The sequence below is a fragment of the Micromys minutus genome (assembly GCF_963924665.1).
Source record: "Micromys minutus genome assembly, chromosome: 18".
NCBI classification, from domain to species: domain Eukaryota; kingdom Metazoa; phylum Chordata; class Mammalia; order Rodentia; family Muridae; genus Micromys; species Micromys minutus.
In genome coordinates this window covers 37534291-37606379 of record NC_137953.1, presented here as the reverse complement: position 1 = coordinate 37606379, position 72089 = coordinate 37534291, and the positions used below count along the sequence as shown (strand labels likewise).

General features: G+C 36.1%; 3 protein-coding genes and 1 pseudogene across 4 annotated transcripts; 3 read left to right on the top strand and 1 right to left on the bottom strand.

The window, feature by feature from the left end:
* Positions 1-1487: 1487 nt before the first annotated feature.
* Positions 1488-2223, bottom strand: LOC308432552 (zinc finger CCHC domain-containing protein 9-like; annotated as a pseudogene). Its single transcript has one exon. The product of its transcript is annotated as a zinc finger CCHC domain-containing protein 9-like (transcript).
* A 19131-nt stretch (positions 2224-21354) lies between these two features.
* LOC308432621 (olfactory receptor 2A7-like) lies at positions 21355-22341 on the top strand (the record flags this gene model as incomplete). The annotated part of the gene is made up of 1 exon (XM_080932391.1): positions 21355-22341. One exon carries the CDS (start codon positions 21355-21357, stop codon positions 22339-22341), a length of 987 nt encoding a protein of 328 aa, XP_080788517.1.
* A 19600-nt stretch (positions 22342-41941) lies between these two features.
* Positions 41942-42874, top strand: LOC308432546 (olfactory receptor 2A12; the record flags this gene model as incomplete). Its single annotated transcript, XM_080932324.1, has 1 exon — positions 41942-42874. One exon carries the CDS (start codon positions 41942-41944, stop codon positions 42872-42874), a length of 933 nt encoding a protein of 310 aa, XP_080788450.1.
* Positions 42875-65535: 22661 nt separating this feature from the next.
* On the top strand, positions 65536-66456 carry LOC308432550 (olfactory receptor 2A14-like; the record flags this gene model as incomplete). The annotated part of the gene is made up of 1 exon (XM_080932328.1): positions 65536-66456. The coding sequence occupies one exon, from the start codon at positions 65536-65538 to the stop codon at positions 66454-66456; it is 921 nt and encodes a 306-aa protein (XP_080788454.1).
* Between the last annotated feature and the right edge of the window lie 5633 nt (positions 66457-72089).

The window sequence follows — 72089 nt, the reverse complement described above, 5'->3', positions numbered from 1 at the left end:
TGAAGGAACTTTGGTTCCATAATTAGAAGGTACATAAAGTGAAAAATCCCATCATTTCTTTATATTTGAATGTGTTGAGAAACTTAGAATGTTTGATTTGCAGAGTGCAATATTTGGTGCTAGGGCAGTGCTAAAAATTCTATTTTAAGACATTTGATCACTTGATTTCTGCTAGGGAAAACTGTTTGCGATCTTCCACAATCTTTGATTATCTACTTCTTAGCAGCATATTTTTTCATTAGTTATTATTTTATTTATCTGTTAATACTTGTAATTTTTACAGTAGTTGTTGTAAACTTGTACTGAAATGTTGATAAGAGCCTAATGATAGGCCCTTTGAAAATTAAGATTTCTTGTTGCTAAAAAAAAAGACACATTGTGCTTGTCAATAAAAATGGGAAGTAATGGCAAAATATGCAATTTTTTCCTGGACACAGTGATGGTTTCAAGAAACTGTAGATTTATTTTACATTTATTATAATATTTTATTATTTATAATGATATAGGTTTTATATAAAAATAAATTCAATAGTGAAAATATAAAATCCAATATGAAGCTCCATACACTTAAATGGCTATTCTAATTGTATACAAGTTGATTGAGCAGTTCAAATTTTGATTCTGGTTAATTCCAATGTGCAATATCTTTAGCTGTAAGTTTTTAATACTTGTTTTAAAATTCAAATAGCGATTAACTACAATTTACCTTTGTCCATGAAAAGAATTTCATTTTTCAGAAAGCAGCAAAAGTACTCATGACTGAAATGAACATTTTATTTCATGTTTCTTTTTTTCTTTCAGCAAAGACAAAAAGCTGATAAAATTTTCTTCAGTACTCAAAATTACAGGTTTTGTGACAACATACATATAAATTTTTATTACAATAAATTGATACTCTGAATTAATAGCATACAACAAAATATTTATTAATTCACAAGCTGAAAGGCATATGGTTAGTTTAGGGATCAATTTTTATTCATAATTTACATTTATAGCGATGACTGCCACCATCAGGGATCGAGGCACTTCGTTATTTATAAGTTCCATCTGTTAAGATCTGCTCTTAGGCACGTTGCCTGTAATTTCAGTACTCTGGGCGCTGAAGCAGGGTTATTAGTCTGAAGCCAAGCTGGGCTACAAAGAATTTGTTTCAAATACAGACAGACACACAGGCATAGAAAGACATACATACATACATACAGCAAGCCAGCCAGCCAGCCAACCAGCCAGACACACACACACACACACACACACACAGAGAGAGAGAGAGAGAGAGAGAGAGAGAGAGAGAGAGAGAGAGAGAGAGATCTAAAGGGTATAGTTAATCACTCTGTGCTTTCTGATGGAGTGTAGGCGACCTGGCCCCCGTAAAGGTCAGAGTCATGTCTATAATACAGGCTGCCTCCACACGTTCCCAGACTTAATCTCTAAAGGCCTGCTTCGGAAAGTAACCTTGAGATGGTACTTGACAACTGTACCAATTCTTATCAAAAATTAACAACTCTGGGTACTTCCGTCTTAGGTCTCTGCGGCTTGGGCACATCCGGGTCTTCGTAGTCTGCACTCATCCCCTTGACCCAGCGACCAACTGCGATCTGAGTTCTGATTTTTAGGGCAATCCTTCTTGAAATGTTCCACAGAGCCACAGAGTTTACAGCTGCCACCATCAGCATAGACTCCTTTGGTACTTTCGGGGCAGGATCTGGACAGATGTCCCATTTCTCCACAGACAAAACATTTTGCAAAAGGAAATTCACCAAGCGCAGGGTCTACGTTAGCTCTACACTTCGTCATCTCGTGTTCCGTGGACCCGCAGCGGTGACAAATGCCGCGGCCCATGTCCTGACTCTAGTGCAGCTGGGAAGTCGGCAGTTCCATGGCCAGGTTGTCGGCAGTGGAAACATATCACTGCATTCTTCTTTGACGCCTGTCCTTCTTCCCGGCTGTCGGCTGCTATCAGCTGTCCATTGTGAAGCCCCTGTGAGCTCTGCTTCAGGTATTCCATGAACCCGTTCACATCTTCATTCGTACACCCTTTTTTCTTCTTGTTCTTTTTGCGTTTTGCTTGAGGTGCATCGTTTCTAAGGGATGCCCACTGATTTGACACTGCTTATGACGTGGAGGGTTTGGGTTGCTCTCTCAGCAGATCCCTTCTTCATATCGTCCCACGATGTTGCAGACAAGGGTCTCTTACTATTTGAAGACTCTAACCCACCTAGTCATGGTTGGATCAGAGGTACTTAATTAATCCCGTGTGAATCCTCCAGAGCAGCTCTTATATCATGTCTCTTAACCACTAGTCATCTGATATGATGTGACCTATCATACAATATATGATCTTCACGTTTATCATATCTGGTCACTTCACATCTGTGACATCTTTAATTTATACATTTTATAACCAAGGCTTTAACAATCACTCACATCCAAAATGCATATCTTTTACCCAGGTATCTCTAATAAAATTCAGAATAGTATAGCTAGTTTCTTGTTCAAAACCCTTGTGTATCTCAGACAAGCACATGACATCCATCAAGTTTAAACACATACTCTTCTTAAACCCTGACCTTTGAATATGTTCTTTCCTGCTGAGATGCAAAATGGCAGAGGTGGTTTTTCTGTTTCTGGTTGTTAACTGAACACATGGCCCACAGATTAACAGCATGAATCTCTTTCTACCAAAAAGTGAACTGTATTCTGATTAGTAGTCTCAGTTATAATTCTACAAAATTTTACCTAACCAACACACACAGACACACACACATACACACACTTTGTGTACACATAAAAGAGAATCAGAAAACATTGCAGGATCCTTCATTTATACTTTATTTCATGAATATAAGTACATGCCCCTTGCTCACCAATTTCATTGCACGGGGATTAGATAAATTCTATTGTCTGAATTTCAGGGGATTCAGCCACAGTATCTCAAGGGCAGCTTAATGTTGGCTTCTGTTTTTCTTTTTTTACAACATCTTTTATCCAATTCAAGCACTATATTAAATGGCCTGTGGGGATATATATGTATATGTGTATATGTATATATATATATATACATACATATATATACATACATACATACACATATTATAAATTATATATATATATATATATATATATATATATATATATATATATATATATAAATTGCTGTGTGAGCAGTTCCATATACATTTTTTTAAAAAAATCTACCAAAATCCATGTTGGCATTATCTCATGAGTAAGCATGAGGATGATGCAAATTCTGCTCTTTGAAAGCCTTACTTGATCCATTATGAGACAAGATGAGGACTCATGGACCCGTTGTCACCCAGAAACTTTAGAAGCAGAATCTGTATCATGGGCTCAGTAGCATGTATGTTTCTCTTACTGGAAGCAGTTACTGTGTACTGATGCATTACATCATCATCACTTCTCCGCTCTTTTCTCTAAGCCCATAGGAGCAGAGACAGAATGATAACCAGCACTTTGTTCTCCTTGTGAACATTAAATATGAGGCTTGTGCATTATTGTCCCCTCAGGGACCCTTGGAGATAATCAGGGAGAGCTTGAAGAAGATAAGTTCACCATAAAACCTACCCTGATGGTGTTTCCACTACCATGCAGGCCCCATACCTTGCATTAGTCTTCATCAGCAGAATAGTGAGAATTTGCATATGTGTAAAGTCTTTCTGAAAAGCCACTAGAAGAAGTAAGACTTTCAAGTCTAACCTACCAAAGCTCTTTGATCTCAGTGAGGTCCTCCTCCTCCTCCTCCTCCTCCTCCTCCTCCTCCTCCTCCTCCTCCTCTTCCTCCTTCTCCTTTTCCTCCTCCTTCTTTTCTTTTTTCTTTTTTGATTAATTTTTACTCATTCACTTTACATGCTGCTCACTCCCCCTCCTGGTTACCCATTCCCACAATTCTTTCCCTGTTCCCCTCCCCTTAACCTCTGAGCAGGTGGGGACACTCCTAGGTATCCCACTACCCTGGCACATCAAGTCTCTGTGAGGCTAGGTGCTTTCTCTCCAGCTAAGGCCAGACAAGGCAGCCCAGCTAGAAGAATATATCTCAAATACAGGCAGCAGCACTGGGGATAGCCCTTACTCCAGTTGTTTGGGATCCACATGAAGACCAAGCTGCTCAGTGCAGTTTCTTCTAAATGTGATCACCTCTCTGAAGCAAAGACAGCTCTGGTACCACAGTGAGTAAAGGATCTTTTGAGAAATGTAGCCACTTAGCAAAGCTGGGTCTGAAGGGAAGAAAGGTTTCAGAAATCAGGACACTGAATGAAAAACACAGGGTCAACCTCTGAGCAATGAATGCTCTCCAATGTTCCAAAGATGGAATTGGCATTTTCAGACATTGAGTCATAAACTTCACATTAGGAGGGACTCCTTAAAAATTCAAAATTTCTATATTTGTATAGAACTTTTGATCTTTTCATTCCTGTAACTCTTATAACCATATTTGTGGTAGGAGAGAAATCAGAGAGACAAAAAGGCTGGAAAGCTTGATTAATATGCAGTATATCCTTTTGTTTTATCTTTTTATTTTTTGAATTATTACTGAAACTAGATTCTACTCACATAAGTCCAGACCACAGTTTTTCCTCTCTCAACTCCTTCCAGGTTTCCCCCACCAACTCCCTTTCCTCTGGGTCTAGTCCTTCTTCATTTCCTTTTCAGAAAAGAGCAGTCTCTTGCTGTTATCTTGTCTTATCTCCACAGCAGTTATAGTTTTCTAGTAATCAGAAATCCACAACCTTTGCTCCAAAACCCACACAAGAGAAAAAACCTAAATAAATCAATTTTTCCTTTTTATGGATGCCACTATAAAGTACTGTAGAATTATGATAATATTATTATTACTAGAAAGAATCAAGATTTTTTTCATCTATCTCGAACCATTTTTATATTCCCTAAATCATCTACTGTTTATCATGATTTTAAAGCTCTTCGGGCTCTGTGGGAAGAAAAAAAAAAAACACTCAAGGAATGGTATTCGCTCTCATATCAGCTCAAATAAAAAAAAAGAGTAAACAGATGCAGTATGCATCATTTAAACTTGTAACTACTATTCATGAATTCCAAAGCCCATTAGAGCAACTCTAATAGAAATACAGACACACATGTGTGTATGTGTGTGAAATACACTTGAGTATGAGGAAAACCTGAGTATGAGAGGTTACTAATGTCATTACAATCGAATGCTCATTTGTTAATCAACATATTGTTTTGATGTCATGGCCTCCACAGGTATATTCTTTCCACATTAGTCATAGCTTTCAGAAGACTGAGTGAAAGTCAAGGAAAGATATGTGATGCTTAAAATTCTCTCCAGTGCTTCCCAAATATCACCTTGTTTTGTGCAACAGCACTTGAAAAAAAAGCCATTTCCCTCAGTTTAACAGATAAGACATAATTCCAAAATGATTTAGTAACATATCCTATGTTGTGCAGCCAGTAACTGCACAGAATTGAGAGTTATGCCTGGACTGTGCTCTTTGCTAATTGTTTTCCATTTCTCTCTTCATCAAACAACACAGGATGCCTCTCCACATGTGTTAGACTCAACAACCTGTGATTGAGCAGAGTATATAAAATTGACATTATTTTGGCCATAGCTTTAATACTAGAAGCAATGCAATTTTTAGGCAGTCTATAACAACCTACCTCTACCCATTCTTTTGTATGGGGGATACAAAGATATTATGGGGGATAAATACATGTATGAATATGTAATGAAACCCTGTTATTATATAACATGAATATGTGCTAATAACCTAAAACATGTTCTTTACAAAGGAGCAAGTAAGCACATGGAGTAACCGCTAGAAGTAGTAACCTTAAGAGAGGAGTGCATCTCCCCAGGCTCTGACATAGTGGTTCAAGGGAGCAGAGGCACTGCCCAGTGATATATCTTTCTTTTCTTAGAAACCAAGCTGGTTTTCCAATATTAGAGACCAAGCTGCGCATCATGACTAAATGTGCAAGACTCTACAATTCATCCATTCTGGACATTAGGAATGTATGAGCTGCTGATACCAAAGCTGTAGAGTGAGTTTGTCTGAATGGTAGTAAATACATATTAGAATATATTACTTTAATATTACATTGGTTCTTATAAATACAATGTTGTGTAGTGTTTTAAGGCATGTGTGTGTGTGTGTGTGTGTGTGTGTATGTGTGTGTGTGTTGCAAAGATACTATTGTGTAGTGCTTAAGTCATGTGGGCAGTGACTGGGGGAACAAATCATACATAGTCCTACATTGCTTAGTATGTCAGACAATGCTGTGTGTTTTCGATAAAATTGTGATATCTTGTTTACTTACAGAAAATAAAAGAAAACAGTGTAAACTGAAAAATACCTTAATTTTTTTTGAGCCTGAGCCCTTGCAGTGGTTGCATAATCAAGTTATTAAGAATCCTTGCTAACAAGAATGGTTTAATATACAGAAATCCATCCATGTCATCCACTATATAAACAAACGCAAAGGAAAAAATCACATAATTATTTTTCTAGATGTTGAGAAAGCATTTGATAAAATTCAACACTCCTTCATATTAAATATCTTGGAAAGATTATGTATTCAAGGCTCATAATTAACACAGTAAAATCAATATACAGCAAACCAGTAGCCAACATCAATGTAAATAGTGAGAAATTTGAAGCAATCCTACTAAAATCAGGAATTAGAAAAGGCTGTCAACTCCCTACCTATTCAGTATAGTACTGGAAGTATTAGTCAGAGAAAAAAAGAGGTCAAAGGGACACAAATTGTAAAGGAAGAAGTCAAAATATCACTATTTGCAGAAGTTATGATAGTATAGCTAAGTGATACCAAAATTCCATGAGATAACTTTTACAGCTGATAAGCGCTATCAGTAGCCTTCCTTTACTCAAAGGAAAAACAGGCTGTGAAAGAAATTACAGAATGGACACCCTTCACAATAGTCACTAGGACTATAAAATATCTTCCTGTGACTCTAACCAAGCAAGTGAAGGATCTGTACAAAAACTTCAAGTCTCTGAAGAAGAAAATTGAAGAACTCAAAAGATGGAAAGATCTCCCATGCTCATGGGTTGGAAGGATAAACATTGTAAAAATAGCTGTCTTGCCTAGAGCAATCTACAAATTCAATGTAATCTCCATCAAAATTCCAACTCAATTTTTCATAGAGTTAGAAAAGGCAATTTGCACAATTATTTGAAATTATAAAAAATCTAGGACATCCAAAACTCTTCTCAATGATAAAAAAACTTTCCAGGGAAATCATCATCCTTGACTTCAAGCTGCATTATAGATCAGATGTGATAAAAATGGCCTGGTATTGGTACAGAGAAAGGCTTCTACACCAATGGAATAGAATCAAAGACTCAGAAATGAACCCACACACCTATGGTCACTTGATCTTTGACAAAGAAGCTAAAAACATTCAACGAAAAAGGACAGCCTCTTCAACAAATGGTGCTGGTTCAACTAGCAGTCAGCATGCAGAAGAATGAAAATCGATCTCTTCTTATCTTCTTGTACAAAGCTCAAGGACAAGTGAATCGAAGATCTCCACATAAAACCAGGTACACTAAAAATAATAGAACAAAATGTGGAAGAGCTTAGAACACATGAGCACAGGGGAAATTTTTTTGAACAGAACATCAATGGCTTATGCTCATTGTGGAATGAAGAATTGACAAATGGGACCTCATGACATTGCAAAGTTTATGTAAGGGCAAGGACGCTGTCAAAAGGACAAAATGGCAAACAACAGATTGGGAAATGACCTTTACCAATCCTACATCTGATAGAAGGCTAGTATTAAATATATACAAAGAACTCAAGAAGTTAGACTCAAGAGAACAAATAATCCTATTCAAAACTGGGGTACAGAATGGCTAAGATCAAAAGCTCAGGTGAGAGCAGATGCTGGCAAGGATGTGGAGAAAGAGAAACACTCCTACTCATAGTACTACCTGAGGAACCAGCTATACCACTCCTGGACATATACCCAGAAGAAGCTCCAACATTTAAGAAGGATACATATTCCACCACATTCATAGCAGCCTTATTTATAATAGCGAGAACTTGCAAAGTTCTCAGATGTTCTTCAAAACAGTAACGAATACAGAAATCTTGGTACATATACACAATGGAGTACTACTCAGCCATTAAAAATGAGTTCATGAAATTCTTAGGCAAATTGTTGGAACTTGAAGTGATTTCCATCCTGAGTGAGGTAACCAAGTCACAAAAGAGTACTTACAGAATGTACTCACTTATAAGTGGTTATTAGCCCCCCCCAAGCTCAGAATACCCAAAAAACTATCCACAGAACTTATGAAGCTTAAAAAGAAGGAAGACCAGAATGCCTCAGTCCTTCTTAGAAGAAAGAACATAACAGGGGAGGAAATACAAAGTCAAATAGAAGGGCAGGGTTTGAATAAAAGATCTGCAGAGACGGCCTCACCTGGAGAACCACCCCATACACAGCCACCAAACCCAAGCACTATTGATGATGCCAAGAAGTGTTTACTGGCAGGAAGCAGATATGGATGTTTCCTAAGAGGCTCTTCCAGAGTAATATCGATACAGATGAAAAAGCTTGCAGCTAACCATCAGACTGAACACGAGGACCCCAATGAAGGAGCTAGAGAAAAGGCTGGAGGAGCTGAAAGGGTTGCAAACTCATGGGAAGAACAACATCCTCAACCAACCAAGGCACTGAGGTGGAGAGGGTGATTTGGAGAGGGAGCACTTTCATGGAACTAAGTTGAGGGGGAGGAGAGTGGGGTGGAAGGGTATAACATTTGAAATATAAATGCAGAGAATATCCAATAAAATTTAAATAAAAGAATCCTTGTTAATGAGTCTCTCAGTTGCAAGAATTAGAATCATGTAAAAAAGCATATCATTTTGTTAAGACTAAAATTTTGTTACATGTGACTAAGATTCAAGGAAATCACTGTTACCCTTTAGTAGTGTGGACACCTTCACACAGTAGCCTGATTGGTCTTTCTCAATAGCTCCCCCCCATTCCTTTCTGCAATACAACAAAGCCTCACAGGAGGAGGAACCTGAGTGAGAGACCTTATTCTCATTGTAGTCCTGGTCTTCTTCCTTGCAACAACTCCTTGTTTTGTTTTCCTTATGAAGACTGCTTTCACAGTAGCTTCCCTCTGGTGCATACACATCCTGGGCAGAGCTCTCTGGATTCAGTGTATTAAGAAAGGGTAAGAATATGGTACAGTTTAGGCTTAAATGCTTACTCTGTTGTACTTGAACTAATTTAAACTTATATTGTTTAGTTTACTAGTGAATGAGACATTAGTCTTATGGTCATTTTGATTGGCTTTGACAATTACTGGGGGTAACTCTAATCTACTTTTCTAACTGCTGGCATGGGTACTTCCCCAACATATTGAAAGGACAACATAAACCCAACTTGTTTTCATTTAAGGACTAGGCCTGATTTTGAAAATAAGGATATGGACACCAGCTTCAGGAACAGAAACAAGGTCATAAAACTCCCTCCCAAAGAACACCCTGGGGAAGACCAGAAAAATGGGAAAATATCTTACTTCAGGGTGGGACAGCTGTGCTGGGCAGCCCTATCTCATCCTGTGGTTAAACTTTCATGACATACATAGGAATTCAGACCACACACCACCTGTGACCTCCCCAGCACCAACCAATAAAATTTTAGATTACCTAATCCTTCTAGAGAGTTTCCCTAGTTCTCTATAAGAAGGCCTGCATGCCTTTGTCTGGGGTCACTATTTAGAAGAATGGTCAACCATCACATTTGGGATGTTTTTACAGGATAAACTCTCTTTGTCTTTGCATACTAAGTATGCCATTTTCATTCAGTGATTTACTCCAAATACTTGCTGCTTCTCCAGGCCATATGTTCATGGTTCATCTCTTCTCATGGTGACTTCCTCCTCTCTGCTTCCTTTCTCCTCTCTCCCCTTACTGCAACCCCCTAAGGTGGTACTTCAAAACCCACTAATCTCTAGTCCCTCCTGTAACTGGCTCTTCCATTTTATTTAATCCATAATTTTAAATTAAGGGGCAAAGTTTACTCAATAAAAGCTGTTAAAAATGAGAAATGACTCATAGGTAATTAGACATTCCTGGTACAGAATTCAGCATTACAGTACATAGCAGCAGACCAGACGTCAACATTATACTGTGCTTCAGCTGTGGTAGGACTTACTGAATTCATCAGCTTCTAAAATTGGCTTCGTTTCTGCAAGCTTGACTGTGTCACAAGTCAGGAATAGATGATAATATTTTCAAAGTTATTTTATATGATTTTTATGCATGCTAAATGATATTATACATGACAATAAGGTTTGAAATGTGTTTTTGATAATTAATATATCAAATAGAAGAATAATCACATAGAATCGATTAATCAATTAAGTAATGAAAATTTTATGACTAAATATCCAGGGAGTTATGTAATCTAATTTTATTTTAATCACTTCTAAATTAATACAATTTTAACTTTATTAACAAATTTACTAAATAATGATTGTATCACAAAATTTTTAGCTATTTCAGCTTGAGTGGTAATGTGGTTTTGTTTTTCTTTGGTTGCTAATTTAGGGAAAAATCTTTATCAAAAAAGTTTGTACCACAGGTTTGGTGTAAAATAATTTTTATTGTCCTTGTTCAGATATAAAATTATAAGAATAATCCTACATAAACTGTTATATTCTACTTTATATCACCTTAATTCTGAGATTATTTTTATTCATTTTTCAAAATTAATGACTTAGAAATAACAGATACAATTGTAGTATTTAAATTCATTAGGATTTCAAACATGTAGTCCATAAATATAATTAATTTAATTATCATTTGGAATTTTTAAAAAGCTATTAAAGTGACAAGTCTGTAGATTTGTTATTGTCATATTTCTTTCTGCACACTAACAATTCTCAGATGGTACCTATCACAAACACGTGTGGCGATATGAACTCACCGTTGTGGTTCATTGTTTATTGTCTGTCATATCAGCAGTCACTGTGGCTGTGTCACATTGATAATCATGCTCTTACCAATATCCAGGATGCTAGAAACATCAGCATAGAAGTATACAGGAAAACAATCAATGAGTGAACAGACACAGCAGTTGCTATAAATGACTTGCTGGGGAAAAATAGAAGGCAAAAAAGAAGCAGAATGATGTAATTTTATTTGTCTTGAACGTGTGCAAGGTCTGTGGCTGTTGTTACAGCTGGTAAAAGGATAACATTAAACTGCCCTACTGAAACTGTTTCCCTGTGTTAAACTGCCATTTATGGTTCTTACAGTATTTTTACCCCCTAGTCCACAATCCCCTGAGTATTGGGAGGAGGGAGTGTGACCTAGCGTGTCAGTTAGCACTGAAGCTTCTCTAATGAGGGGTGAGACTTTCACTAATCTAAGTGCACAAGGAAGCATTCTTAGGACTCAGTTTAATATTGTCTCAGTCTAAATCCTAGCATAGAGAAGGAAGGTAGATATAAGTGGGAAGGAGAGAGTAGTGTGGCCATTTTCTTTAGTAGTGTGGCCGTTCATAGTTTGTCCATGAAACTGGTGGATGGACACATCCCAGAGTGATATATAGAGCACTACAGGATGAAATTTAAGAGTTGAAGTTTCTTCTAACCAGGCTAGTTCACAAATAATTGATACAAAGAACTATTGATTTATTCGCCATGCTTTAAGTACAGTAACTAAGCAGACATTCCTAACTCTCTGTGCTATCTTAACCTTTTCCCAATCACATGCCTTGAGTTACTTGTATTCAGTGTCTGCTTGGCTCACACTGCTGTAGCTGTCTAACAACATGGTGAACTCTGTGGTGACTCCCTTTCATGGCTGACCTCCTGACTACTACTACCTTCTTTGTCTTCTTTGTTGTCTTTGTCTTCTTCTCCTTCTCCTCCTCCTTCCCCCTCCTCCTCCCCCTCTTCCCCTCCTCCTCCTCCTCCTTCCTCTTCTTCTTCTTATCCTCTTCTCCTCCTACTCCTACTTCTTTACCACCTCCTCCTTCTCTTTCTCCTCCTCCTTCACTTCCTCCTTCTCCTTCCTTTACCTCAAGGCCCTTCTTCTTCTGCACCAGCGACCATTGCTTTTCTCATGGCCAACTCTTTCTATCTTGCTCCTCTCCTGGGTCCCCTGGCTGGGATTGGAAAGTCGGCCTTCCTGTCTCCTCTGCCCAGTAACTAGCTGTTCAGCTTTCTGTCAACCAGTCAAAGAAAATGGGGACAATAATTTATGCCACATTGGTACAGGGGATTCTTCAGTATTCATGATAATGCCCATGTACAGATTGTAACTAGATTTGAGAGCACAGAAATTAGAATCTGAATACACAATGCAAAAGATCGACCATCAAAATGGATACAAATTTAAAAAGATGGTGGAGAAAAGGGTCAATCTGGAAGAAGCTGGGAAATCTGGGTACATACGATTAAAATATATTGCATTAACTTTTTAAAGAACTAAAAAAAAAAAAAAAAAAAAAAGAAAAACAAAATTTCTTCCTTCCAAAGGACATTAGAAAAGAGGCAAGTTTATTGCTTCTCCCAAAAAAGAAAAAAAAATGAGTCAATAGGTAGATTTATTAGAGATGCAGAATTAAAATCAATATGAGAAAATATTCTCTGCCATTATTATAGTTATCTAACACGAGCTCTTGTGAATAGTTGTGCAAATGTACAGAATTCCTTTTGGAAAACTATTTCAGAATTCTCTCTAAGCTCTCTTCAATCTTCAGCATTTTATGATCTCACAATGTCTTATTTATTTTTTAATGTGGAAGGGTTTAAATTGATTTGAAACAATCTTGTAATGTTCTAAAATTATTTAAATGCTAACTCTAAGAAAGCATTTAAAAGTCTTCTTTGTTCTTCCGAGGGTTGATCAGAGTCATCAAAAGAAAAACTCAAGCATGAAAATGTGTCTGTACATGCTCCATGTTTGGAGTTCTTCTCTTTAATTCTCACAACATCACAACTATACTAATAAATGCATGTGGTTTCCCATTGCAAAACATAGTCCTAGCTCCAGTGATAATAGCTCAATAATTTTTCTTTTAAGCACAAATGAGAGGAAATTATAAAAGATGAAATCAGCTTCTAGTGTAAAATAAACATCTCTTTGGGGGTAAAGTAAAACATATATGTGAGAGCTACAGACACCTTGGAGTGGCTGTGGGATCAACAAGCTGGCTTCAGTGGAAACAGTGACGTTCCTGAGAACTAACAAAGTATTCCACAGGATAATGAGAAAATAAGCTGAAAATCTTTCTTAAAAATAAGAGATGGAGAAGGGCAGGAGGGATTTCCATTAACCTGTCATAAACCATCTTGCTCTACAGCAACTTCATGAGTACTACAAGGTGAGGTTATGTCAGGCAGGAGTGTTATCCTTAAACACTGTGGGTAAATACCTACTGCAGCCGCAGAGCCTGGGTGCAATCAATATCACTCAAGGGTTATAATTCAAAATTACTCCATGAGAAAGGGTGGGCAGAGTACTAGCTCTGCACAGTTACCTTCTAATCCAGTGTCTGAATCTGCCAAGAAATATAATATAAATGTAAACTTGGATACAGAGTCCCATCTCAGAGCAATTACATTGTGCCATCAGGAATAACCTATCTCATATATCCTTCATATTTACTTGTTTTGAGCATGTAAACATATTTTCAAATGTAAAGCCATTACTTTAAATGAGTAAGAAATTACCAAGAAAGGATCACTAAAGGATATATTACATTGTAGAAGTAAAAATATTTGCTTACTGAAATAAAAGGAAATTTGCTTAGCAATCAAACTCACTAAACGTGATAATTTCTGGACTAATCACATGAAAAAATGTGATATTAAAAACAAAACAGAAGGGCTTGAGGGGTGTCTTAGCAGTTAAAGCATTTGCACTACAGGCGTGATGACAAGTCTCATCTCTAGAATCCCGTGTGATTGCTGGATAGGTTCAGTAGTTGCCTGTAATTTTAGTGTTTACAAGGCAAAGACAGGACCCTGCAACAAGCACTGGAAAGCTCTAGCTTTAAGAGAACTTGCTGTAACTTATAATGTGGAATGTGGTCTAGAAAGGCAAGCAAGTTACCTCTCCCACATACATACACATATATGTATCCATAAACATTTGAATACATATAACACATCCACATAGTAGGTAATCTTTTTAATGTGCTTTTGAATTTTAGTCCCAATAGAAACTGTTCTACTGGAATTTTTTGTTATCTATGTTTATCAGAGAGATTGGCTTCTAATTGTTTTTGTTGACTCTTTGTTTCAGTACCAGGTAATAATACTTGGCTTCAATAAGTGAATTTGGAAGCTCTTTCTTTTTCTACTTTATGAAATAATTTAAAGAGTATTGGCATGTGTTTATCCTTAAAAGTATTATAGAATTCAAATTGTATCCATCTTGCCCTGGGCTTTATTAGTTGGGAGATAAATTAATCACTGCTTCAGTCTCTTGGGTTGTTATGAGTTTGCTTAAACTATTTACTTCCTAGTGATTAAATTTTGGTAAGTGGTGTTTATGTAGAAATCCAAGTTTAATGAAATATAGATGTTTAAAGTAGGCTTTTTTTTTGTCCAGCCATAGGCATTAATGTGTTTGCCAAAAACATAAAGTAGACAATTTATACTACATTTTGTATCTAAATATGTTCATTTTTATTTCTTGAGTGGAAATTAAGCTGAGTATAAATTAGAGTAGCCCTTTCCTCATTACTTTGAATATTTTTTCCTGACATTTGTTTGGTAAAGGGAGTGTCCTCTAATAAAATACTTACTATTACAATTGTGTAAATATACCACACATTCTGTATCCATTCCTCTGTTGAAAGACATCTGGGTTCTTTCCAGCTTCTGGCTATTATACATAAGGCTGCTATGAACATGGTGGAGCATGTGTCCTTGTTAGATGTTGGAGAATCTTTGGGGTATATGCGCAGGAAAGGAATACCTTTAGTACTTTAGGTAGTACTATGCCTAAATTTCTGAGGAACTGCCAGATTGATTTTCAGAGTAGTTGTATCAGCACCCTGCCAACAGTGGAGAAGTTTTCCTCTTTCTCCATATCTTTCCTCACCAGCATCTTCCAACCAATCAAACCCTTCACAACTCCCATGGACTAAATCATCAACCACTGAGCACACATTGAGAGACCTGTGGCTAAAGATAGCCATGTCTGGCATCAATGTGAGAAGAGGCCTTTGGTTCAGGAAGGGCACATTTTCCCAATGTAGGGAATGCCAAGGCACTGGGGTGGAGAGGGTGATTAGCAGTGAGTGCACCTTTGTGAAAACAAGTGGAGGGAAAGGGGGGATGAGAGCTGAGTGGGGGAAGGGAATACCATTTCAAATGTAAATACAGGGAGTATCTAATTAAAAAATTAAAAATTCTAATAAATCCGATGTAAATATCAAAAATAAAAGTAAAAAGGCTAAGGTAGGAGAATCAAGGTTGAGGCTATCATGTGTTATCCAGGAGTTCCAGACCTGTCTGTTCTTTATAATAAGGCTCTATCTAGAAAACATTTTAAAAAAGTCAATAAGGCACCATTCACTCAGCTTACCACACGTCTATGAGTCACGAGGTAAGAAATGCATCGAGCAAGAATAAGACCCCCTGGAATTTACATTTAGGGAGGATGGAGAAGGACTGGAATCAATATTCATGAACAAGCTATGTACACATGGAAATGAGCATCACCCTGTTATAAGAAAATACTTACTACCATTTAATAATGATTGCATCAATCTACAACAACCCTAATAGCAAGAAGATGAAGGCAAGAGGATCTCAGTGGCTTGGTAGACAGTGAAGCTCCAGGTTCAATTAAACTCAAAATTGATGTGAATTGATTAATAAAGACATCTAAAGACAACCTCTGGTATCTGCATGCCTATCTATGGGCACGTTTGTTGGCACATTTACACCTCACACATGCACCCAGACACTAATGAGTGACTAGGTCTATTTAGTGTTGCTTGTATATTTGTATATGCATATGTTTAGAGCCAATTATAGAGAAATTTTAATTTAGCAACATGGCTGCTTTGGCAAAGGATCTCATCCAAAGGCCTTCTACGTCCATGTGACTGAAACAACTTATTTTTAATCCCGCTGGCTGGAATACAGACACATTGTTAGTACACACCTTTATCCCAGATAATGACATCTAACTGAGGGGCAATAAAAGTGATGAACCAGAGAAAGATTTGACAAAATAAGTCAGAGATAGTTACACCCAATTCTCAAGAGAACAGACAGGAAAGGGAGGCTAAGTAATAGCAGTGCAGGGAGAGAGGTAGTTAGGTTTTGTTTGAGTTCATTTGAATGCAGTTGAGTTTGTGCAGTTCCATTCAGTTTTGACCTATTTGTGTGATCAGTTAAACAATTCAGATCATGGAGTTCAGAGGCAGTTTTTCCAGCCACAGAAAATCAGTTCTAAGCGGAGAGAAGCTAATTTGAATCAGTGAGCTTTGAGAATTTAAATCAGACAGCTAATTTGAACCAGTCAGATGGAGTTTAGAAAGAGTTATTCAATAATAAGTCTTGAGGCAAAAGCATTCTAACCTAGGTTAGTAGATAAAGGCTGAAAGCTGAAGCCTTCAAGGTCCAGGCTTGCAGCAGATTAGACTGTATAAAGGCTAGAAGTCTAGGGATAGTTAGATAGAAAAGCTCTAGGCTCAGTCCAGGCAATGTATTGGTAAAACTTGGGTTCAGCTCTCATCGTATCCCTTCCTCTGAGGAAATCAACATCACAGCTGACCACTTGGGATTCGAACCATTTAGAGTAATCATCTCTAAAGAAAATTAATTCTTCCTCTCTCAGTAGTAATTGGCTATAGCTATTTGTCTAGTGTGAGGTCTTGTGAAATTTCATCCAACCTTACCAGAATGCCAATTCATGCTGTTATCTTCCAGGTCCTGTTTGGGCAACACACTGATAATATAACATGGGTAAAGCTTCTTTACAATGTCCCAAAGACACCATCTCACAGCATGCATCCTGGTTCTCTGGCTCTTACAGACTGTCTGTTCCCTGTTTTTGTGATGTTCCCTGAGCCTTAAGTTTAGGACTTGCATTATGGATGTATTGATTGGGACTTCATACCACATTGTCTGCATTTTGACCTCTTATGACCTATGCTGCAAAAAGAAGTTTCTGTGATACATGATTAGAACTATATTTATCTGTAGGTTTAAGAATAGGTATTTAGAATGCAATCAAAAATTATATTGATCTAAGAAACTGTCAGTAGTAGATTCTCCTTTAGGGCTTATAACCTCGGCACTAGCATAGGGTCTCTGACATAAATTTGATCCTACTGAGTGGCTTTAATATTTCTAGAAATGTGTCATACCATGTACAGAACAGGTATACCTTTTGTTCTCTATTTAAATCTAAGCTTCACACAAGTACCTCAGAGAGAGACTTGGTGAGTAAAGGGATTTCTCTGCTAATTTCTTTTCTTACTGTAGCTACACTGAATAAATCTCCTTTTAAATATTCAACTCAGAGTTTACAATGAGCATAAACTATTATTTATATAAGAGCAAATTTTATTTTGAAAGTTTAAAGTTATTAAAAATAGAAAAGTATTTACATTTAAAAAGCCACTATAGTGAATGACTTCATAGTAAGTTATAAAGTAGGGATAAAAAATCTAGAGAAAATGCAGTGGATTAAAAATTGATTGCTTTGGCTAAAGCATGTTCTAATACATTTTAAAAAGATAATTTTAACTTCTTTATGTAAAAATAGAAAAAATAAGCAATAAATATTCAGGAAAATAACTTTATCACAAGAACTTTCTAACTTAGAAATACCAAGTTCTACATTATATCAATCTTCGAATAATCACTTATTGTGATGTTATACCACAGGCTTTGAGACTAGAAAAGAAGAAAATGACATAATTCACTGTATAAAACTCGTAGAAAATTATAACAAACATGGAAAAAGAAAATAGAAAAAAAAGGAATTGAATGAGCATATCTCAGTAAAGGATATAAACACAAAACTATAAGTGTATTAAATCAGACTTGTAATATCAGGGGGAAGGTCATTTATCAGTTTGTGTGTTAGTGAACTGAATAATAAACAATGTGTGGGTAAGACTGGTTTTCCTTTTTAGATACCAGACTCCTGTAGATGTCTGCATAAGCAAGTGTATAGCATGGATCCTAGTAACCAGCCAGCTTTCCAGTGAAAGTCTTTGAAGGACAAAAGTGCATTCTAAAATCACTATGGCTACTTTTTTTCTTATTAAATATAATTAGATTATTTCCTTAGTAGGTTGGCATATATAGTAAAATAACTGATTTAGGAAAGTATACGATTTTGTCTTTTTTTTTTTTACTATGAGAAAAAATAGATAGTGAATCAAAGAAGTATTTAAACCACAAAGGACGATCATCAGTTGTCTTCATTATAGTCCATGAAGATATAAAACATGGTTAGCACATCTGTAGTTCAGGAAGAAGACAGAACAGTAGTATTAATAGCCCTGAAGGGTTTTTTTCTTTCTCTCTGAAATCAATACACTAGACATTGAAGAAGATGAACTGTTTCCTCATAAAAATATTTCTTCTCTGTACCCAGTAAAATTTTACAGAATAATATTTAATAAGCCCCTTTGGGATATTTTATCTACTTTCTTGACTCCTTAAACATGCTTCCCAAAACTGCTGTTGATCTTATTATCTGAACTTATTTTATGAATTATATTCCTTGCAGAGCCTTGAGCCCCCCCACACATACACACACACACACACACACACACACACACACCTCTGTTTAAGGGAACAATGGTTAGTGTGGATGGAAATGATCCCAACTTCCCATTAAGTCCTATTTAATCTACTTGAATATTAGTAGGTGGGGATCTTTTGAAGATCTTCAAATTATAATAACTCAAGTGATTGCATTACATTGAATGCACCCTGACCTAGAAATCACTGTATTAATTCTTGGCTCTGTGCACATGACTGAATATAGCAGTACCATCACATCTTGTCATGAGCTTTTCTCCAGGGAAAACCAGAGTTAGTCACAGTGACAGCCTCTTTTTTTTTTTTTTTAATGGCCAGGCTGCAGTATGTGCATTGGGTGTCTTCTCCTCCCCTTTCCAAGGTTTCAGAATATATTAGGAGGTAAATGAACAAACAGGAAAACAAAGGCAGTTTATTTGAGAGCAAGTCCATCTCCAAGTATCTGCTCAGAAGAAAAGAATTTTCACACTACAGTTACTTGCTCCTCTCACTCTGTATCCAACATGACTTCACGTGCTTTTTCGTGAGTTTGATGAAAGTTTCTTATACAAACTAAACTTTATTATAAAATTTCAGATAAAATTAGAACTAAAAATGTAACTATTGTTGTCTATTCTTTCTAAATTCCTGGTGTTTGTAAACTTAATTATCAAGACAGTGTGAAGGCTATCAACTCTTTAGATGACCCTAATGTGGGTAATTTTCTTTGATGCTGTTGCATTTTTTATTAAAACTATTAGAAAGCTCAGCTCTTTGAGAGATATGCTTATAAAGTTCTCATTAGCTCATGAAATTATTGATAAATGGGCTAATGATACAGAAAAAAATCACCTTTGAGGTTTCATTTTTTTAATGTAAGACTACTTTTTTTGAAGGAAGTAGAATTATTGTGTATATTTTTCAACAACAAGGTTATCTGTGGTGGCAAGGAGAGAAGTCTCCTATACTTGTTCCCATAGCACACAGAATATAGTGGATGTTCAGCAAATATTTGTGCATTTTGGAGATAGGAGCAACATAAATAGTGTTCATTGGTTATTTTTTTTTATTTACCTCTGTATTCACCATATGGAAATGTTGAAATTTCTTACAATGAAAGTAGCTTATTAACATATTTTAAACATCGAGTAAAATTGATCTGAACACAAAAGTAATATTTTATCTTCATTGATTTCAAAAGGCAAAGAAATATTGTATTGAAGTAAATGATCACTGTTGCATACATTGGATTAATTGAATCCTCTAGTTGAATTAGCATCCTACTTCAACTTCTCCAATGATGCAAAAATCTGACTTGAAGAAGTAGGCAATTAATCTCTTATGCAGTGAACAAACTTAAATAAATTAATCTTAGTAAAACAATGACCTGTGTGGGACATGATTCTAGTCATCACAAATGAATTTCTTGGACTCAGAAAATATTGCTTTTCAATAGTTTTCTGTATTTGAATTAACATAAAACAAGAATTTATCCATTCTTTCATATGTCAAAATATAACATGAAACATATTGAGAGAAATTTTCATATTTTTCTGAGATTTTTATTTCAAATATTAAATTTATATGAATTCTAGACTAAAGAACGGTATAAAGTCAAACAAGAAATCTGCAGCAGTAGTTTAAAATCTACAGTTTAAAGCTTAGAAAGCCTTTTCTTTTTGAAAGGGATTTAAGCATCTGAACAGCCACAAGAGAAAATATCACTGGGTTAATAAAAAATTTATTTACATTGTCTTTAAACTGTATACAGAAGATTATTTAAATATGAAAACGTCGAAGCTTGAATTTTGATTTAGTCAACACTCAACAGCTGAAAGCTTTAAATTATTATTAAGTTACTCGCATAGCAATTCTATTAATTAACCTGAGTAAATGGAGCAAAACAAAAGAGAATATGACATGTGCACTGAACAATATTAGGATTCTAGGGGATATGTACATTTATGTATATGTAGTTGGAGTATGTTCCACAGAGGCTCTTATGCAAGATATAGGTGACATAACTAATTTTTCTGAGTATCCAAGGGGAAGTATATGTGTATAAAACAAAGCACAGAGTGTAACAGAAAGAAAAATAACTGTATTCTAACCCTACAGTCATCTGTGGACACAACATTGAAAAGACAGTGGTCCCTAACCTAAACCCAGCTGGAGTTATAACGTATTTCCAATCTCTCTATGCCATTCAGGTTTGTTGTGTCTTATTAGTTCTGAAATCCATGATAGTAAATATTAAGATTTTAATGTACTTTGAATTCTTAAGAAAAGATGATAGAAGGATTATTGACACACTTCTCACCCTCATTCCACCTGAAAGTGAGTATACACCTGTCTGACTCAACTGAACTGTACAGCCACATGGGAACCATGATTGGGACTTTCGGTAAAAATTGGTTTGATCACGAAAGCAGCATTTGCTGAATAATGTAATATGATATTAGCACTTAGCTTATAGAATACACATTCCATTCTGATTCAAAAGCTTTTAATTTAGTGACTAACAAGACAAGAATATCATGGAGGGTTTACTTAAAAGCATTCAATGCATCATGCACAAATGCATACCTACCTTGGACATTCACACAAGGTTCAAACTCTCTTACACAGGAAAATTGGGGGAAATCAGACCTTGATTACAGAGTTCATCCTCCTTGGATTTCCACTCAGCCCAAGGAACCAGATGTTCCTCTTTGTTCTCTTCTCACTGTTCTATGTCTTTACCCTGCTGGGGAATGGGACAATCCTCGGACTTATCTGCCTGGACTCCAGACTCCACACTCCCATGTACTTTTTCCTGTCTCACCTGGCCATTGTTGACATTGCCTATGCCTGCAACACAGTGCCTCAGATGCTGGTAAACCTTATGGACCCAACCAAGCCAATCTCTTTTGCTGGTTGCATGACACAGACCTTTCTCTTTTTGACATTTGCACACACAGAATGTCTTCTACTGGTGGTGATGTCCTATGATCGGTATGTGGCCATCTGTCACCCACTTCGATACACTGCTATCATGAAGTGGAGAGTCTGTGTTATATTGGTGCTCACTTCGTGGATTTTTGGAGTCCTCTTGGCCCTGGTCCATCTTATATTACTGTTACCATTACCCTTCTGTGGCTCGCAAAGTGTGAATCATTTTTTCTGTGAAATTATAGCTGTACTCAAACTTGCTTGTTCAGACACCCACATCAATGAAATCATGGTTTTGGCTGGGGCTGTGTCTGTGCTTGTGGGGCCATTTTCTTCAATTGTAGTCTCTTATGCTCATATTCTGTGTGCTATCCTGAAGATCAAGTCACATCAGGGACGCCAGAAAGCTTTCTCCACTTGTTCCTCCCATCTTTGTGTTGTTGGACTCTTCTATGGCACAGCCATTGTCATGTACATCGGACCTCAACATGGGAAGTCCAATGAGCAGAAGAAATATCTCTTACTATTCCATAGCCTTTTCAATCCTATGCTCAACCCCTTAATCTATAGTCTGAGGAACAAAGAGGTTAAAAGTGCTCTGAAAAGGATGCTCATTAAGGAAGACACATCTTGAGGATGTTAAAGAATAATGATTTTGCAAAAATCTTAGAATTAACTTCATCCAATATTGACCAGGATAGTTAATCTTGGTCATACTTTCCACTTTCTTCTAAAAGCCTTCTCACACTTTCCAAGAACCTGCCTGTGCTTTATTTTTTCTTTCCAGATTGGTAGAGCAAAAGCAACCCAAGCATACATGGGCATGACTGCATAGTCTTTTAATGTGGCTAAAAGCAATAATCAGTGTTACACAAGCTACCAACCTTGTGAGCTAGAACAGCAAACAGCTTGAAAGATATACACACAGGTGCAATAGTGGTACAAAACCCTGCATCAATCCTGGCAAGAAATGCTGCCCAGAGTCTGTGTAGAGAAGAACAAAGAAAACTCAGATGGGATGGGAGTGAAGTGAGAGACAAGGCAAATCAGGTACCATTGGGTGGCCAATTTAACTATAGCTAAACAATAGAGGGATGAATTTTTTCTTTTTAATTTTGTTGAAGATGAACAAAGAGTCGGTTCATCTCAATGAAAAATCTAAAGCCAATAACTCATGGAAGCACGTCTCAAGATGAGTAATAAGACATCTCATCTACCCTTTTCCCATGAGTTGGGCTTGCCTTCTCTCACAGTGTAAGCAAGTGCGACCTTGACTTCGGTCCGCATTAATGTTGTGCTTTCTGAGACTTGATACAAATGAACTGTAGTTCCACACAGTGTTCATTGTTTTAATCTACCTTCTTTCACCCATTGTTCTATTTGTCAGAATTTCCCAGGGTGAGTGGAGGCTTTGATTGTTCATCTCCATTGTATAAACATCACAAATATTCATTCTGTTTGGGGGAGATATTGGATCTGTCTGTGGTATAAGCTATAATAAATAATTGTTCTGTAAATGTTATATACATCTTTCAGAAGGTGTTAGGTGATCTCACTGGGAATGGATGTCCCAGACTTGAATCTTCTTTGCTATGAGTCCGTGACTGTCTGCCTAGTATAGAATTATTGTCATTCACTCATTGCTCCATGGTGAGCAGGAGTTGGAAATGCAATAATGAGCTAATGCGGCTTCTACCCAGCTGGCTTTGCAGTCTCATGAGGGTGCTATTTTTGTATTAATGCTCATAGATATATCACTACTGCATAAGCATATCTAACTTTCTTCTGGGCAGAACAAACAAGAATAAGGCATGCATTTGTTGCATTGTGATTGATTTCATCTTCTTAATGAATGAAAAAAAAATCTGGGGTGATGAGAAAAGTGAATTTTAAGTAACTAAATTGTGTGTAGGAATGAAAGCATGTGCTGGCTAGATTTCTGTTATGTCAACTCAACAGGAACTAAAGTCACATGAGAGGAGAAACCCTCAATTAAGAAAATGCCTTTAGAAAATTCAGCTGTAGGCAAGACTATAAGACAATTGTTAAAATTAGTGATTGCTAGGGAGAACTAAACGCATTGTGGGTAGTGCCATTTAATTCCTGGTGGTCCTGTGTTCTATAAGAAAGCAGGCTGAGCAAGCCAGTAAACAGTACCCCTCCATGTCTTCTGCATCAGCCCCTGTCTCCAGGTTCTAGCCCTCGTTGAGTTCTGACTTCCTTCAACAGTGCTATTGAAGTGTAAGAAGAATACTTTCCTCCACAACTTGCTATTTCATAATAGAACTTTGCTACACTTTGTTGCAGGAATAGAAGCTCTAAGACAGTTTTGTTGTAGTTGTTAACATTAAGGTTAGCAGTATCTTATCTTTGCTTCATATAATAAGCTTAGAGAATAAACCTAGGCTTTGCATGTATAGGGCAAACACTTTACCACTGAGATATGCTCCTAGCTATAACCCTCTTTTAAAGTTAACTTTATCGTGATTCCTGAATTGATTTCCCTAGAGATGTATTTGACTTAGATGAGGGCTAAGGATTTTATGCTAACTTTGATATCTCTGAGCCTATTCTAGTACCGGTCCAGTTCTCTATCCCGGAGCATGAAGCTATGAAAGCATGTTCTTTTATTCTACTTTGTTAGTATCAACTGTACATGTGTTGTGTCTGCCCCTCTATACCCCTAAGTGATGCTGAGTCTCTGGCCTCAAGTACAAAACTCTTCCAATTGCAACTATGGTTACTTACTTTAAAAACACTCTCTTAATTTTCTAGCACCATGTCCCAACCACTGGCACCTGAGAGCCCATGGAATATTATGATTTCCTTTCAGAAAACACAGAAGTAGCTAGAAGCTAGGAAAGCTGTCCTAGGCATTTCAACTGAACTAAAAGAGATGCTACTCTCATCTGTCCTGGCTGGTTTTGCTGTGAAAAGGCCTTCTTACCTGAAGTATAACTAAATAATGGAAGAAAAGACTTTCTGTGCTTTCAAGCTCATTGTAATTATTTGCAGCAATCATCTGTCAATTGAAAGCAGCATGAGATGCTATAATCTACAGACCCAAAGAAGTTAAGAAACAAGTAAGGCCTTAGGGAAGATTTTTGGATCTCACTCAGAAGGAGTAATAAAATAAATATCAAAAATTGATGAAGAAAAGAAACAAAGCTGGAGAAGAAATGGAGAGAATAGCAGGAAAGGGGTTACGTTTTGGGAAGATTGGAAGGGCTGTGAGAGAGACCAGAAATCAGTAGGGGTAGGAGTACATCTCTGGGAAGATATGCAAGAGACCTGGGACAAGGGTGGCTCCCAGGACTGTATAGAAGTGGTCTTAGCTGACACTCCTAGTGGTGAGGGATAAGGAAACTGAAATGGCCACCTCCTATATAAAAGATTTTCACTAGGAGGAACACAAATCCACCCACAAACCTTCCACCCAAAATATGTTCTGCCTACAAGATGTGCAGGGTTTAAAAATGGAACAGAGATTAAGGGAAGGGCCAACCAAAGATTGGCTTAACTTGAGATGCTTCCCATGTGAGAAAGCCAACCACTGACACTATTAATGATATTCTGCTGTATTTGTGAACAGAAGCCTAGCTTAACTGTCCTCTGAAAGTCTTCAGCAGTTGATGAAAACAAATAAAGAGAAACCATATCCGAACACAAGACTTTGTGAATCTTGTGAGCAAATGAGTTCGAGCAAGGACTGAGAAAGTTGGAAGCATCCAGGATACTACGAAAAGACCAAGGGTCAGCTAACTGGGCTCATGGAGGCTGAAAGAGAGCGAACTACCAACCAACGAGCATGAATGGCCTGAACCTAGGACTCTACAAGTTTGTGGAAGATATACAAACTTGGTCTTCTTGTGGGTCCCCTAACAATTGAAGTTGGAGGCTGTCTCTTACTCTGTGGCCTGCCTTTGGATTCCTTTTCCCTAGTTGGTCTATCTTGTCTGGCCTCAGTGGAAAATTTGGTTAGTCTTGATGTGACTTCATATGCCACGGCAGGTTGATATCCATGGGGGTTTGGCTTCCTCTTCTCTGAGGGTAATGGGAGGTAGTAGTTTGTGGAGGTGGTACTGGGAGGAAAGGGGGAAGGAAATAAATATCAAACAAATAAATAAGTAAATAAAACATGATAAGCCCAACACATATGTGCATCTAACTACCACACTTTTAAAAATCTGCCTTCCCCTCACATACTGAAATTGCCATTTTTTCACAAGTGGCCCAACTTCTCTTCCAGTTCAGTGGATCTATTAACCTCAATCTCTTTCTCTAAACCAAATAATATCAAATGTAAAACTTGTAGAACAAAAATTTTATTAGAAATAAGGAAAAGCAAGAAAGGACAGGAAAGTGAGGAGAAAAAGTTCACGGGAGACTCAATAAATGTAGTCCCACTTAATGTGAAAACAATAGATTACTTCTTGCATGTAAATGTTTTCTGGGTCATCTTGTCAAACATTTTATGCAGTACAGTCAACCTGGACACAGCTAGAGGGATTAGTATAATTGGTGGTTATTGTTTTCCATTGACCAAATGTTTGCTTCTCGCCATTGAATGTTAATTATCTTAACTGGACATAATATCTACATGGCAATTAAGGCCACTCGCTAGTCTCAGAGTCGTGTACAGGGGCCAAAAGTAATCTACCAATGAAAAAAGCGATAGAAATGCCATGTGACAGGTGGTAAGGTCCCTAGGTTATTCTTACCTATGAACAATGGAGTTTAGAATTGACTCTACTTACCTACTCATTAGATCACTGAAGACTCTGAACATTTCTTTAGGCTCTTCTCAGCCATTCAAAATTCTTCTGCTGAGAATCCTGTTTAGTTCGATACCCCATTTTTTCATTGGGTTGTCTGTCTGTTTGGTTGTTTTGTTTTTTTGTTCTTTATTTTATTTTATTTTTTTGGTGGATAGCTTCTTGAGTTTTTTATATATTTTAGATGTTATTCCTGTATCAGATGTGGGGTTGATAAAGATTTTTTTTTTTTTTTTACAATTTGTAGTTTTCAAATTTGTCCTAATGACTATGTTCTTTGCCTTACAGAAGCATCCCAGTTTCATGAGATCTCATTTATCAATTTTTGATCTTTGAGAGTGAACCATTGGAATTCTGTTTAGGAAATTTCCCCCTGTGCCAATGAGTTCAAGGCTCTTTCCCACTTTCTCTTCTATTAGAGTCAGTGTATCTGGCTTTAGGTTGAGGTCTTTGATCCACTTGGACTTCAGCTTTGTGCAAGGTGACAAATATGGATCTATTTTCATTTTTCAACATACAGACAGCCAGTTACACCAGCACCATTTATTAAAGATGCTTTCTTTTTTCCATTGTATACTTTTGGCTTCTTTGTCAAAGATCAAGTTGTGTAAGTGTGTGGTTTTATTTCTGGGTCTTCAATTCTATCTGATTGATCAACCTGTCTATCTCTGTAATAATACAATGAAGTTAGTAATACTATTGCTCTGTACTGTAGCTTGAGGATAGGAATAATGATTCCACCAGGAGTTCTTCTATTGTAAATATTATTTTCACTATTTTGGTGGTTTTTTGCCTTTCCAGACAACATTGAGAATTGTTCTTTTAATATCTTTGAAGAATTGTGTTGGGATTTTGATTGGGATTGCATTTAGTCTGTAGATTACCATTGGTAAGACAGCAATTTTTACTATGTTAATTCTGCCAATCCATGAACATGGGAGAGCTCTCCTTTTTCTGAGATCTTTGATTTTTTACTTGAGAGACTTGAAGTTATTGTCATACAGACTTTTCACTTGTTTGATTAGAGTTACCCCAAGATATTTTATATTATTTGTGGCTATTGTGACAGGAGTTGTTCCTTTAATTTCTTTCTTAGCCTGCTTATCATTTGTATAAAGCAAGGCTAAGTGAACTTTTATTAATTTAATTTTATATCCAGTCACTTTGCCGAAGTTGTTTATTAGGTTTAGGAGTTTTCTGGTAGAATTTTTGGGGTTGCTTATCTGTACCATAATTTCATCTGCAAATAGTGATGCTTTTATTTCTTCTTTGCCAATTTGTTTCCACTTAATCTTTTTCTTGTTTTACTGTACTGTCTAGCACTTCAAGTACTATATTGAATAGATATGGAGAGTGTGTGCATCCTTGTCTTGTTCCTGGTTTATAATTATATATTTATATTCAATTTAAATTTAATATTGGCAGTTGTTTTTAAATAAATTGTTTTTATTTTGTCTAGATACGAGCCTTGAATCCCTGGTCTCTCTAATTAACATGAAGGAGTGTTGTACTTTGTCAAATGCTTTTCCTGCATCTAAGGAGATGATCATATGATTTTTTTTCTTTGAGTTTGTTTATCTAGTGGATTATGTTAATGGATTTTCATATATTGAACCAACCCTGACTCCCTGGGAGATGCATACTTGATCGTGGTGAATGATGATTTTGGATTATGTTTGCAAGAATTTTATTGAGTAATTTTGCATTGATATTTATAAGGAAAATTGTTCTGAAGTTCTCTTTTTTGGTTGCATCCTTGTGTGGTTTAGGTATCAGAGTAATTGTGGCTTCATAGAATAAATTTGAGTAGTGCTCCCTTTGTTTCTGTTTTATGAAATAGTTTGAGAAATAATGGTGCTAGGTCTTCTTTGAAAGACTGGCCCTGGACTTTTTTTCGGTTGGGAGGTTTTTAATGACTCCTATTTACTTATGGGTATGGGCCTGTTTATATTGTTTGCCTGGTCTTGATTTAACTTTGAAATATGGTATCTGTCCAGAAAACCATCTATTTCATCTACATTTTTCAGTATTGTTCAGTATATGCTTTTGTGGTAGGATATGATGATTTGTTGAATTTTCTTCATTTCTGTTGTTATGTCTCCCTTTTCTTTTCTAGTTTTGTGAATTTGGATGCTGTCTCTGGACCCTTTACTTAGCTTGCTAGGAGTTTATTTATGTTGATGATTCTCTCAAAAAATCAACTTTGGTTTTGTTGATTTTTATATTGTTCTCTTTGTTTTTATTTGGTTGACTTCAGTCCCAAGTTTTAATATTTCATGTCATCTACTCCTTTTGGATGTATTTCCTCCTTTTCCTTCTTTTTTTTGGAGGTGTCAGTTGTGCTGTTAAGTTGGCAGAGTAAGATTTCTCTATTTGCTTTAACAGGGCACTTAGTGCTAAAAATTTACTTCTTACCACTGTACTCATTGTGTCCCATAAGTTTGGGTATGTTGTATCAACATTTTCACTGAACTCCAAAATGTCTTTAATTTCCTTCTTTATGTCTTTACTGACCAAGTCATCATTGAGTAGAGAGATGTTTAGTTGACACATGTATGTGGGCTTTCTGTTGTTTTTGTTGTTATTGAAGAGCGACCTTAGGCCATGATGATCTGATAGGATGCATATAATTATTCAATTATCTTCTTGCATCTGTTGAGGCCAGTTTTGTGACTGATATGGTCATTTTTGTAGAAGGTACCTTGAAGTGCTGAGAAGAAAGTATATTCTTTTGTTTTAGGATGAAATGTTCTAAAGATGTCTGTCAAGTCCATTTGGTTTAGAAGTTCTGTTCACTTAACTGTTTCTCTGTTTAATTTCGGTTTTCCATGATCTGTCCATTGACAAGAGTGGGATGTTGAAGTCTCCCACTACTATTGTATGTGGTGCAATTGCCCTTTGACCTTTAGTTAAGTTTCTTTTATGAATATGAATGCCCTTGCATTTGATGCATCTATGTGAGCATAGATGTTCAGATTTCAGAGTTCATCTTGGTAGAATTTTCCTTTGATGGGTATGAAGTGTCTTTTCTTATCTTTTTAAATAAATTTTGTTTGAAGGTCAATTTTATTCAATATTTGAATGGCTACTCCAGCTTGTTTTTTGGGACCATTTCCCTGGAAATTTTTTTCCAGCTTCTTACTCTGAGGTAGTGTCTGTCTTTTTCACTGAGGTGCATTTCCTGTATGCAGCAAAATGCTGGGTACTATTTATGTATCCAGTCTGTTATGACTTTTTATTGGGGAATTATGTACATTGATTTTAAGAGATAATAATGAATAGTTATTGTTGTTTCCTTTTATTTTTGTTGTTAGAGGTGGAATTATGTTTGTATGGCTATTTTCTTATAAGTCTGTTGAAAGGAGAAGATTTTCTTGCTTTTTCTAGGGTGTAGATTCTCTCTTTATGTTATAATTTCTCATCTATTATCCTTTGTTGGGCTGGATTTGTGGAAAGAAATTGTGTAAATTTGGTTCTGTCATGGAATATCTTGGTTTCTCCATCAATGGTAATTGAGAGATTTCAGGATATAGTAGCAAGGACTGGCATTTGTGTTCTCTTAGGGTCTTTCTATGATCTTTCATAGTCTTCTGTCGAGAAGTCTGGTGTAGTTCTGGTAGGTCTGCCTTTATATGTTATTTGGCATTTTTCCCTTACTGCTTTTATTTTTTTTTTTGTTTTGTGCATTTATGTTTTGACTATTATGTGACAAGAGAAATTCTTTCTTTGGTCCAATCAATTTGGAGTTCTGTAAACTTCTTGTATTCTTTGGGTTACAAAAGTTTTTGACTATAATTTTGTTGAAGATACATACTGGCCCTTAGAGTTGAAAATCTTCTTCATCCTCTATACCTATTATCCTTAGGTTTGATCTTATCATTGAGTCCTGAGTTTCCTGAATGTTTTCAGTTAGGAGCTTTTTACATTTTGCTATTATTTTTATAACGTGTCATTGTTTTTTAATGTATCTTCTGTCCCTGAGGTTCTCTCTTCTCTTTTGCTTTCTAATAGTGATGCTAACGTCTATGAGTCCTGAGCTCTTTACTAGATTTTCTATGTCCAGGTGTGTTTGTTTTGTGATTTTCTTATTGTTTCCATTTCAGTTTTTGAATTCTGGATGATTTTGTTCAGTTACTGCACCTGTTTGGCTATGTTTTCCTGTAATTTTTTAGCAAATTTTAGTTTCCTCTTTAAAGGTTTCACCTTGTTTACCTGTGTTCTCCTGTTTTTCTTTTCTTTTCTCTTTTTATTGGGTATTTTCTGTATTTACATTTCAGTGGTTATTCCTGTACCCAAATCTCATATTGCCTCTTTCTCCCATTGACTCCATGAAGGTGATCCTTCTCCTAACCACTCACTCCCCTTTCCCTCAGCGTCTTGGCATTCCCCAAAACTGGGACAATAAGCCTTTGCTAAATCAAAGGCCTCTTCTTCCATTGCAACCAGAGAACAATATCCTCTGCTCCATATACACCAGGAGCCATGAGCCTCTTCATTCAAACTTATTGATTGGTGTTTTAGTTCCTGAAAACCATGGTAGGTTTGAATAGTTAACGATTTTGTTCTTCCTATGGGGTTGTAGACCCTTTCAACACCTTTAGTTCTTTCTCTACATCATTTATTGGGGTCCCCATGTTCAGTATGATGATTAGCTGCAAATATCCTCCTCTGTGTCAGTATGGCTTTGGCAGAATCTCAGAGGAGGCATCCTGCCAGTAAGCACTACTTAGCATCAGTAATAGTGTGTGGGTTTAGTCGCTGCATATGGGATAGATCACCACGTGAGACAGTCTCTAAATGGTCTTTTGTCTGATTCCTGCTTCTCTACTTGTCCAATTATTTTCTCCCATAAGTGTTTTATTCTCCCTTCTAAGGAGGACTGAGGCATCAAACTTCTGGCCTTCCTTCACTTTGAGCTTTATAATTTCTGTGAATTGTTTCTTAGGTATATCGAGCCTGTTGGGCTAGTATCCATTTAACAGTGAGTACATACCATGAGTGTTCTTTTGTGACTGGGTTACCTCACTCATGATGATAGCTTATAGTTCCATCTATTTGCCTAAAATTTTCATGAAGTCATTATTTTAACAGTTTATTAGTACTATTGTGTAATTGTACCATAATTTCTGTATCCATTACTCTGTTGAATGACATCTGGGTGCTTTCCAACCTCTGTCTATTGTAAATAAGTCTGCTATAAACATAATGAAGCATGTGTCCTTGATAGATGTTGAACCTTCTTTTGGGTATATACCCAGATGTGGTATATCTGCAACCTGAGGTAATACTGTGTTTAATTTTTAAAAATCCACCAGACTGGTTTCCAGAGTGGTTGTACTAGCTTACAACCCCAAAAACAGTGAAGAAGTTTCATCTTTCTCCAAATCCATGCCAGTATCTGCTGTCATCTGAGTTTTGATCTTAGCCATTCTGACTGGTGGAATATTAGGGTTGTTCTGATATGCATTTGCCTAATAAGTGGGGATGCTGAGCATTCCTTTAGATGCTTCTCAGCCATTTAATATTTCTCAATTGAGAATTCTTTATTTAGTTCTATTCACCATTTTTAATAGAATTATTTGATTCTTTAGAGTCTAACTTCTTGAGTTTTTTTTTAAATGCTGAGGTTTTTTTTTTTATATATTGGATACTAACCATCTATCAAATATAGGATTGATAAAGATTTTTTCCCAATCTGTTGGTTGCCATTTTGTCCTTTTGACTGTGTCCTTTGTCTTACAGAAGCTTTTCAAGTTTGTGAGGTCACATTTGCTGATTCTTAATTTTAGAGCATAAATCATTGGTGTTCTGTTCAGAAAAATTTCCCTTGTGACTAAGTGTTCTAAGCTCTGACACACTTTTTATTCAGTTAGTTTCAGTGTACCTAGTTTTTTGTGAAGGTCTTTGATACACTTGAACTTGAGCTTAGTACAAGGAGATAAGAAGAGCCAATTTGCATTCTGCATGCTGACTGCCAGTTGAACCAGCACCATTTGCTGAAGAGGCTATTCTTTTTCTATTGAATGTTTCTAATTCCATTGTCAAAGATCAAGTGAACATAGGTGTGTGGATTCATTTTTTGGTCTTCAGTTATATTCCATTGATGCACCTGCCAGTCTTGATACCAGCATTATGCAGTTTTTATCAATATTAATCTGTAATACAGCTTGAAGTCAGGGATGGTAATTCCCCCAGAAGTTTTTTGTTTTGTTTTGTTTTGTTTGTTTTTTTGTTTTAATTTCAATATAGTTTTTGCTATCCTAGGTTTTTTTTTATTATTCCAAATGAATTTGCAAATTTCTCTTTCTAACTCTATGAAGAATTGTGTTGTAATTTTTATGGGGATTGCATAGAATCTGCAGATTGCTTTAGGCAAGATGTCAATTTTTACTATGTTGAACCTTCCAATCCATGAACATGGGAGATCTTTCCATCTTCTGCAGTCTTCTTCGATTCTTTTCTTCAGGTACTTGAAGTTCTTGTCATATGGATCTTTCACTTACTTGGTTAGGGAGTCATCAAGGTATTTTACATTCTTTGTAAATATTATAAGTGGTGTGGATTCTCTAATTTATTTATCAGCCTCTTAATCCTTTGAGTAGAGGAAGGCTACTGATTTGTTTGAGTTAATTTAATATCCAGCTAGTTTGCTGAAGTTATTAGCTGTAGGAATTCTCTGGTTGAATTTTGGGGGTCACTTAAGTATACTATCTTATCATCTGTACATAGTGATATTTTGAATTTTTCCTTTCTAATTTGTATCCCTTTGACCTCAATTTGCTGTCTAATTGCTCTGGCTAATACATCCAGTACTATGTTGAATAGGTATAGAGAGAGTGGGCATCCTTGTCTAGTCCCTGATTTTAGTGTGATTGCTTCAAGTTTCTCAACATTTAGTTTGATGTTGGCTACTGGTTTGCTGTATATTATTTTAACTGTGTTTAAGTATGGGCCTTGGATTCCTAATCTTTCCAATACTTTTAACATGAAGGGGTGTGGAATTTTGTCAAATGCTTTTCAGCATCTAAAGAGATGACCATGTGTTTGTTTAATTCCCTTTGAGTTTGTTTATATAGTGGATTACGTTGATAAATTTTCATATATTTAACATCCTTGCAACCATGAAATTAAACCTACTTGATCATGGTTAATAATTGTTTTGATGTGTTTCTGGATTTAGTTTTCAATAATTTTATTGAGTATTCTTGTATCAATGTTTATTAGAGAAATTGGTCTGAAGTTCTCTTTCTTTTTAGGGTCTTTGTGTAGTTTAAGAAATAACATAATTGTGACTTCAAAAAATGAGTTGGGTAGCATTTCTTCTGTTTCTATTTTGTGGAATAGTATGGAGAATATTGGTATTAGGTCTTCTGTGAAAGTCTGATAGACTTCGGCACTACACGCATCATGGGCTTTTTTGGGTTTGGAGGTTGACTAAGGAGTCACGGTTTCTTTCTTTTCTTTTTTTTTCCATTTAAACAACTTTAGTTTTAAAAAACAGAGATATATGTACAGATAATTAAAAGCAATTTTGCATAATACTGTATGTATATATTTTTGTCAGTACTTGATTTTTTTAAAGGTTTGGTAGTATGCATTGAAATATTTCTACTTACTATGAGCATAAAGTACATGTAAAACAAAACATAACATGGAAATAGCTAACATTTTCTTGGTGTGTAAAGATTAAACAATGATTTTAAAATACCAAGAATTGCCACAAGGCTATCTTCTCAGCTCTTGGAATATTAATGATTTAACGTCTAGGTGTACCACACTCTGAGAGGGTGCTATATCCTTTGACTAGAGGAATGCTACTGACTTTCTTGAGTTAATTTTATATATGGCCACTTTGCTGAAGTTGTTTATCAGCTGTAAAATTCTCTGGTGGAATTTTTGGGGTCACTTAAGTATACTGTCATGTCATTGGAAAATAGTGATATTTTTACTTCTTCCTTTCCAATTTATATATCTTTTAATTTCTTTTGCTCTCTACATGCTCTGGCCAGGTTACTCAGGATTTCTATTTTTGCATAAACATTCTTATTAAGAAGCAAACTGGGGAGTAAAGGATTTGTTCAGCTTATACTTTCATATAGCTGTTCATCATCAAAAAAAAAGTCAGAACTGAAACCCATGCTGATCAGGAAACAGGAGGTGATGCAGAGGCCATGGAGAGATGTTACTTATTGGCTTATGTCCACTGACTTGCTCAGCTTGCCTTCTTATAGAACGCAGGTCTACTATCCCAAGGATGGTACCACCCACAATTGTCTGTGCTCTACCCCTTGATCACTAGATGAAAAAATGCCTTACAGCTGGATCTCCTGGAGGCCTTTTCTCAACTGAGGCTCATTTTTCTGTGATAAATCCAGATTGTGTGAAGTAGACACAAAGCCAGCCAGTAGAGGACGCTTTTGATGACTGCTTGCATTTCTTTAGGGGTTTGAGGCTATTTAGATAGTTTCTCTGATCTTTATTTAACTTTGGTACCTGGTATCTTTCTAGAAAAGTGTGAATTTCTTCTAGATTTTTCAATTTTGTTTAGTATAGACTTTTGTAGTAGGATCTGATGACTTCCTGAATTTCTTCAGTTTCTGTTGTTATCTCACGCCATTCATTTTTAATTTTTTTTAATTCAAATACTCTGTCTGCACCCTTTTGTTAATCTGCCTAAAGCTTAATCAATCTTGTTCATTTTCTCAGTGAACCAGCTTCTGGTTTTGTTGATTCTTTGTATAGTTCTTTTTGTTTCTACTTGATTGATTTCTGCTCTGAGTTTGATTATTTCCTGTCATCTACTCATCTTAGGTGTATCTGCTTCTTTTTGTTCTAGAGCTTTCAGGTGTGCTGTCAAGCTGTTAGTGTATGCACATTTCATTTTCTTTTTGGATGTGCTCAGAGCTATGAGTATTTTTCTTAGCTCTGGTTTCATTGTATCCCATAATTTGGGGTATGTTTTGCCTTCATTGTCATTGTATTTTTAAAAGTCTTTAATTTTTTTCTTTCTTTCTTCCTTTACCAAGCTATCTTTGAGTAGAGCATTGTCCAATCTTCATGTTTATGTGGTCTTTTTGTTGTTTTTGTTGTTTTTGAAGACCAGCCTTAGGCATGGTGATCTGATAGGATGAATGGGAGTATTTCAGTCTTCTTAAATCTGTTGAGGACTGCTTTGTGATGAACTATATGGTCAATTTTGGAGAAGGTGCCATGAAGTGCTGTGAAGAAGGTATACTCTTTTGTTTTATGATGAAATGTTCTATAAATGTCTGTTAAATCCATTTGGTTCATAACTTCTGTTAGTTTCACTGAGTCTCTGTTCAGTTTTTGCTTTCACAATCTGTCCATTGATATGAGTGGAATGTTGAAATCTCCCACTATTATGGTGTGTGGTGTAAAATATGCTTTCATCTTCTGTAGAGGTTCCTTTAAGAATGTGGTGCCTTGTATTTAGAGCATAGATGTTCAGGATTGAGAGTTCATCTGCATAGAGTTTACCTTTGATGAGCAAAAGCTGTCCTTCCTTATTTTCTTTGATAACTTTTGGTTGAACATCTATTTTATTCAATATTAGAATGGCTACTCCACCTTGTTTCTTGGGATCCTTTGCTTAGAAAGTTTTTTTCCCAAACTTTTACTCTGAGGTAATGCTTACTTTGTTGCTGAGATAAGTTTTCCAAATGCAGCAAAAAGATGGGTCCCGTTTACTTATCCAGTCTTATGTCTTTATATTGGGGAATTAAGTCCATTGATGTTAAGAGATACTAAGGAATAATGATTGCTTTTTTCCTGTTATTTTTGTTGTGAGAGGTAGAATTGTGTTTTTGTGCCTTTATTCTTTTATTTTGTTGCAAGAGAACTATTTTCTTTATTTTTTTAGTGTATGGTTTCCCTCCTTGTGTTGGAGTTTTCCATCTATTATTCTTTGAGGGCTAGATTTGTGGTAAGATATTATATAAATTTGGTTTTTTTTTTTTTTTTTGCTGGAATATCTTGGTTTCTCCATCTATATTAGCTGAGCATTTTGTTGGATATAGTAACATGCCCTGGCATTTGTGATCTCTAAGGGTCTGTATGACTTCTGTCTAGGATCTTCTAGCTTTCATAGTTTCTGTTGAGAAGTCTGGTGTAATTCTGATTGGCTTGCCTTTATATTCTGCTTTTCCTTTTTCCCTTACTGCTTTTCATATAAATCCTTTGTTTTGAAATTTTGTCATTTTGACTGTTATGTGTCGAGAGGAGTTTCTTTTCTGGTCCAATCTATTTGGTGTTTTGTAGGCTTCTTGTATATCATGGTCATCTCTTTCTTTAGGTTAGGGAAGTTTTCTTCTATAATTTTGTTAAAGATATTTACTGGGCCTTTTAGTTGAGAGTCTTTGTTCTCTTCTACACCTATTATCCTTAGGTTTGATCTTCTCATTGTGTCCTTAATATCCTGGATGTTTTGGGTTAGGAGCTTTTTAATTTTTTTAATTCTTACATTTTCTTTGACTGTTGTGTCAATGTTTATTATGTTATCTTCTGCCACTTAGAATCTCTCTTTCATCTCTTGTATTCTGTTGCTGATGCTTGTGTCTATGACTCCTGACTTCTTTCCTAGGTTTTCTACCTTCAGGGTTGTGTCTCTTTGTGTTTTCTTTATTGTTTCCATTTTCGTTTTTAGATCCTGGATGGTTTTGTTCAATTTCTTCATCTATTTGCTTGTTCCTGTGTTTTTCTAAGGGCTTGTGTTTTTTTTATCTGTGTTTTTCTGTATTGCTTTAAGCAAGTTATTCATGTGCTTCTTTAGGCCCTCTATCATCAAGATGAGGTAGGGTTTTCAGTCCAAATCTTTGCTTTTCTTTCTTTCTTTCTTTCTTTTTTTTTTTTTTTTTTTTTGGTGTGTTGGAATATACACTACTTTCTGTTGGAAGATCTGGGCTCTGATGTTGCCTGGTTTTTTTGGTTTATGTTGCTTAAATTTTTGTGTATGCCTCTTTCCATCTTCTTATCTTTGATGTTAGTTGATCTTGTTATCTCTGAATGAAACTTAACTTTCCTCTGAAGTTGATCCTAGGTGTTCAGCTATCTATGGGCAGGCTGTGAGTTCTGACGGTGATGGGCCAGCTCCAGCTCTGGGTGCAGATGGAGACCTGAAGGGTACAGACCCAAGCAGTACTGTGCTATGTGTGCCATGAGAGTTCCCGGAGGAGTTGTGATTTTTCTGCATGATGATGTTAGAGATAAGACATAGATCTTTTCCAGCTTTTAGACTGACTGAGGACAAGAACTACAATATTAGCTTTCCATGTCTCCAGAATCTTAGTCTTAAAAATGATGTCAGTTTTTGACAACTTTTCTCCTTCTCCGAAAGATAGATGAATATATAACAGATGATAGATAAATAAATAGATAGAGAGATGATTAAGAGAATGATAAAGCATAATAAATTGATAAATGATAGATAGATGATTGAGAGGTAGATAGATAGATAGATAGATAGATAGATAGATAGATAGATAGATAGATAGAGATAGATACATAGATACATGGAATGATAGATATATGACATATGGATTATAGATAATGAATAGGTAATCAGATTTATAATTGACACATCCTGAACTTTAAATATACATTTATAGAAATTGTCCTGGCAATGTTTTTAATATTTATTATGTCTATTTGTTTTTGTGAGTGTGTGTGTGTGTGTGTGTGTGTGTGTGTGTGTGTGTGTATGTGTGTGTATGTGTGTGTGTATGCCATAGCACACCCATGAAGTCAAAGGACAACTTTGGGGAGTCAGTTTCTTTTTCTGCTATCTGGTTCTAGGAATTAAACTTAAGTCATCAGGCTTGACTGAAACTGGATCTACCTGATGGGCCATCTCCTTAGCCCCAATCATTTATTGAGGGCTCAACTAATGTAAACAGTTATAAATTTAAATTGGTCTCAGACATTGTTGCTGGATCTTAATATGTTTTTTTTCATGTAATTTTTATCTAATATTAGAATGCTTATAATACATAAATTAAACCCTGTGGCGTAAAGTCACATATGAACAACTGGGAAGGAAGGCAGAAATGCTCTTAAAATGGGACAAATTGGAAGTGGTTTCAAACCAAAATAAAAACAAAAACAAAAACAGCCTCCGATAAAATAAAAGCCAATTGTTTTGAGCTTCTAATCGAAATAAATATATTTGGAATGGAAACTTTTGATAATTGTTGTCTCAATTAAACTTTTCATCAAGCCAAGTTTGCATTCTCCCAAAGGAAAACACAACCCTGCTATTGCTACATTAACAAGCTCCATCGGGGACACATTTGTCACCCAGGAGATCTCAGCCTTCACAAAGATGGAGTGACAGAGGCAGTGGTGTGTAGAGGTGTTACAACTTCAGAGCCAGCAGTAAAAAGTACTGTGTTGTAACCACTGTTGGGGAAGGCAGAAAAATGGCAGGAAAATGCTTTGTGCTTTGCTCCCTGGACCGCACAGGTATGTCTCTGGGGATGGGCTTGTTTAGAGATCTCAGTATAAAGCTCTTAGGTGGAGAAGCTGCCTGTTTTCCTACATCCCAGCACAGTCCACAGGCTGGGGAAATATTTAGGTTTCCTTTTTCTCCAGCCTGTGTCAGGAACAGCAGTTTGCCTGCAACTTCCTATTCTTGTGAGTGTTCTGATTTTCAATCCTAATGTGAATGCCGAGAATATTGCCTTCTTTTTGTATGAATCATTGTCTAGACACTGATAAAGATTTACAAGAAGGCAAGGCAGACACTGAACAAATTTTCAGATTTAGAAAAGACAAGGTGGTGGTGCACTTAGGAATATCTCAAGTACCACCCACAGTGAGATTTGGTTCTACGGCCACACAGAACATAGATTTGAGACTTTATTTTGTCTTGGTCAAACTTAGGGGAATAGTGGGCATGGTAGCAGTCCTTGGTTCAAGCTCCAAACTGAAAGTGCATTAGAACCAGCTCTTCTTGCTGTGTTGTCTGACAAAGGAAGAGGGTAAACTTGAGGTGTTGCATAATTTCACTTATGGCATATCTCTCATTTCTTGTACTTAGACTTTTTGCTCTACTCTATCTTAGAAATTTCTCTCTGACAGCAAAATATGAACAAAATAGGTCTCATTGCCCAGAAGGGTAGCATCAGTCAATGCCCAAGAAACTCTTGCTACAATTTTAATAAAAATATCATTATTTTTTCTGGTAGCAGACTAGCCTACACAGATGTCAGTTGAGCTAAACAGACTTCCTCCAGTGTTCCAGGCTTACTATCCTACCTGAATGTCTTTATCCTAGTCAGAGCCTTAGAAGGTTAGTGTGGGTCACCAAATAATTACTCTCATTTTGGAAACTCAGAGAGTGTATCTGATGGCAATGTGCTCTATGACAGCATCAGTCTCTCTGATACATATTAAAATTTTTTTCTTTAAATTCTTATTTTTAGATTTTTTAAAGTAATCTTTAAAAAATATTTATCAACAAATTAAATTAAAATATTGTTCTTAGGAGTTTCAAACTGTAAAAACAAGAATTGTGCCACCTTTGCAACATTGTAGTAATATGACATATCCAATTTGAATTGTGTAAAATAAATTTTTGCTATTCTAGCATCTTAAAAATTTATCACTAGGACATGTTTGTGAGGATTTGTTTGTTTTTTACTCATATTTACACTTAAAGTGACCAGAAATTTTTGTTTGTGTGGTGTGGGGTAAAGGCCAATTTACTGATCTTCTACCTGGTTAGCCTACTGGACACATATTATAGTGCCTGTATTTTAATATTTACCAAAAATCTATGTTCAGTGGTACCAACCTTTGTTTTCATTCATTCGATGAAGTGTTTGTAATTGTACATGTTACAATGCCTGCCCTTTGGGAACACATACACTATGCTTTTATCAGCTAAACTCTCCTCATTGGTCAGAGTTTTCTTTGATTTCAATTGTTATTTCATTAGTGACATTTAAATATTCTGCTAATCCAGAAAAAGTTAAGTGCTATGAGTCTGACACAAGTTTAGTAATCAACTCCAACTATAGCTCCAATTAAAATTTAAAGCCTTGTAAAACACGTAACAATGAATCAAGATAAAAAGAATTAAATCAACATATATACACCTAATCAAGTTTAATCCTAAGGTTTTGAACACTAAAATTCTTAGTTAAAATAATTACTTAAATTTTAAGCTGTTATCAATAACAAAATGCATGTAGCGTTACAATACAGACATGAAAATGTTCTTCAGAGTCACATGACTAAGTGACTGCAACAGTGATGGAACAGGATCCTGGAAGACTCAACATGAGGATGTGCAGCACACGGAGGAAAGGGCAGTCACAGACAGTTGCAAAGGAGTAACATTCATTGAGAATCCATTTTTTTATCTACCTTATTCTTTTTAAAGAGCATATTCTTAGCCTATAGAGTAGTATTATTTTCAATTTGCTTTAGTTAGCATTTACCTTGCTTTTGTCTTCTTCATTTTTGACAATTTAATACACACATACAACATACTGTAGCTCCATCTGTACACATTATCCTCACTTATGCCCCTCCGGCTGGCCCTCTTCTTATTCTTAAACAGCAGCGCCCTCTTTAATGCTTCTATTTTAGTACATGCCTTTAATTCACTATATTCATTAAACAAAAGATACTTCATTTGCGACTTAAATATGTTCTTTTCAAAGACAGATTATTTATGAAATCTTTTCATTGTTTCTTCACCATTTCTCAACAGGTATTTCACATCTCTTCATGTGGTCAACACCTGCCCCACTCCACACTTCAGGTAATCAGATGATCCCTGTTCTCATCAGTCATATAAACTCTGAAGGCTGAGCTCTAGCTGTGAGACCCCACCCTCTTTCTTACCCACATTTGACTTCTTGAGAGGCTGTTTTACTCTAAGCTCCTCTTCAAATTAGAGCTTGTATTTTATATTTTGCCTCGTTGTCCATGGGTTTGAAGCCAAAAAAATCAAGAGATTATCTTGAACATAAATTCTCTTTCTTCTTAGAAGACTGTATTTTGTAATATAAGTACTGCTAAAAAGATTGACAAGTGTTCCCAAGGCTTTTGTTTCTGTGGTGAACAGAAACCAGTGGAAGTAGCAAAGGAAATGAAATTTCCTCCTTCAATTCCCTTAGTTAGAGCCAATCATTACTTAAGATTATCATGAAATAATTAATAATAATTATTATAAAATCTATTTATAAAAAGATATTCTATGAAACAGGATAAATACTTCATAAATGCTCAACAGCTATAGTTTTTAAATACTCCTAGAAACCAAATTTGCAAGTCAATATAATAAAGATTTAATACCTATGAATTACTGATTTTCACATCTAACATAAATCAAACTACAAGGTAAAAAATCACTTTCTTTCGTCTTCCTTCTCTACCCTTCAGCTCTGGAATTTTCCCTCTGACTATATTATAGCATTCATCTGTCACAAGAACATGGGGATCAACCAGACACGAATCACTGAGGTCATACTACTGGGATTCCAGGTTAACCGCTCTCTGGAGATGTTCCTGTTTGGGCTGTTCTTGCTATTCTACAGCCTAACTTTGATGGGAAATGGGATTATCCTGGGGATCATCTGCCTGGATGCTAGGTTGCACATTCCTATGTACTTCTTCCTCTCACATCTGGCCATAATTGACATGTCCTATGCCTCTAGCACTGTCCCTAAAATGCTGAAAAATATTGTGATGAACCAGAAAAGCATCTCCTTTGCTTCATGCCTACTTCAGACTTTTTTGTATCTGGCTTTTGGTGTGACAGAGTGTATGATTCTGGTGGTGATGTCATATGATCGCTTTGTAGCTATCTGTCATCCTTTGAAATACACACTGATCATGAGCTGGAGAGTGTGTGCCATCCTGGCTGCCACTTGCTGGGTGTTTAGCTTCCTCTTGGCCTCAGTCCATATCTCGCTCATTCTAAGGCTTCCATTCTGTGGGCCACAAAAAGTCAACCATTTTTTCTGTCAAATCATGTCAGTATTCAAATTAGCCTGTGCAGACATAAGACTCAACCAAGTTGTCCTCTTTGCAGGCTCTGTGATGGTCTTACTTGGGCCCCTATGCTTGGTACTGGTCTCCTACACTCGAATCCTAGTGGCCATCCTTGGGATCCACTCAGGGGAGGGCCGCAGAAAGGCCTTCTCCACCTGTTCTTCCCATCTCTGTGTGGTTGGGCTCTTTTATGGCAGTGCCATTGCTATGTACCTGGCCCCCAAGTCCAACCATTCTCAAGAACAAAGGAAGATTCTGTCTTTGTTTTACAGTCTTTTCAACCCTATGCTAAACCCTCTGATCTACAGTTTGAGGAACGCAGAGGTGAAAGGTGCCTTAAGAAGAGTTCTTTGGAAACAGCGATCAATGTGAGGTTAACAATCTTCCAAGTCAGGCTAGGGCGATGGTGGCACACACCTTTAATTCCAGCACTCAAGGAGGCAGAAGCAAGAAGATCTCTGAATTTGAGGTCAGCCTGGTCTACAGAGTGAGTTCACAGACAGTCAAGGCTACACAAAGAAACCCAAATATTAAAAAAGAAAGAAAGAAAGAATCTCCCATATCATGATTTTGGAGCATTGAATTTCCTCAAGTACTTTAATTTATCAAAACTAATACATACTTTCTTTTTACATCTTTGAAACTTAGCAAATAATTAATGTTGCTATTTAAACCATTGAAACTAAACATGAGAGAAATATGAAAGGAAAATCAGCCCAAGTCATACTCACTGCATACAGATGCATGCTTACTAAAGAAAATAGTAACCTATGTCTACCATATGAAATAAGTATAAATATATATTATATATATAATGACAAAATATAAGAATTTTTAACTTTAAAATATAAATAATTTGCTATATCAACACATTAGAAAGATAATTATAAATGTTTTAGTGGTTATAAGTAAGAGTATGAAAATGTCCAGCAATAATTAGGAATAAGATTTGATACAAGTCAATACAATAATCAGTTCTGCTTTATTTAGAAAATCAACTTAAAGTCTGGTAAGGGAAATTTTTCCCCTTTAAGACTATGATGAGAATATACACTGAAACTACTGTTATTCTTTGATTTCACTTTTCCCAGCCACTCTAATGAGTATGGTTTAAAAAGAAAGAAAGAAAAAAAAACCTATGAGCAAACACATATCTGAGAACAAAGAAACAAATTGTAATTATCCACAGATGGCACGATTGTACATGTAATAAATTTGAAACTATCATCTGATAACTTACCAATAGGTGAGAAGTTTTCAAAAAGTCACTTAATATGAAATTGGTAGATCACTCCTCAGAACAGCTTATTGCTGGACATCATAGCTATTTCACTGAACACAAAAAATCAGGTTGGTGCTCACCTAGAAGCTTCATCCTTAGTACCTGTGTTTCATAGTACTGGAAGGTGCTATGCATGCTAATGAAGGAGAAAAATGATTATCAATTTCACTGGGTTATGAAACTTTCAAGCTACATAAATACCAGCCAGATTAGAGACAAGTAATAGTGGCAAATTTTTATGAGAGGAAAAGAACAGTTTTTATTGAATTTAAGGCCTGCTCTACGAGATAAATCCACACCTGACAGTGCCATCAATACCAAAAATCTCTGATTGACTCAATAAGACACCAGCCGCAGGGGAAAGCCTATTATTCTTATTTTATTAAGTGGACACAGTATTTTATGACACTTACTGACTTATTGCTATACCCATAGGACAGTATGTCACTCAGTCCTCATCAAAGCTTCTTTTTGGAGAAGATAGTGATTAACACAGAGGCTCACAATTGATTGGTGTACAGAGAATAAGAGAGTGTAGACTGCTTAGTCCTAAATCCCACATTTGTATGACAACCCTCCTCCCATAGATCAGGAATCATGTGAAAGACTAGGTAAGGATTGTAAATGACAGACATGTAGATAAAAGATTGGGAAACAGTGTTTTCTGGCAAGGCCACTGAGTTGCATATGTGAGTTCACAGCTGTTGAGTTGGCTGGTACAAGATCTGGGAAGACCCAAGCCAGAGAAAATACTAGCATGGAGAGAGGAGATAGGAGCTAACTGGCTAGCTAGGGAGCTATTTGCAGTTAATAGCTGCTGGGAGACAGAGTCTGTCTTCCTTATGGTGGGTTGACAACCCAAAAATAAAGGCTACACATGCAAGCATATACGTAAAATACTTGGTGTGTTTTTTTTTAAAAAGAGTACACAAATTTGATTGGGTAGGACATTTCATCAAAATAGATTGTAAGAAATTCTCAAAAAACTAATAAAAATAAAACATTTGCAGTATAATAACTTTGTGTATTATATATTTGTTTATATAATGTATAAAAATTAAAAAGAACAAAAAGCATATTCTTTCTTTCACCCTGACTCCTCTTTCAGAAAGGACCATTTCCCAGACTCCCCTCTTTCAGCATAGCTTTTCTTGTTTTCTATTTTCTAAATCAAAATAAAATGGTAGACTCTCACCCTAAATCACTTACCATCAAATAAAATGAAAGGAAATGGTTGGCATGGTTCTACCATGGCTTACAACTCCTTTCTCCAGGCTCAGAGAGAAACATTTATCTGAGTACTACCTTACCCCTTTAGAAAATCAGTATTGAACCAATCAGAAAATGGGTCATCTGCCTGTTAGTCCAAAGACGTTTTATTAATCTTGAAAAGAAACAGGACCTTTAAGGGAGCAAAGTTTCCTATTTCTCAGCCATAGGGGCTGAATCAACAGTCTCAAGAGAAGACACAATGGAGATGACTCTACTCTCTTTATAAACACACACTCACTGCTCTTTCAGAAAACCAGAGTTCACTTATCAGCACCTAATTGAAACACCTGATAGTTGCCTGTAATTCTAGTTCAAGGTGGTTATGGGCTTCTTTTTGGCATCCACAGGCACCTGAATTCAAGAGCACAGGCACTGTGTTTTAAAATCTTTAAAAATAGCCAAGTCACAGAGACAGGTGGGTGTGGGAACTCCCACTTGTAATCTAGAGGCTTAGCAAGGGAGGATTACTGCAAATTTGAGGGTAGCCTTGACTGCAATGGGAGACCCTGTCTAAAAAAATAACAATGAAAAGTCAAACACAATGTTTTGAACTGTAATGGATGCAATATATAATTTAATGAAAGAAGTCTTTAATTAAGACTATCTCTTCAAAATTTTACTCAGAATTTAAAATGGACTATGAGTTAGGAAATTTTGAAGTAGAATAAATGTTCTTTTTTTTCTATTAGATTTACGCACATGTGAAGTTTCAAAATAGTATGGAAAGTATTGATTGTTCATTTTAAAAAACATAAGCTACCAGTTTATACCATGGGTCTGTTATTTCTGGAATTTGATGGAGAATTCTGGAATTCAGCTAGCCAAACACAGGAGTTATCTGTTTATATTTCTCTAAATTGCCTAATTTATTTACAAATGTGGAAAATATGCTTTACATACCACAACGCAAAACTAGTTTCCAAAAATATTGTAGGATAGCATATCTTTTATCTGACTGTACTATTAAGTCTGTGTTTGGAGTAGTCAAAATGAAGCATTAATCTTGATGTCTATTTCCTCATACAGAGATCTGAAAAATCTTTAGGTATTTTGCTATACTGTGATGATTGATATTGACTGTCAACTGGACTGAAAGTTGCACAGAACACTAAAGAAGCACAGTCCTGGAGGTGTCTGAAGATTGTTGTTTCTAGTCATAATTAGATCATGAGTATCTAACCCTAGCAACTGGTCCATCCCTTGATATGGTCATATGATGGTTTAACTGGAGGTGGTGAAGGTTGGGAGGGAGGGCAGCTAAAGGATGTGGGTCACAGATTCATTTTTGACTTTGCATCTGATGTTGGTTCCTGTTCACTCTCTGATTCCTAGTTCTATGATATGAAGTCCTCTTCCACCACACTTCTCCTGACACAAAGAACCTTAAATGAATTTTTCCACCTTTGCCTTTCTCTAGGATATTTTAGTCACAGCAATGCAAAAGTAACTGCAGCAATACTTTTCAGAATTCTCTGATGTGCATGTATGTATTAAGAAGCTATTAAAAAGTCTTTTTCCAAATATGGGTAGGTAGAATGAGTATGCTAAAGAAGAGCTGAATCTTGGGAAAGAAGTAACGAGGAGCACAGCTCTCCTGCTAAGAGTGGAACATGAGTACAGTGAGGCAACCTCCCGCTGTCAGTTGTGTGCTTGGCTTATCCTTACAATGTAAACCTTCTTGGTCTGTGATAAACCTGTCAGGGATTCTACAGATGGCCAGTGCAAACAACTCAACAGGGAAACAAAGCAAGGCTGAGCTGTGGCCTCATTAAAATCCCAGCTATAGATAGGTACATTCTGGAGACAATTGATGCTGTAGAAAGTCACATGCCCTTGACATCCATCAGTGTATAACAGATCAGCCTTGCGAACCATGATCAGAGAACACTCCAGTCACAGCCATGGCTTCAATCTGAAATGTGCATTAAATGTCTGTCATGAATGTTTGTTCTCTAAACGGAGAAATTTCTTAGACTGTAAAAACTGTTTTGTTTCCTTTTTGTTTTTGTTTCATTTTTCAACAAAAATTTTTCTGTATAGCCTTTTTGTTCCTAGAATTTGCTCTGTAGACCAGTCTGCCTCTGCCTTCTAAGTGTTCAGATTAAAGGCTTGCACTGAACCACCCCATAAAATGTTTTTCTTTTCTTTTCCTTTTTTCGTTGTTCTTTCCTTCTTTTCCCCTACTTCCCTATTTTTTTTCTTTCTTTTCTTCTTTCTTGCTTTCTATTGAATTTCTCTGTATAGCATAGCTGTCATGGAGACAGTAAAATCTTTAGGAATTGGGAATGAAGGAAGTGGATTGTGGAGGGCAGGCATTTGAAAGCCTCTGATCAAAGCATACAGTGTCATGGTCCACCACAAAATGAGCAGCTATTGCTGGAATCCTGTTCTCTCAGCTAGACTGCAAGCATCATATCCTGTCATATGTATGTTAACTTGCTGCCACTTTGTGATACAGAACATCTAACCAATAACTTCATCAGGCTTCATATTCATAAAAACAGATCTGTAAATAGGAAAGGCAGTCATTTCAGCATTGCAGAGTCCCCATTGTTGTTTATGTCTTATTTTTTTCAAAAATTCCACCAAAATTTTATATGGTGAGTGCACTTCAAAAAGAAAAGGAAAAAATAAAAACTGACTTAAGACCTACAAAGAAAGTATTTTTGTGTCAGAAATAACCAAAGCTAAGAGCAAATGTAAGCCTACCTATAAGTCTAGTAATTAATGATAACATTTTGAAAGATTTATTTATTATATTTAAATGGGTATAATCTAGCTGACATCAGACATGCCACAAGAAGGCATCAGATCCTATTACAGATGATTGTGAGCCATGTGATTGCTGAGAATTGAACTCAGGACCTCTGAAAGAGCAGTCAGGACTCTGAACTACTGAGCCATCACTCCAGCCCCATCAGCAAATATTTTTATTTCAAAACTGACCTTTACTTATTAAAAATAAATAGTAATGATTAACAGAGTTATTTGTGCCTTGGTATATTTATCCTTATTAAATATAAGATATTAATAAAAAACTTAGACACACAAAGTCTAAAACTACTCTAATAACTCATTGTGTTCTGAATTTCTTTTTTGAGTTAGGAACATTTTGCTTTTTGTATATTTTTACTGTTGTGTCAATGTCTTCTATGTTAAGTTCTACACCTGAGATTTTTCTCATCTATCTCTTGCATTCTGTTGGTGATGCTTGCATCTATGACTCCTGCTCCCTTTCCTAGGTTTTCTATCTCCAGGATACTCTCTGTTTGTATTTTTTAATATTTCTATTTCCTTTAGATCCTGGATGATTTTTTTTCAATTCCTTCACCTGTTTGAATGTGTTTTCCTGTGTCTCCTTAAAGGATTTATGAGTTTCCTCTCTACGGGCTTCTACTTGCTTACCTGTGTTCTCCTGAATTTCTTTAGGGGAGTTAGTTATGCCTTCTTAATGTACTCTATCATCATTATAAGAATTTCCTTGGGGGGGGTTATTATTAAATGAATATACATTACTCCAATTATTGGGAATAATTGTATTCAATAATAAATACTAAAAATGTGTTTATTTACCTATTAAATAGACAAAATTAAAAAATATACAAATACACAAAAGTACCTTAAACTGTGGGTCAAAAACCTACCTGGATACACTCAACTAAATGTGGTGCTAAAAAAAATTGGCAGCAGTAAACATTGCATTTAAAGTGACACTTCTAAAAATTAAAATGTTGAATACCTACAAGTATTTTTTCTTTTCAAACTATCTTACTTTTAGTAACTACTAATTTTGTTAAATTAAAAAACATAATTAACAAGGCTTGCTATTTATATTTGTTTTGCATCTGGTTAAAAATTAAAATAATAATGTCTATAAAATATTATAATCCTTGTCTGGTTTCCAGCTGTTACTGAGCTTGAGTGTTTGTTGTGTCATGTTCTGAGTGCTACTGCTGGGTGCTGTGAGAAAGTTCAAGTGAACTCTGAACTCATGACATGGTATGGGACATGTTAGGATGCATTGACCTATGATGATGTGCATGTACATTCACTCGGCAAGAATTGTCTTTGCTGGATCCATCTCAGAAGAGATTGTACAAAGATGTGTTGCATGAGATTTACAGAAATCTCATTGCTATAGGCTACTATTGGGACAACCATAATATTGAAGAATATTGCCAAAATGATAAAAGATTTGGAAGGCATGAAAGAATGTATGCTGGAGAAAAACCCTATGAATATATACCATGTGGTAAAGCCTTCACATATCACAGTCATCTTTAAAAGAACGAAAAAATATATACTTGAGATAAACCCTCTGAAGGCTTGCAACACAGTGAAGTTCTGGCATGTCATTGTAGTCTCCAAATACATGAAAGAAAAGATGCTGGAGAAAAACCCTACAAATGTAATCAATGTGATAAATCCTATACATGACAGTCATTTCCGAATACATAAAAGAACACATACTGAAGATAAATCTTATAAATGTAATTAGTATGGTAAATCATTTATATTCCAAAGTCATGAAGTATTTACTATGCCATGTTTTTTATTCTTGATGATTTTTGCCCATATCAGCCTAATTTACTTCATTCCCAGGCTCCTGTAGCTTATTAATTCCTATAGTGGAATTCTCCTGCACTTAAAATTCAGATATCTCTTGACAGAGAAATGGATATAGAAAATATGGTACATTTACATAATAAACTACTACTCAGAGACAACGATTTCATGAAATTTACAAGCAAATAAATGGAATTTGAAAATACCATCCTGAGTGAGGTCACCCAGTCACAAAAGTATACACATGGTATGTACTTACTGATAAGTGGATATTAGCCAAGAAGAAGAGCGAAATACCCAAAATAGAACTCAGAGACCATATGAAACTCAAGAAAAGACAGATAACCCTGAAGTGCGGATGCTAAAGTACTACCCATTAATAATCTCTGAGAAGTAGAGGGAGAGGGATCTGGAAGGGAGAAAGGAGGAAGAAAGAAAAAGAGGAGCCAGTTCAGAAATGGTAGGAGATGGAGAAGAAGTACAAAGGGTCAGCAATTTGAAAGTAGGAGTGGAGAAGTGGGGAAGGACGAATTGAGGGTAACTTCTAGAAAATGCCAGATGCCCGGGAACCAAGAGGTTCCCAGGACCCAAAAGAAGTACTTTAGCCAAAATATGCAACAAAAGGGAGATAGAACCTGTGGAGACGATATCTGATGGATAGGCATAGCTCCCACTTAAAGAATGGGGCCACCCACCCATCTGAAAAATATTAATCCAGGATTCCTCCTATAACAGAAACAAAATTGACAAGTTTTGTTTGTAAACTGTGTATACATATTTATAAGACTTAACAAGAAAGAATTTTTGAAGTACAGAAAAAGGACAGGAAAGATATAAAGTGATGTAAAATATTTTAATTAAATTTTAAAAAGCAAAGTAAAAAGCTGCCAGAAAAAAAAATAGGATACTAGGTAAGAGCACTGGTTGTTGTTATAAAAGAGAAAGTTTCTATTCACAGAAGTGACCTAGTAGCTAATCATGCCCTGTAACTGCAATTACATTGAATCTGATGAATTTTGTAGATATTGTGCACAGAAACATGTAGGAAAACACCCATGTACATAAAATAAAAACTTAAAATACAAAAACTCTGTATTTCTTGACAATTAAAGCTAACTCACTACCATACTGGAAGAAAAAAATTTGCTCTGACAAACAATCAACATGCTCAACTATAAACAGTGTCTGAAGATGTCATTCCTGATATACTTCATGAAAATACGATGCTGAGAAGAAAAATATGGCAATGAATGAAGAATGGTGACATGATAATGTACTTTCTGAAACTGCATGCAAAACCAATAAATAAGGAAGCAGAAATACAATTTTACTTTCGATAGAAAAAAGGTTTCTGAGCATTTAGACAAAGATCAGTTCAGAAATCAAATGAATAAATAAATAAATAAATAATGAATTTGAGTTGCTTTTGATAGTTTCAGATTGTTTGGGGTCATGTGATCTCACTGTAGCTTTGGTTCTGAACACACATATGGTACATGCCATTACATCAAATAATGTCAGTGAATGCTTCCCAAATCCTCAGAACTGAGAATACTGTCTATCATGAGTTATAGTACTTATACTGTACTCATTTCAGCTCTTAGATTTTTTTTGCCTAAATATAGAAAAAAAATACTCAGTATCTAAGTATCAAATTAATATATCTTTGAATTTTATCCTATTAGAACATGAATCTACAATTTCTATTTTAGTTGCTGGCTTGAGTTTTATAAAAAGTTACATAAACTTTGGCTTGAGTTTAGAACAGAAGGTCTAATGATAACTAGGATGGCTCTGAACAAGTATCTAGTGTTTTTACATATTTATGTGAAGCTATAGTCTCACTAAGACCAAATGCAAAACTAAAATACTTTGGAGTTCTCAGAAATATTGACAAACTCTAGATTTTATGGGATCAAATATCCCAAGATTTAATTCTTTATTTTAAAAAGTGATCTAACTAGTAGTCAAATTTGGTTTGGTCTATAATAAATATAGGATTACATATCTACCCCCAAATTGTTTTAAAACAAATTTCTCTATGATTTATTATAAGTACATGTTTCATTTATGTAACTACTTTATGCACCTATTCACTGGGTCATATAAAATTTCTTGGATGCAAAAAAAATCACAATGGAAAATTTTAAAGGAGTCCAGCTTTAGATCAACTCCATGTTTCTGTAAATACACAAAGATAATGCATGAGATTGTGGAGAAGGCATCCACAGGTAACCTGTAAGTGAATGGGTGTGGATCTGTTGCAATAAAATCGTTTTTACAAAACAGCTAATCTAATGAGTCATAAAGATGAACTTCAGCGACCCACCCCCAGATTTAAAATCGAGCCTGGTCCCTCTTTAATTCAAGTGAGATTTCATCATCACTCAAGAGAGCAAAAAGCAATCATCAGTCATTAAAACTTAATAAAGATTCAATTATCAGTTATCACTTTTGAAGCCACTCTGGACTGAGTTTCCTTCAGATAACTTCTAAAACTTACCAGGATTTAATACTCCATGTACTATAAATGTTCATGCTTGATCCATTGTATTCTTCTATTAATTACCTAACTGAATTTGTCAGAATACTATATTTCATTTATTTTGTAATTTTCAAATTTTGCTATTTTTCTTATCTTATTAATTATTTTTAGATTAATTGAATTTAACTAAGACAATTTACATGAGCATGGAGTTATCTAATAGAGTCTGGTAGGCTCACCATTGAGAAGATATTTGAAGATACTGACTATTCTTTCCTTATAATCTTTCATTAGCCAATACACATGGTTAGGTAGTTCCTCATTAGTAGTGTCCTTATGAGCTCCCTTCCCATCTGTAACAAGGTGCTGATAGGTCCAGTCTTACACAAGCCCAGTGCAGGAAACTGTAGCTGTTATGAGTTCATGACCACAATGGATGTATTATACTCAGTAAACAGAACTTCACCTCCTTTCTCTCTATATTCTAGATCTTACATCTTTTACACTCCTTCTTCTGCAATATTCCCTGAGTCTTTCAAGGATGGCATCTCTTTTACCCTGTACCTCAAGTATCCAAGAATTTCTGTTTTCATAACTCAATATACAAAGAAGTTTTTCTGATTGTGGGTGAAACAACATTAGATGTAAAAAGGATGTTAATAAAGATAAACAGAAAGTAGTAAGTTCTCTTTTAGGACCTATGACTTCTACAGGCATGGTTTTATGAACATGTTTTCAGTTCCAGGTCCAGTTAGAGAAGTGTTGGTTTTCCCCTAACAGAGAAGTCACCACTATATGAGGAGACACATCTTTCCTGGTAGGTTGGTAGTGTAGTTCATTAAGCCTTTTTTCACCTACAACCACACTGTAACACCTCATGTGTCCACAGTAAGCTTTTCAAGGTCATTATATAGTCCATAGTAGAAGACTTAAAAATCTTAAATCTACTTTCATGATTTATAAAAGATATAAAACTCTGTCTTTAGTCCTTTGTACAAAATAATAATTTAACTTTTTAAAAAATTTTCTTGCAGGAAATAGTAACAATAAAAATTATAACAAGTAAAAAAAAAAAACAAAAATGCACCAGGCCAACACAGTTAGACCCTATATTTTAAAAAGTCAAGCATATTCTTGAATCATACATGAATCATATAACTGTATTTTGGCCTCATAAGAGGCCAGAGATAATTGCAAAGGGCCCCGCACATTTACTAAATGATTGAGACTTTAATTTTGTGTGTATTATTTTTTTGCTTGAATGTATGTCTGTGCCTTAAATATATGTCTGGTACCACAGAGGTCATAAAAATACCTCATATTCTCTAGAACTAGTGTTATAGGAAGTTGTGTGTCACCATGTAAGTGCTAGGAATTAAAACTTGGTCTTCTGAAAAAGCAGCCAATATTCTTAACTACTGAGTTATCACTACAACACCCATGGATTGGGACCTTGAAGTCAGACTAAGTGTAAAAGCTTCCATGAACGACACTTGAAAGAAGCAGAAGATAATTTCAACAAGAAGGCCACTAGCCTGACACTTTATTAGCTTTATTCATTATTTACAGTCAGAAATAACACACTGGCTTTTTCTTAATCCTTTATCCATACTCTACAAATGATGATAGATGTAATTTTCAAAACAAGTTGCTCTTTCAATCAGTTTGTACTGCACAAAATTTCCAAATCATTAATAAAAATATTAGGTTAGGAGAAAAAGAACTAAATTATGGGTAGATGTGTCAGAAGCAAGAACTGAAAAAATTTTATAATCTTTAAACTTTAATACTTAATGAGAAGGTTTGGTATTTTGAATAAAAATGGGCCCATAATCTCATTTATTTGACTGCTTACTCATGAATCAATGGTAGTATTTAAAGGGATTAGAAGGATTTAAGAGGTGTGACCTTGTCAAAAGAAGTATGTCATTGGGTTTGGGTTATGATTTCAAAAATTCAATCCATTTTTAGAGTATTTCTATTTACAAATCAGTATATAATTCTCAGCTACTTCTCTAGCATCTGCATTCACGCTGTCATGCTTTCTACCATGATGATAATGGACTAACCCTTTGAAACTGTAAGGAAGACTCTAATTAAATGGGTTTTCTGTAATTATCTCTCTTCTCAGTACTAGAATAATGATTTAGACAGTAGGCAAGGCTTATTTTATCTCAAGATTCTAACTCAAGGTTGGAATGAATTCAGTGATGTTCTGGATGTCAGACACACAGACAAAATAAAAGAAAAAGAGAGGTTCATGTGAGTATCAAGTTAAAATATGACTGTGATTTGAGAAGCATATGATGGTTATGTTGTAATACTTCTTCTACTAGGACAAATTTATTTCTTTGTTAGCATCTTTCCAGGGTCTATGGACCACATAATGATGACCCATCCACTTCACAGATGGCACCAGAGGGGGAGAGCCATGTTATGATTGATAGAATATATATTAATAGACATTAATTTATGGTATAGTTTGATTTTTTTATGAACCAGAATCTAGCTTCTGACTAATCCTCATTGCCATCTAATCCCAGGTAATGACATATAATCTATCCCATAGGAACACTGGAAAGCAAACAAGAAGTCATGGGAAATAATGGCATTTGTTCACAAGGGGCATATTGGTATCTCTAGAGAGAATGTCTGGGTGTGTCACCACAAGGTCACAACCTTTGCATCATTATTTTTGCTATAGGGGTGTATCTGAATGCAATGGATAATAATCACTATAGTCAGAGCTCTGAATCTCAGCTTCTCCTAATGAGGTCCCTGTAGATGGCAAGATTCTACCTATGTTACTTTCTTTGTTTCCTATTTGAGGTTTCTTCTAAGCAGATGACTACACTTAAAGAAAAGGTTTCAGCTTATGTCAAGGTAAGTAAATGTGCATTTGTTTTGTTTTGTTTTACTTTGCTTTGATTTGATTTGATTTGATTCATTTGATTTGATTTTGTCTGAGAATTAGTTACAGAAAAGAAGTACAGGAGATGTCAGTTAAATACTTAGTCTGAGGCCTTGGTGAAGTGTCTAGCCCCAGCTTAGGCATGACCAGGATCTTGAGGAGTGGTATAGGATTCATTCCCAACTTTTTGGTATATATGATCTCTCTGTTCTTCTCAAACTCGTCACCTATATCCCATTGATCCTCTTAAAAGCATCAGGATTATGCCAGGGAACCGTCCCAGAAAATATTAAGAAATGATTGATCTGGCAGATGAACCTTAATGACTGGGTGACAGGGGCATCTCCTATCAGATAAGTCACTGGAACCCTAAAAGTTTCATGGTTTATGGATTTTAAACATGATTCTCCTACTTCTGCTCACTGCTTTTCATGTACATTCCCGAAATATCATCTTCTCCATAGTACACATATCACAGTGTGAGGGAGACAGGTGTCTTCTCCCTGAGAGAACCCAGTGTCTGTTACAGGCACATTCTTTTATATTCCTTATTTTAACAGAGGAGATATTACAAACATAACATATTTCTTGGAGATTTTGGATATAAAACCTACTCTCTAACAATGGGTGATGAATCTCTAATAATGATGGTTACATTAAGTGTTTAGTTAAGTATCATTGTAACTTAACTCAGTTGACCCGCATGAAAGAGAAAGAAGAGATATGAGAGAGACAGAGACAGAGAAAGGAGGATGAGGGAAGAAACTCATTTTATCAGGTCAGCTTTATTGTTCATCTCATCTGCCCAACTTCCAGATGGGAGAACTAAGGCAGAAAGAGGTGTAGAGAAATCACTAAGATAATATTCATAATGGCAGGACTAAATGGGTTCACATACAGGGAGGAGAGGGCTAAGGTTTATAAATATTCTCTGCTAGTAATTAGTATAAAGTCAATGTCAGAATTTGTCCATACATAAAAAGATTTGACAAATGTTTGTTGCTCAGACTCTGTCTTTAATGACCTCTTGTTCTGAGACTTTGACTAACAAAGATTTTTCATTTGAGTGAGTGTTAAATATGTGAAATATATTTTCCCATTTACTTTCTTGCCAAAATTGTCCTTAATTAAACATATACTTTTTAATTCTGGAGTTTGGTCATTTATTTTATTCTTCAAATATCTTTGTAATCATAATTTTAAAGGAAAAATAAGAATATAAATTGACATAACATTTAGTTATTTAATTAAAATTTAGTAAAAAATAAAAGAGAAATAATGTATTTGTGGAAGTCTTTGAATAACAAGACAATAGTACTACACATCCAATCTTCTTGATTCTTCATGTTTGTGGTCTTATTAATAGTAATAAAAATTGATGTTTATAAACTTCACAATGTGGACCAGTTTAATGGTGTTTTTTTCTTGACCATCTCATCTATTGCCACATTTAAATACAGTACAGTGAGGCTTAGAACAGGAGACTGTATTTCCTAATATACACAACTCAGAAACACAGGGAGAAAGGAAGTAAGACTAATCTTTAACTACTTGGCCTTTAGTTACTCTCAGGGTCTGGTTTTCTACCATAGTTAAAGTTACCATGCCATTGAAAACTATAGGAATAAATTCATAAATTTGTGTTGTTATTTTTGCCTGTGTGTTGCTGAAGATGTTCTTTAGTAACTATCTGGGGTAGAAACTCAAGGAAAACATTTCAAAGATCCATTATTAATAATCTATGACTCATTGGAAAATTATCTGACTTTGCTCTCTGAAACTTAAGATATAGGTTCATAGCAAGAGACAAAAGGTAAGGAAATGTCCACCATTCAGTGTGTTGCTCCATCTTTGTTGGCTTCACAGTTGAGCTATTGGTGTGTGTGTATGTTGTGTATGTGTTAGATTTTGTGTCGTGTGTACATGTTGTAAGTGTGTCTGCACTCACTGGGTACAGATATCACTGTGGACTTGCCTTTTCACTGTCTTTGCTACAAATTTTTAAAAGTACTATTGATGCCAGAATCACATATGGTTTACTTAGTTCATGTCTGATAAAACTATCTCACTACGAAACTTTTGTGCCTTTATTTACATCTGACTCTTGCTTATCAACAACACATGTAAGATCCCAAATGTTATGTGGGTATACAAAATCTCTGGTATATCTATGTCATCGAAGTCGATGTGAAACTGTTTAAGAAAATAAAGAGCCCCAATTGAGGTATCTTTTTTCTCTCAAATACAGGGTCTTATTATGAAATCTTGGCTGTCCTGAAACTCAGTATTTATATCAGGCTGGCCTTGAACTCACAGTGAACTGCTTCCAAGAGCTAGGATAAAAGGCATTTATCACTGTGCCCTAATATTCTGCCTATCCAAAGGGACCTAACTAGAAGAGAGAAAAAGGAAGGTTATGAAGGAACAATTAGTTCAAACTCCATTATAAGTTGCATGGATTGTCCTTAGAAAGCTTAGTTTATACTATGTACAAAAACAATTTTTAAATATGTAAAAATTTAATGAAAGTGATTAATATAATGGTGAATTAATATAAACCAAGTAATGTTCTTAGATTGCTTCCTCTTTGATTCATGAACTGAGTGGCTGTGCTTAATGTAGCACGGACCCAGACACATCCTCCCAAATAGTCAAGCCCTACAGACATAAAATGGCTCTTCCCCTGTAAGGCTCAGGAAAGTCTTGTTGAACTGTTTGTGCTTGACTTAGAAGAACATTTCTTCTTTGTATCTGAAGCAGGGCTTCTCAAACTCTCTATTGTTGTGACCCTTTAATATAGTCCCTTGTGTTGTGGTGACCCCCTAATATTAAATTATTTTTATTGAATATTTTCTTTATTTATATTTCATATGTTATCTCATTTCCCAGTTTCCCCTCATAAATCCCCTAACCCAACCTCCCACACCAGCAACTCTATGAGAATGCTCCTACACCCACTACCTCCCACCACCCTGTCCTGACATTCCCCTACACTGGGGCATCAAACCTTCACAAGAGCAAGAGCGTGTCCTCCCACTGATGCCAAACCACGCTATCCTCTTCTACATATGCGGCTTGAGCCATGGGTGGCCACATGTGCATGCTTTGGCTCCTGATTTAGTCCCTGGGAGCTATGGGGCTAAGCAAATTAAGCCACTTCAGTCATTTCTCTAATTTCTCCATTGGGGACCCCATTATCAGTTAAATGGTTAGGTATGAGTCTCTGTATTTGTTAGGCTCTGGCAAAAATTCTCAGAAGACAACCATATCAGACTCCTGTCAGTATGCACTTCTTGGCATCCGCAAGTCTGGGTTTGGTGGCTGTATATGGGATGGATCCACAGGTGGGGCAGTCTCTGGATGACCTTTGCTTCAGTGTCTGCTCACAATTTCTCTCCATATGTCCATCTGTGAGTATTTTGTTTCCCCTTCTGAGAAGGACTGTGGCATCCACACTTTGGTCATTCTTCTTTTTTATGTGGTCTGTGAATTGTATCTAGGGTATTCCAAGATTTTAGGCTAATATCCACTTATCAGTGAGGACATACAATGGGTGTATTTTTGTGATTGGGTTACATGACTCAAGAGATTTTCTAGATCCATCCATTTGCCTGGCAATTTCATGAAGTCATTGTTTTTAATAGCTCACTAGTACTCCATTGTGTACATGTACCACATTTTCTGTATCCATTTCTCTGTTGGAGTACTTCTGGGTTCTTTCTAGCTCTGGCTATTATTAAAAAGGCTGCCACAAACATGGTGCAGCATGTGTCCTTGTTATATAATGGAGCATCTTTTGAGTATATGCCCAGAAGTGGTCTATCTGAGTCCTCAGGTATGTCCAATTATCTGAAGAACCACCAAACTGATTTGCAGAGTGGTTGTACTAGCTTGCAATCCCACCAGCAATGGAGGAGTGCCCTCTTTCTCCACATTCTCAGCAGCATCTGTTATCACCTGAGTTTTTGATCTTAGCCATTTGGGCTGGTATGAGGTCGAATCTCAGGGTTGTTTTGATTTGCATTTCCCTGATGACTAAGCATGTTGAATATTTCTTTTGGTGCTTTTTGGCCATTCCATATTTCTCAGTTGAAAATGGTTTATGTAGATCTGTCCCAAATTTTTAATAGGGTTATTTGATTTTCTGGAGTCTAACTTTTTGAGTTCTTTGTATGTACTGGATATTGGCCCTATATTAAGTATAGGGTTAGTAAAGATCCTTTTCCAATCTGTTGGTTTCAATTTTGTCCTATTGACAGTGTTCTTTACATTACAGAAGCTTTGCAATTTTGTGAGGTCCCATTTGTTGATTCTTGATCTTAGAACATAAACCATTGGTGTTTTTTCTGTAAAATGTCCCCAGTGTCCATGTGTTCAAGGCTCTTTCCCACTTTCTCTTTTAATATTTTTACTGCATATGGTTTTATGTGGAGGTCCTTGATCCACTTGAAGTTGAGCTTTGTACAAGGAGATAGGAATGGATAAATTTGCATTCTACTACATGCTGACTGCCAGTTGAAACAGCACCATTTGTTCAAAATGCTTTTTTATCCACAGGATGATTTTAACCCCTTTGTCAAAGATCAAGTTACTATAGGCGTGTGGGTTCATTTCTGGGTCTTCAATTTTATTCCATTGATCTACCTGCCTATCTCTGTACCAATACCATGCAGTTTTTATCACAGTTGCTCTGTAATACAGCCTGAGGTTATGGATGGTGATTTCCCCAGAAGTTCTTTTATTGTTGAGAGTAGTTTTTGCTACCCTGGGATTTTGTTATTCCAAATGAATTTGCATATTGTTCTTTCTAATTCTATAAAGAATTGACTTGGAATTTTGGTGGGGATTGCATTCAATCTGTAGATTGGTTTTGGCAAGGTGGCCATTTTTACTATAGTAATCCTGCTAATCTATGAGCATGGGAGGTATTTTGATCTTCTGAGATATTTCTTGATGTCTTTCTTCAGAGACTTAAAAGTTCTTGTCATACAGATCTTTCACTTGTTTGGCTAGAGTCACTCCAAGGTATGTTGTATAATTTGGTTGAATTTTGTCAAAGGCTTGTTCAACATCTAATGAAATAATCATGTTTTTTTTTCCTTTGAGTTTGCTTATATAGTGGTTTATATTAATGGATTTCCATAGATTGAACCATCTCTTCATCCCTGGGATGAAGTCTACTCAATCATGTTGGATGATCATTTTGATGTGTTCCTGGAGTTGGTTTGCAAGAATTTTATGGTTTATTTTTGCATCAATGTTTTTAAGACAAATTGGTCTGAACTTTTCTTTCCTTGTTGAGTTTTTAAAGAACCAAACGCTGGTTCTTGGAGAAAATCAGTCAGATATATAATCCCTTAGCCAGACTAAGCAGAAGACACAGCATCTATAAAATTATTTTGTTGCTACTCAATAGCTGTAATTTTCTACCGTTATGAAACACAGTGTAAATATCTGATAGGCTGAATACCTGATATTGGACCCTAAAATGTTACTTGACCCCTAACAGGGTTATCACCTACAGGTTGGGGACCACTGATATAAAAACATTTCTAGCCTCTGTTCTGTCACTAAGTTTATGCTGGGCAGTAAGTTTAACTAATTCCTACCTTATACATCTTCCAAGTAGAAGTTACTATTAATATCTGCTCCTTGTGTACTGCTTGTATGAGTCCAACCATAATTAAGGCTACATTAAGCAAAAAAAGGCATTAATTTGTTGAAATAAAGTCAACCCCACTATATGTGAGTGACGACAGGTTATTTTTCTGGTCCAATTCTTCTAAATATTGGAATTCTAGTGAAACATTAAAACAAGAACTTTGGAGTTAACTTCAAGACGACCATTAACTTACAAAAAGAAAATGATCAAAGATGTATCAGCAAGCATAGAAATGCTTGATTTCACAAAAGGATCTATGTCCCTTTCACAAGCAATATTACTGTACTGAGATCAGAGGTGACCATTAACAGACACATTGGTCAATTTCAGAAACATAAACAGAAGATAATTTTAAAAAGGCAAAACATGTCCCCAGGTCTTCAGCAGTGTCTAGACAAAGAAGAGGGCTTCACAGACTGAACTGGAGTTCAAAACTAAACTTTCTTTTTAAAAAAAAAAAATTTTTATTGAATATTCTCTGTATTACATTTCAAATGTTATCCCCTTTCCCCCCACTCCCATCCTCCCACCCCCTCCATACTTCCATGATGGTACTCCCTTCCCTACCCACCTATTCTCACCTCAGTGCCATGGTGTTCCCCTACACTGGGAAAACCATCCTTCACTAGATAAAAGGCCTCTCCTCTCATTGATACCAGACAATTCTATCCTCTGCTACAAATGCAACTGGAGGCATGGATCTCTCCATGTGTATTCATTGGTTGGTGTTTTAGTCCCTGGAAGTGCTAGAAGATTTGGTTGGTTGATAATGTTGTTCTTCCCATGGGGTTGCAAACCCTCTCAGCTCATCCAGTCTTTTCTCTAGCTGTTTCATTGGGGTCCCTGTGTTCAGTCCAATGATTAGCTGCAAGTATCCTCATCTGTATCAGTCTGGCTCTGGCAGAGCCTCTGAGAAAGCATCTATATCAATCTCCTGCCAGTAAGCAGTTCTTGGCCTCAGCAATAGTTTGGTGGCTGTAGATGGAATGGATCCCCAGGTGAGGCCATCTCTGGATGATCTTTTCTTCAATACTTGCAGCAAGAGTAAATTTTATAAAGAATGCAGACTCTTAAATAGAGTAACATCCTTTATTGCTCCAGATTTTACATTTCACATACTTTTTTATTTCTTCTCCTGTTATTTTCATTTCTAACTGGAAATCCTTAGAAGTTACATCTCAGACAGGAAACTTAAAAGATGCTGAAATATATTTCTCTGTTTGAGAGAGATCAGAGTCTTTGACCTATGCCAATTCTGGTCTGTTCTGTGCTGATGCCTTTATTCACAATCACCAGGAGTCAAAATAATGTCCAATGTGATTTAAGATCCATATTTACTGTCAGTCAATAGAAAATCTTGACCCTTGTATCTACCAATATAACTCAGAAAAGATTTTTATAAAAACAAAGATAATTGTTATTTCCTGTTTGTTTTTTATATGGGCTAAATTTTTTATCATGCAAACTTTTTTCTCTACTTAAAGCTTTGAACAGATTGCAATTAAAACATAGTAAAAATTACTCATACAATTATCAGGAAGAATGTGAAATTTTAATTACATAGTATGTTGTAGATTTTTCCAAAATAGAAATGCTCAACTTTTCAGCTAAATATTACATGTTTATTAGGAAAAAAAGGAAAACATTTAAAAGGTAAGTCCCTGAACAATCTATTCTATAGAGAAAAATTAATTAAAGAGATACCTATTTTATTTTCAGTCATGTTCACATATTTAAGTAAGGTCAAAATATGGATAGAAATATTCTGCTATTTTATACTATATCAAATCACATGTACACACATGTTGATTACTTGTAGATAACTGAGAATGTCTTTATATTAAAAACTCTACAATTTGTTCAGACAGTTGGTTAAGTAGTTAATAATATGTATTTTTCTTGCAAAGGACCCTGGGTTGATTCCCAGAACTCACATTGGTGACACACAACTATCTGTAACTCCAGTTGCAGGGAATGCAACATGGTCTAACTTCCATGGGTACCTGCATAAATGAGGTACACATAAACTCATGCAGAAACACACATATGCATAAACAAAATATACATTTTCTGAGTTGGTTTGTTTTGTTTTCCACTGTTTTTGTTTTCTCTCATACCATACATCTGGGCTGCAGCTTCATCTCCACTCCCCCCAGTGAACCCTCTCACCTCTCCCACGTTTACACTCAGCAGTATTACTCAGGTCTTAGGGGAAAAAGATGTCATGAAATTCACAGGCAAATGGATGAAACAAATAGAAGTCATCCCAAGCAAGGCAACCCAGACGATTAAGACAAACATGCTAAGTACTCACTTATAATTGGATATTAGTTGTTTAATAAAGTATAATCACACTTAAATCCTTGACATTTTATGAGTTTTAGTTTATCTTTTAATGGTTGTTGTTTCTAGTCAAATATATTTAATCAATTACCAAGCAACAAACTTTTGTGTTAATTCTATTTCGAACAAATAAGCACATGCTACAATTAACATATACAATCTCTTGTCCATGCTGGAGCAGGCACATTAAATTCTTTCTACTTTTTTAATTCACTGAATTTCTTTAACTTGTAGGATCAGTTCTGAAAACCCTACAAGTGCTTCCTGTCCAGGAAATTTGCCTTCAGTTGTCTACTGTCCTTAGTATCCTTAAAAGAGATGCTGGAAATGCTGTGCATTCTGTTCAGAAAACATCTTTTCAACTTCAATTATTCTCCAGGAGCTAGTACAAAGTGGGAGCAGACCTTGCACTCAAAGATATTTAATAAGAGTTTGATGATATATAAACAAAAGCCAAACAAATGTATTCATTTGTTGAATTAGCCAAGACTATTGGTTTTTCTTGTTTGATGTCCAATTGTTGAGTACTAAACCTGGGGCATATGCCTGTGAAGTCAATGCCCTACTACTGAGCTATGTCTCTAGCCATAAATTATCTAAGATATCACTAAAGTGCCATGTGGGGAAGAGGCATGGTGTACACTGTGAGCAGGAACTGAAATTTCTTCAATCTTCCACAGAAAACATAACTGTAGGGAATGTTTGAAGGATCTACGTATTAATACTTGTAAAATTTTTTAAACATATACTAAGAAAATAATAATGAAGTTATGAAAAACTTGAAAGTGTAAGAATGTTCACCTCAAGAATATTAGAAAGAAGAATGTTGGGAACAAAAATGCCAAAATGTAAGAAAATAATTATTCTTGTTTAAGTAACAATATGCCATATAATTTTATATAAAGATGTTTCTTTTACTAAGTGAAAAATTACTCTTTTAATGTTACCTAATAGTAATATATAGATTTGGGGTTATAAATGTTTCAAATAAAATTGCATTTTTAGGTTAAAATATTAAGCATGATTTTAAAATATAGAATTAAAGTTGTTTCTATGGGGATTTCTATGTGGATAAACATAATGCAACATCACATGTCTAATAGACTTTTTAAGTGATATATTCTCCCAGCACTTTCATAACCCACCTTTGTATTCTGTATGGACAGACGCAATGCCCTTTAAGGAAAAGCTCTCTAGGATAAAAAAACTATTACTTTCAACTGATAGCATTCTTGTATATTTCTCAGGGTATATATAATAAAGCAAAAGATGTTGGCCAGTTAATGTGTGATGAGAAAGATTCAGAGAAGAAATTTTGTGGGCATCTTATTTGCCAAACTGCAAAGACACTGAGGTCAAAAGATTGTGACATATCAAAACATAAATTAGGTTTTGCCCCATGTTGTTATTATATTAAGGAAAAGAACCAAACAAAATGTAATTAAAATGAAGTCATTGCTTTACTGTTAATGTAAACTGTTTTGCATTTTTGGTACTTTAAGAAGATTTAGAATGAAAAATTTAAGCTGTATAGTCATATGTCAGTGAATGACAGGTTTTGTCTAAGAAGTATGCATCAGAGGACTAAGTCATTGTGTGAGTATCACTGAGTGTATCCATCGTAGACTAAGATGCAATGACTTCATTAGGACAGATAATGTTATGGGACAACTATCTACTTGGACATACTACATGGTACATAGCTGTACTTAACATATATGTATGTGTCCATTGTATATGCTCAAAGTATCCTTTAAATCATGACTAAATTGTGTATTGGTTATTGGTGAAAAAGAAAACAGAACTCAAAATAAAATACCAAAATTGTACATAAAGACAGGCAAGCCCAGAAAATTAAGTGAAAATAACTACTCCATCTTGTCAAGACTGTCTCTCTTCAAATCATGTGATTTGTCAAGATGCCCATACTGAAATGAAACCAGAAAATATAAATATTCTAAAACAATGCATGTGTGCACATTTGGAAAGAACTCCTCTTACATAGGGCACACTAAAACATAAAGTGCTAACATTGATTTTATATGCTGATATAAACAGAAACATATTTTGATTTTTAGACATTTTTTGTTTGTTTATTTTTTTGTTTGCTCTTTATTGCATATGAAGGGATATGGGTATGAGTGTGTGCATGGGTGTGCTCAAGAATGTTCATATAAAATGGGTATGTCTCCAGAGTATGTTGAAGTCAAAGAATGACTAGTACAGTTGGTTCTCTCTTTCCATTATGTGGGTCCAGGAACTGAACTTAGGATGTCAGGCTTGACTGCAGGCTCCTTTACCCATTGATCTATCTCCCTAAGACACAACAGGACATTTTCCTCATTTTTGAAACTGTAGTAAAGTGAATTCTGTACCATAGCTGAAACAAACCCAAGGTTCCATCCTAGGTGGTACACTTCAGAATGTTTTCTCTATTATAATATTAAATACTTTGTATTTTTAATTCCACAGCTCTGACCTTTTAGTGTGAACAAGGTCTTTATACAGGAGAATGAGAGCCAACCAGACATGGATCACAGAGGTAACTCTACTGGGTTTCCAAGCTGATCTAGCTGTAGAATATTTCCTCTTTGGGCTTTTTTCTCTGTTTTATTCCTTTACCCTTCTTGGAAATGGAGTCATCCTTGGAATAATATGCCTGGACCACAGACTACACACACCTATGTACTTTTTTCTCTTACATCTGGCCATTGTTGACATGTCTTATGCTTCAAATAATGTTCCAAAGATGTTGGCAAATTTTGTAACTCAGAGAAGAACCATCGCTTTTATTCCGTGCATAATGCAAACGTTCTTGTATCTGGCTTTTGCTCACATAGAGTGCCTGATTTTAGTGGTGATGTCCTATGATAGATTTGTGGCCATCTGTCACCCCCTACACTACACTGTCATCATGAACTGGAGAGTGTGTACCATCCTGACTGCTGTTTCCTGGATATTTAGCTTCCTCTTGGCTCTGGTTCATTTAGTTCTCATCCTGAAGCTGCCTTTCTGTGGGCCTCATGAAATCAATCACTTCTTCTGTGAAATCCTGTCTGTCCTCAAGCTGGCCTGTGCTGACACAACACTCAATCAAGTAGTCATCTTTGCAGCTTGTGTATTCATCCTAGTGGGACCACTGTGCTTGGTACTGGTCTCCTACATGCGCATCCTGGTGACCATCCTGAGGATCCAGTCAGGGGAGGGCCGCAGAAAGGCCTTCTCCACCTGTTCCTCCCACCTCTGTGTGGTAGGGCTCTTCTTTGGCAGTGCCATTGTCATGTACATGGCCCCCAGGTCCCAGCACCCAGAAACACAGCAGAAGATTCTTTCCCTGTTTTACAGCCTTTTCAACCCCATGCTAAACCCCCTGAGAAATTCCGAGGTCAAGGGCGCCCTCCGGAGGTCACTGTTGAAGGAGAGATCAACGTGAGAGACATAAAGACCAACTTCAGTGGATAACATTTCTTCCTGTCAAATACAGTAGTCGGCATTTCTTTGCCTTCTTTATTATAAATATCCCCATAAAACAGAATATTATAAGCTATATGGTCACATAGAGTCCTAAGACCCTGGATTGAGAAGTCTGGGATAACAGCCCTATACTTTTTAGACTTAGGAGCCAGAAATTATAAGATCTATATAAGTCTTAAATACTCGAGGATTAAGACTGTGACATTGAGAGAGTTTTCCCATTCTTATACCCAATTCTTTTTTTTTCAATTTTATCAGATATTCTCTGTAATTACATTTCAAATGTTATACCCTCCCCCGACTGCCCTACCTCCTCCCCCTCAACTTGCTTTCATGAATGTGCTCCTTCTCCCAATCATCCTCTCCACCTCAGTGTCTTGGCTGTTGATAATGTTGTTCTTCCCATGAGGATACAAACCTTTGAGCTATTTCAGTACTTTCTCTAGCTCTTTCATTGGGGTCCCCATGTTCAGTCTGATGTTTATCTGCAAGGATCTTTATCTGTATCTATATGACTCTGGGAGAACCTCTGAGGAAACATCTATGTCTGGCTCCTGCCAGTAAACACTTTTTGTTACACACAATTTTTTTTTCACTATTTATTTATTAATTTTACATGCCAATCTCAGCTTCTCTCCTCACAACCACCCCCCCCACATACACACGGCCCCTCTTCGATTCCTCTGAGAAGGAGGAGACTGCCCTGGATATCACCCCACCCTGGTGCATCAAGTTACTGCAGGAATAAGTGCACCCTTTTTCACTGATGCCAGACAAGGCAGCCCACTTAGGGGAACAGGATATATAGGCAGGCAACAGATTAAAAAACAACTCCTACTCTGGTTGTTGGGGTAACCACATGAAGACCAACCTGTGCTTCAGCTACCTTTGTGTGGGGCAGCTAGTTCCATCCCATGCTTGCTCTTTGATTGTTGGTTCAGTCTCTGGGAGCTCCCTAGGTTAGTTGACTCTATTTAGTCTTCCTGTGGCTTCCCTACCCTCTTTGGGTCTTTTATTCTTCCCCCAACCTTTCCTCAAAACTCTCACCCTCCACCTAATGTTTGGCTGTGAGTCTCTGTATCTGTTTGCATAGGCTGGTACTGACCTGTTGCAGTAAATATTAAAATGATTGTTTATTCTTTTATCGGCTCCCTGTGGTCTTACTCCAAGGACGCCACTCTAGTTTGGAGCCAATCAAATGAACGCTAGCCAAAATCTCCATGTGGTTGCCTTCCAAGGTGGTGCACTCTGCCCAACCTGTTGCTTCTTTCCCAGGTGGATACAACCACCCCAGCATGTTCCTTTACTCCATCACCAGGCACAAACATGGCTCCAAAGCTCGGTAGCTTTTCAAGCAGGTTTTTATATTAAATTCTTAATCTACAAACCCTCTAGATAATAAGGCTACATCTAGTGGACAAAGATACAAACTGCCCATCTATGTGAGATTTTAAAAAGACCTATAGAAATGCTTAAAAATATTCAAAACGCTCAGGACATCTGCCACCAGAAACAGCAGAGATACAGGGACACAGACCTGGTGAGATTGTGCTGCGAGTAGCCAGAGTACAGAGAGTTCTGGGCCAAATTCATGGAAAGCATGCCTACCCCGTGCCCCCCGATTGCTTCAGGGGAGCAGGAACTCTGTCATAGAGACTGAGTTTCCACCCAGAGGACCCCTGCATGTGGACCAAATGCTCAGGCCATCTGCAATTATGAACAGCAGAGATACAGGGACACAGGCAGGTACACAGGAGAGACGAGAACCGAACACTGACAACAAGACCACATATAATCACAGACAATAAGATGGCAAGAGGAAAGCAAAAGAACTTACCCAAGGGAAGCCAAGACAACCTGGCAACACCAGAACCCAGCTTTCCCATCACAGCAAACCAAGGAATGCAAAACACTCCAGAAAAAGAAGACTCAGACCTTAAATCACACCTAAACACTATGATAGAGATCATGAAACAAGAACAAAAGAAAGTCATAAAAAATAGAAGCTTTTAAAGAGGAAAGAAGAAAAAAACTCAAAGAAATTAAAGAACTAGAGGAAAACAGAACCAAAGAGATGAAGGAATTATAAAGAAGGAATTTAAAATGGAAGCGTAAACAATAAAGAAAACACTAAAAGAGACAACCTTAGAGGTAGAAAACCCAAAAAAGAAATCAGGAGTGACAGATGCAAGCATCTCCAACAGACTACAAGAGATGGAAGAGAGAATCTCAGGGGCCAAAAAGAAAACATGAAAAACATAGACAAAACAGTAGGAGAAGATGCAAAAGCCAAAAAGCTCCTAACCCAAAATGTCCAGGAGATCCAGGACACAATGAGAAGACCAAAACTAAAGATAACATGAATAGAAGAAGGCAAAGAATAACAGCTAAGAGGCACAATAAATATCTTCAACAAAATCATAGAAGAAAACTTACCTGCCCTTAAGAATGAGATGACCATGAGCATAAAACAAGCCTACAGATCTCCAAATGGAGTGGACCAGAAAAGAAATTCCTCCCACCACATAATAATCAAAACACTAAGTGCCCAAAGCAAAGAAAGAATACTAAAAGCAGTAAGGGAAAAAGGTCTTGTAACAAATAAAGGAACACCAATCAGAATCACACCTTACTTCTCAACAGAGACTATGAAAGCTAGAAGATTCTGGAAAGATTTTATGCAGACCCTAAGAGAACACAAGTGTCAGCCCAAGCCGCTTTACCCCGCAAAACTCTGATTGCCATAGATGGAGAGACCAAGATATTTCAAGACAAAACTAAATTTACACAATATCTGACCACAAACCCAGCACTACAAAGAATTATAGGTGAAAAACCCAATTCAAGGAGGGAAACTACATTCTAGTAAAAACAAGAAAATATCTAAGCAAGAAAACCAAAAGAAGAAAGACACACAAGTATAATTCTACTTCAAAATCAAAAATAGCAGGAAATAGCAACCACTATTCCTTAATATCTGTTAACATAAATGGACTCAATTCACCAATAAAAAGATATAGGCTATCAGACTAGATACATAAAGAGAATCCAGCATTTTGCTGAATATAGGAAACTCATCTCAGAGACAAGACAGACACTATCTCAGAGTAAAAGGTTGGGAAAAATCCTTCCAATTAAATGGCCCCAATAAGCAATCTGGAGTGGCCATTCTAATATCAAATAAGATAGATTTTCAACCAAAAGTTATCAAAAAAGACAAGGAAGGACACTTTTTACTTATTATGGGAAAAATTTGTCAGGAGTAACTCTCAATCCTTAACATATGTGTGCCAAATACAAGATGACTCATATTCATAAAAGAAACCCTACTAAAGCTCAAAAAATATATTGTACCCCACACAATAATAGTGAGAGACCTCAACATCCTAAACCTACCAATGGACAGATTATGGAAACAGAAACTGAACAAGGACACAATAAAACTAGCAGAGGTTAGGAAACAGTTGGAATTAATAGATATCTACGGTACATATCATCCTAAAACAAAAGAATACACCTTTTTCTCAGCACCTCAGGGCACATTCACCAAAATTGACCATGTAATTGGTCACAAAACAAGCCTCAATAGTTATGAGAAGATTGAAATACCTCCATGCATCCTATCAGATCACCATGGTCTAAGGCTGGTCTTTAATAAAAACAAAGACAGCAAAAAGCCCATATACACATGGAAAACTAAACAATGCTCTATTAAATAATAGCATGGTCAAAGAAAAAATAAAGAAAGAAATAAAGGATTTTCTAGAATATAATGAAAATTAAAACCCAACATACACAAACATATGGGATGTAATGAAAACTGTACTGACAGGAAAACTCTTAGCTCTGAGTAATGCCAAAGCGAAACTGGAAAGAGGATACACTAGCAACTGCACAGCACAGTTGAAAGCTCTAGAACAAAAGGAAGCAGATACACCCAAGAGGAGTAGACAGCAAGAAATAATCAAATTCAGAGCAGAAATTGACTAAATAGACACAAAAAGAACCATTCAAAGAATCAACAAAACCAAGAACTGGTTTTATGAGAAAATTAACAAAACTGATAAACCCTTAGCCAGACTAACTAGAAGGCAAAGAGAGAATATCCAAATTAACAAAATCAGAAATGGAAGTGGAGACATGACAACTGAAACTGAAAAAATTCAAGCAATCTTCAGATCCTATTACAAAAGCCTATACTCAATAAAGTTGAAAAATCTGGAGGAAATGGTTGAATTCCTAGACAGATACCAGATACTAAAGTTAAACCAGGACCAGGTAAATGATCTAAATAATCCCATGTCATCTAAAGAAATAGAAGCAGTCATCAAAAGTCTCCCAACCCTAAAAAGCCCAGGTCCAGATGGGTTCAGTCCAGAATTTTATCATACATTTATTGACGACCTAATACCAATACTCTCCAAACTATTCCACAAAATACAGTCAGATGGAACACTACCTAAATCATTTTTTGAGCCCAGAGTAACTCGCATTCCTAAACCACACAAAGACCCTACAGGGAAGGAGAACTTCAGACCAATCTCACTTATGAACATTGACGCAAAAATATTCAACAAAGTCCTTGCAAACTGAATTCAAGAACACATCAAAATGATCATTCACCATGATCAAGTAGGCTTCATCCCTGGGATGCAGTGATTGTTTAATATACAGAAATCCATCAACAAAATCCACCATATAAACAAAATAAAAGAAAAAAAAACCACATGGTCATCTCACTAGATGCTGAGAAAGCATTTGAAAAATTCAATACCCCATCATGTTAAAAGTCTTGGAAAGAACAGGAATCCAAGGCCCATATCTAAACATAATAGAAGCAATATATAGCAAACCAATAGACAACATCAAACTTAACAGTGAGAAACTTGAAGCAATCCCACTATAATCAGGGACTAGACCAGAATGCCAACTCTCCCCCTACCTATACAACATAGTACTGGAATTCCTCTGGAGCAATTAGTCAGCAAAAGAAAATCAAAGGGATTCAATTTGGAAAGGAAGAAGTAAAAACATCACTGTTTTTAGATGACATGATCCTGTATGTAAGTGACCCCAAAATATGACTAGAGAACTTCTACAGCTGATAAACAAGTTCAGCAAAATGGGTAGATATAAAACTAATTCAAACAAATCAGGAACCTTCCTCTACTTGAAGGACAAATATTTGGAGAAAGAAATTAGGAAACAGATAACATTCACAATAGTCACAAACAATATGAAATACCTAGGTGTGACTCTAACTAAGCAAGTGAAGGACCTATATGACAACAACTTCAAATCTCTGAAGAAGGAATTTGAGGAAGATATCAGAAAGTGGAAAGATCTCCCATGCTCATGGATTAGAAGGATCAACATTGTAAAAATGGCCATGTTACCAAACGCAATCTACAGATTCAAGGCAATCCCCATCAAAATTCCAACCCACTTCTTCATAGATTTGGAAAGAGCAATATGCAATTTCATTTGGAATTAAAAAATACCTAGAATAGTGAAATCCATCCTCAGCAATAAAAAAAACATCTGGCAGAATCACCATCTCTGACCTTAAGCTATATTACAAGACAATTTTGT